Below are 72089 nucleotides of genomic sequence, written 5' to 3'. Positions count from 1 at the left end.
TCTCTTTGCACCTAGTAAATTAAACCCTGTGTACAAAACTTAACCCAATTAGCCGAACTTTCCACACTAGCGGGTCCCACGTCCGATATACGTTCTTAATTTCTCAAAAACTAACTGATACTAGAAAAATCATCTAAAAACTATATTTACTCATAAAAATTATCCGAAAAATTTTTCCTAATAAAGAAAATGCAGAAAAACATGCCATTAAATAGAATAACCTAGAAAATGAGAAAATTTATGGGTTCTCACAATTAGTCGGTTCTCCCCATGGTAGTAATTTCTCTACTTCTCTATTTTCTCAACATAATATATAATTAATTGTGTTTTTATTGCATTTTTTTCCTAAAGGAAAATTAGTACAGGATTAGAATTTCTTTTAAAAAGCAGCATTTTTGTTTGAATTGGATATCAATCATAATGCTTTATTGTTTAAATGCGTGTCTTATGTCTTTGATTTGGTTGGGATTAAGATATTTTTCATTAAAAGGGAAAAAAAGAGAGAGATGAAGTTGATTTATTTGGAATGGTCTTTTTTGTCATTTAGAAAATTCTTTCCTTAACAAAAGTTTTCCAAAACTAAAGACATCACCTCTTAAATGTAGATTATTTGTATCACCTTTTTTTTCTATCACCATATTTTAGATTATTTGTGAGCTCAATTAATAGCTAAATGTAGTTTTTCTTAATAAATTATCTTCTTGTACTTAAAATAAATATTTGCATTTTTAGTAGCAAACAAATATTTTAAGGTACTTTATTCTACGACGTTTTGAACAATTGTGTGAATTTTTTTGTCTTTTATATAAAAATTGAAAACTTAATAAAATTTATAATATATTATATTTGTTTGGCTTCATGTAATTTATATTTTACGCTGCCAATTAATTAATTATATTCCTAGCAAATGTAGATTTTTAACACAAAAATTTATATGCTAGAATGAATTAAATATTAGGGCTAATTTTAGAAACCTCCACTAAGGTTTCTGACAGTCTCACTCCCCTCCCCTGAGGTTTCCGAAATATCAAAAACTTCCCCTAAAACTAAATAGGCAGTCCCAAATCCAACCCGATTCAAAAATAAAAACAATAAAAAATTGAAAGCTGGAGAGAGAAAACAACTTGATACCACAAATGCCCTCATTATCTTGCATTAGTGAAGTTATAGGTAAATGACAACTTTCAATAGCAAATTAGCATATTTGTAGCCTCTCACACGTTTACAAAGCATACATAAATGAGCTAAGCACACTAATTTGGCATCTTACTATATGAAACAACCCAAGTCATACAAGAAACATAGAATCAACTAAGCATAATTTTGTAGAGGCTAGCAAATCAAGTCATACGAGAAATAGAAAATTAGCTAAATATAATTTGCCATACACAAACAACAACTATATCAATATAGATTGTCAAGGAATATTGAAAATTTTCAAAATTCTTAAAGACTAAACTGGAAGAGGTCTAATGAGTTCTTCAACTCTTCAACAAATGTGAGAATCTAAAGCTTTTCTATACCATGAATCAAGTTTTTTTTGCCATACATCAACAATGGTTTAAAGAGACTAATTGAAGTGACTTGCTGTACTTGGAGCTTTCTAAGCCATTTATCAATCACCAAGTGCCGCCTGAATTTGGCGTCATTTTCTTCATGGCATTTTAGATATTAATTAAAGGAATCTAAATTATAACCGTATTTAACTTAGCTAAATTGGTCCATATAATTGGGAAATATTTGGCAACTTGTGTGGGTATTTAAGTCTTTTATCCATGATGATATAAGAAATAAGACCCAATATTCTGCCAGGAGAGGTATCTCATATTTTGGAAACCTCAAGGGAGGGGAGAGAGACTGTCAGAAGGTTTCTAAAATTATCCCTAAAAATTACAATTGAAAATTTTTAATATCAACCAACAATTATTTTGAAAGCAAAAAATGCCAAAATTTCATGTAAATAAACAAATAACATAGTGTAACAAATCCTATAAACTAACCTTGGGCAATTAAGTCAAATTTGTATTAATTGTATTCTATTCTGACATTTAAATATGGATTATACCAAATACTGACATCCAAGTATGGATTATACCAAACACTAGAAAATGAATATTCCATCCTAACTTGCTAGACACTAGACTGATAAATCTTTCTTCCTAATATTTTGGGTGAAAAATTTTGTCAAATAGAAGGATTTTTCCATTCTAGTCATTTTCGTGTATCAAACGAGGGATCAAAGCTTTCAAAAACATCCCAATATATCAAAAACATACACCTCTTCTCCCTCCGCCACCACTCTCCCTTACCTTCTCCTACTACCACCATTGCCACTAGCACCACCTCCTACCACCATCAGCACTCACCTCTCCTACCGCCATCACCCCCCTTCTTCTCTCTTTCTCTCTCTCTCTCCCCCTTGCCCTTCCTCTTCCTCCTCTCCCCTCTCCCTTCACCCAACCATCCCCCTTTCCACCTCCCCTCTTTCTCCCCCCGCCCCCTCGCCCTTTCCCGATCTGGTCACACCCTTCCTCGCCCCTGATCTCATTCCCCCCAACTGTCCCATTTGACTGAGTACCACACGCTTACGGATGTTTTGGAACTGGCTCAGAAACTCCATTTATCATTACCGAAAAGGACATCTACCTGAATCATTTTTACGTCAAAAAGATAAATAAGATTCTCATACGTACTTGAATCCACAGTACTTTTGTAGCATAACTATATAGATTTGTTGCATAACAAAATGGTAGAAATAGACGTTACTTCGACCACAAAAGGGGAGAAACAATGTTGCAAATTTGAGCGTTTGGCTCTCCTCCTTTTAGATTACTTAACAAGATTGTTTTTCCAAGGATTGTAACTCTTTTTTTTTTTTTTAGGATTTCTCGCAAGGGGTGAACCCCTCAGACTAATTCCCGCCCTCCCAGACAACTTGCTGGCAGCGAGACTCAAAAACCAGAGACAACATCCCATCTTCAGCAGCCCCATGCCACCAGACCAAGCCTCGGAGGGCCCAAGGATTGTAACTCTTACTATACTATTAAGTCATGCATGTTCATTACCCCAAAAAGAAAGGGCAAACCCTTTTCCCGCGAACAAAGACACTGCATTTTACCTGTTACAGTAAGCAACAAGGTATCATACTCCATGATGGAAATTCACCAATCCACGATGTAGATCAAATTGGGTAAAAAAATGGCGAAGAGAAAATCAGCAAAATTTTTTAAATTTGCACAGTAGCCCACAATTGTTCCAAAATAACGGTATCTCAGCACGGTGAACAAAAAATTCTTTAGAAACCATTTGGTCTCTCCCCACTCCTTGCCGATCTGTTCTGTACATCTGCATCATAATGTGCAAAAGCTGCGTCTAGGGCCTGCAGCAAAAGGCTTGGTCCATGAATACACAGCTCTGTCAAAGCAAAAAAAGGGCAAGAAAATGTCTGGATATTTGCCATGTTTTGTCAATAGGATTAATGAAGTCATCTTCCATATTGAAGTAACATACAGGAGGTCGGTCAAGAATATGCTCATGCCAGATACCCAGTAACAAAATGGGTATACGGACTCAGCTTATCTGAAATATATCTAACCAAAACAACTAATAAACTTCTCTTTTGTGTTTCACAAATGTTCACATTTCATGAAATAGTTGAAAAGATAACCTGAAGCATTGGTTGCACAAGAAGCGAAACTTGATGTCGCAAGTCTGACTGCACAGATTCCTTGATCTCCTGCAAAGTTATATGCAAGAAAAATCAACTTAGAAGCAAGTAAAGCAGCTTTTATATGGGCAGAAAAAAATTTTGCTACCCAAGCCAGCTACGGAAAGATACGAGAACACACAATTATACTGCACTAACTATTTCACATTATATTCAAGGTTTTCTTCAATAATAAACAGTATACGCTTGTTATTATGCATGATCCTAGTGCGAAACTTAAAAAAAAACAAACACATAAATTAGGCAAACACATCCTTTTTAGCGCTTCAGACACCTTTTCCACCTTTCATTAGTTTAGAATAATAACTAGCTCATCTTCTTTTTGGCATGAGAAAATCAGGAGGTAGAGATAGTGGGCTTTTTAGTCTCTTGAGCTGACAAAAAACTAAGAAGAACGAGGAAAAAGTTCAAAATGGTCTCCTGAACTAAACAATTATCAAGAAATAGCAATTGATGATCTTAGCATTCATACAAAACAAATTGACGTATCTTTTGATAACTTTTTTATTTGTTTCTTCATTAAACATTTTACCACCACAAAAGTTGAAGCTTTCGGAGAAATATAACAGCAAGAATCACGAAATAAGATGTTCTTAACACTTAGTGACTAGTAATCTGCTGCCCAGGGAAGGAAAGAGCCTGCTGGCAGTAGCAAAAGGGGAGGGCATCAGCATCTTTTACTCTTCCCTTATCCATAAAGCTCCTGTATCCATAATATCACAATACCTGTAGCTTAGGATATATCTGGGACATAGCATCCTTCAATTTGGTTGCCTACAGAAGAACAAGCACCATAAAAGCTTAACTACAATACATCATCCAAATAGAAGTCATCTTTAGAAGAAGCTGATAAGTAAATGATCCATGACTGACAACACAACTCTATTGCAAATTATGTGCCACATCCAACAAGTTCATTACTGTTGAAGGGACATATAACCAAGCAATTTCTAGAAAGAATGTCCTCAAATAGATGTTTCCAGAATTTTTATTATGACACATCATATATAATTCTTTAGACTTACCTTAGTTAAAAGATACTTGGTTGTAATAGGATATGATGACCAAAAGTGCTTCAATAACTCCTGGATGGATGACCAGTGCTGAAACAAACAGATTATTGATCAGTTATCTCATGAATAAGACAATAGTATGAACACAATTAGCCCAACTACAGCTATTGGTGTCAACTCACAAGTAATAGTTCCTCTCTGGTGATTTTTGGCAAACTATCCAAAACACTCTCGTTTGGATTCCTCCCAAGATGATACTTGTTACTTGAAATATTCTGAGCCAACCCATTCAAAACCTACATATAATAGCACCAAGCAATTATATTCCTGTGTCAACGTAAGTGCAAATCAACATGTTTCGACAAGTGAGGAAAATGACAGCACCTTAAAAGCAACTTCTGAATTAATCGTGGGCTCAGTCAAACCCTGAAATTTAATCTCAGAGATGCACTCCTTCAAAGAACAATATGCTTCACGAGTACTCACACTACATTTTAATTGTTTTGCACCAGAAACAGTATCACCAAGAGTGCTGAAAGCATTTGCTTGCTGAGAATCGAAGTAGTCACGAGGATCCTGAGTCAAGAAGAAAGAATAATTTGAGAAGCTATAATTTAGAAGATCAAAAGATTTTCAAACAATAAAAATTTAACCTTAATACTAAGTGGTGCAACTGCAGGGTCACGAGGTGCCTGAAGATCCTCAATCTCGGTCATTCGAGAAATCCTCTCTAACCGCTCTTTGTCCAAGTACACATCAGATGCATCTTTAGCTAACTCAGCTAAAGGGGAAAAAAATTGTACAAAGAACTCTTAACTACAAGTTCTTTAGTTTTAATTCAAGATAAAAGTTTAAAGAACCCAAAAATAAAAATAAAAAACAACCAACAATACTAAGAGTATTAACCATGTTTCGTCCTTGCAAGTGCTTCAGCTACAGATCTTGTATCTCCTAGCTCAACATCTACACCAATTGGTCAACAAAAGTCAAAACACAAGAAAAAGCATTCTATAGTCACATATCACTCATCCCAAACAAGAAATCTACCACCGCAAGCAGAAAGACCCACAAAAACCTTTTGTTATAAAGTGAAAAATAAGAGATTCCTCAACAAATGTTATTAAAAGGAAACAGACTTTCATTAGCAGCGAATACTAGTTGGCAACAAATGGAAAGAAAGAAAGATCCAGGTACCATTGATTGATATCGATTGCTTTTCAATAATTCCAATCATCTATGACCGCAATACATGTTTATGGGGAACTCAGCAGGACATCCATCTTGTCAAAAACTTTGCCTTGGGTGACAATGTCCTAATGACACAACATAGTAAATAAGTCCCAATGGACAATACTACCAAGCAGGGGGCGCCCTTCCGTTAGTTTAGTCACTGGATGAAAGAAAGCCGACAAAAACAACTGCAGAATGGCATCCACTGGTGGAATAAATAAACCATCTTTTCATATAAAACATTTACACACCATCAATCACTCTTACACAGTTGCATGATCAGGAAAAGAAAATTGCAGAAGACAAAGGAAAACATGCTAATCAGTTTGGATTCTTTAAACCAGAGATGTGTAGGGTATTTAAAAACAATTGCCCATTGTAAAGCACTTCTACATACTTTCTCTCTTACTTTGATGAAGGATTTTTTTTTACCTATAACTCTTCCTTGAAGAACGACCGCTGCATGCTGGTTAAGGTGTTGTGAGAAAGATCTTCGGTATGGTTCATATTGCGAGTCTAAAACATCCTTGTTGTCATTGCGAGGTAGCCCATGGTCCTGTATCTTGCAAAAAATACTACATGAGTCTGCATAATAACAATATCACCCTTTATACCTCAATCTAAAACCAATCCAATAAGAGAAGCTCTTAAAGTTGTAACAAAAAGCATATTTTTCTGAGCATACTTTGTTACATCCACTTGGATACTGGATGGGAGAAATAAGGAAATAACATGTTCTCATTTGCAATGATACTGGCCACTTGGCCACTCCCAAAATGGACAAACATGGAAAATAACAGAACTCTGCATTCTTAGTCAAATAATGAAGTATGGACAAGAAGCAGAACAATCAGCAGCCTACACCTTGAGAGAGTTTATAAAGCAGGTATTAGAGTATCCAATATAACAAATAAATGCCAATGCACATACCGGGAGATGCATGTAATCATCTCCTTCATCAGCTTCCATGTCCAAAGTAGGATCCACCTGCCTAATCTGAAAGGACAGATAGAGGGATAAACTATTCAAATTTAAACCAATTCAAGCACAAAGTTTTGAGAGTACTTCTAAGAGAAAAATTCATAAGAGAGAACAGAACCAAAAGCAAATATCATAGCATAGAAAACAAATCATCATAATGCAGGTCACTCCTGAGATAAAGTTGAGCATAAAATGACATTCACATAGAACACCTTCTTCCGAGCTTCATTAACTAACATGTCATCTTGCTTCAAAAATACTGCAAGTTCCTCATCTTCTGCAGCCTCTGCTGCTGCAGCAATGACATTTTTTGTACTATGGAGGTATTCCGCTCGCGAGTATTTAGTCCAAAACTCTTTTTCAGTCATCTGGCAAAGAAGACATTTAATGATGAAAAACAGCACAGCAACATTGAAGGAAAGATCAGTAAAGGCTTAAAGAAGTCAAGTCTGTGGTGAAGAGATCAGCCCGGGTAGAATAACAAGTTTAACTCTACCTTGTTTGGCACAAAATTGAGATATGCTTGGCGAACAGCTGGTTTCTCTGCAAAAATCTAAAGATGATCTTAAGTTAGATCCAAGGGAGGAGAAAATCTTGAAGATTGCAAAGAAATTTTTAGAACAGATTTTAGATATAAAAAGAACTACTGTCACCAGACTCTTTCCATTTGTCCCAGCTCATGTTCTTAAACTGTCCCTACCTATGAAACTTCATATCACTATTGAAATAAATACTTATAAAATAGGTTAGAACTCAAATAAATTCATGAACATCTTTATTTTTTCAGTCTCAATGACAAGGTTTTCAATTATTACAAGTTCAATGGAAGCTCCTGTTGTGAATAAGTAGAGATTAGGAGCATCTAGGTTCAAGTCCAAGTCATTGAACAAATTATAGGCATTCAACAAAAGTTGGTCAACACATACAACTTGAGGGAACAGGAAAAGAAGTACATCCCTATGCTGGAAAATTTGGAACAGGAAATTGAAGCAGAAATATCCATAAGCGTAGAGCAATGCAAAAACATAAAAGTACAGCAATAATAATTTGGGTAAACAAAATATCCTACTGTTATTCATGAATATAGAAACAAATAAAGTTTAATTTTACAGAGCACTGCATATTGAAATAAGTTACTCACTTCCAAAGCAGAATAGAGTGTCTGGATTGATTAAATGAAAGAAAATCACAATACCTGAAGGATAATCTCTGGTGTTAAGTTAAATGTAACTCTGTTGGACTGCAAAAGAAAGAACAGGAATTACCAGGAGCAGTACATCCAATACCAAAATAATCCAACGAGAAGTTGAAAGGATCAGCTTTATATTGACACACAAATGCAAAAACCAAAAACCTTCCTAGCAAAAGCAGTTAAAAATATAAAATTTGAAAAGCAACGTGTAAAAAAGTTAATTGTTATAGAGAATCATTCCATTAGGATACAAGTAAGTTTGTTGAATAAACTTATCAAGCAACAAGCGCAAACAAAAGAAAAGGATACATGCAAGTGCAATGTGCAAAGAAAAGCAAATCAACAATATACCTGACCATCAGCTAAAGGTTTGGTACTCCACATATCATTTTTTAATGCCACTCTTTGCTTTGGCCTCCTGCTGTAATTCTGCTCCAACAACTTCTGCATGTTGTCGGTAAATTAAAAGGTTCTGTCACAAAATTCGGAATTCAAATATAATTCCAAGTCAAGAAACTGCACCAATAAGTAGTCATAAAAATCTGACAAAGGTTCTAAAATATGCAGATCCTATCTGGAGTCTGGACAAGCCTTCACATTGAATTTTTTTTGTCTTGTACAATTTTGACTAGCAAATGCATTTCATAGTTATGCTCCTTTACACTTTTCTCTTTCCAATTCTTGAATACCTTCTCATGGACATAAAATGCAATGGTGTCGCACAGCGATGCTCCCATATATGAAATCAAAAACTTATCCTCTTATAAGTGACTATTGTGAATGTTGTCCAGAGAAAGATAAAAATACAGTATATACATGTCCAAAAGCAACAACCAATCAAATCTGTTTACTTTCTTTTCAGTTACTAACCTTCCTCGTTGCCCAGAATTCAGCTTCAGATAGGATACCTCCAATCACAAATTGCTTGTGAAGTTTCTGTAAATCACTGCCAGTGAATTTTCAGTTATGTTAACCAAAAAAGTATTTGTGATACAGAGCCATTTCTAATCAAATGAAAGACAATTCTAGCAATCTTAATATCAGTTAAAACCAATACAGACTCAGTCAACCAGATAGATAAACCAATTTGAAACTCAGTCAACCAGATAAAATTCAAGATTATCTATGTTGAGGTTAGGATGCCAAACGCAATACTTATCTGCTTCTGCAAGAGAGTTTTTTCAAATATAGCAGTTCTAAAGTGGTCACATGTCACCAACCAACTCAAGATTCAGTATCCTGTAATACTGAATTTTGGGAAATATAAACTATTTCTGTTACTTGGTGACCACCTGGGTACAACTGTTGCCAGCTTTTGTAGAGACTTTACCGTGGTTGTAATCCCTCAATCACACAGCTAACTATCCGGGACAGGAGAACGTACTTTTGACATCAGAATGCCAAGGACAGCAGGAGCTTCTAAAGGAGAAAGACACTCTTTTTTGGGGGCTGAGGAGGGAATACCCGATCCTAGAGGTGGCAGTTTGCATTTGTATCCACACATCCATCCACATAAACCCATCTTAAACGGATTTGGATGGCTGAGAGAAACTATGACTTTAAACAGATGGCAATTTAAACCTAGTTAAGTTACAACTTTAAATGGGTTATACATGTCATCCATATAAATTCATCAAAAAATGAAAAAAAAAAAAAAAAAAAAAGGTCCTCTCCCCACACACACACACCTACACTCACACACTCAAACACGCATGAAAACAATTACAGGATCCCACCTCACCTGCAAACACAGTGGCACACACTTTCTTTCATGCAAAAAGATGCAGTCACATACAAAGATAGCAATATGCCCTCTCAAAGAGAGTTATTCGTAATTAGTGGATCTCAGAAAGAAATCGAAGCAAAATGAGACAGTCGGAGCTTGGCAACATTGCCAGATTCAATTCAAACTTCCTTTTGGAAATTAATGAATTAGACATGCAGTAGTAGCCAACCATTCTATGGAAAATTTGACCACTGTAAATCCTAGGAACTTCTACAGAAAATTTGACCACTGTAAATCCTAGGAACTAGGTTTTAGGAGTAAATGGTTAATTAAGTGGATAAAGATTTGGCATTATCCACTTAATTCCATCCATTTAGATCCATTAATGAAATCGTTGTAATTGGAGTGGATTAATTATATCCGCTATTTATCTAAGTGAAGCCATTTATCAAATATTTATCCACTTTGTCACTTCTGTAGCAAGCCCACTTTTGGCCACTAAGATATTTTGATTTCATATCCCACATTCAGCATTCAAAGTTCTAAAGCGGTTCACTTTTGGCCAGTCAAGACATCAAACAAGCAACACACCATATCAGATGATCTGCTTTAAATTAACTGTATGAAATTAGACAGAGCAGCCAAAAGTGTACTACTTTAGAAGTTGAGTGGGTGGTTTGAAAAAGTTAATAGTTTAACAGCCAAAAGTGAACAGCTTAGCGCCCGTTTATGTATTCTTCCCACCCCTTTCTGGTCAGAGAAAAAATTCCCAGGTGTAATGTATATGCTGAATTTCTATATAATCAATCTAAAATGCAGCAATGCACCTAAGATATTAATGAAACACAAATGTTCCTTAATAAGATTAAGGATGCAGCAGCATTACACAGATATAGGAAGGAAAGGGGTAGAGCACTTCTACCTATCCTCCTGCAGTAGCTTAATACGACGCTCCATTTCAGCTGCACTAAGTTGCTCATCTTGAATCGGAACAGCAGATTTTTCAGGAACTGTTCTCCCAGCTTCTCCGGATAGTGCAATAGCTGAGGCTGTTCTTCATTCAGATATGCATTATTTCCATAGAAACAATACATTAATTAGATTTTAAAAAAAATTGAAAAGTTCCAAGTACAAATGCATAGACATCATATGAAGAATGGCTAATGCAATCTCATTTACATATTAAGGACTAGATGGTCAGCATCACAAATGGTCAGCACAGTAAAGCCATAATTATTTTCATGATAAGTTAAGAGTGCAGGATAACTGATTAGTAACTGTAATTTCACTACCTGGTTGTGTACCAAGTTCTTTCAACTGTAAGTCTTTTCTATACCAAACAACATAGACCATAGCACTTTATATGAGCAAGTGAAGATATATACATGCCATATGAAGAATTCGTTTTACAAGATGGTGCATATAACATTGAATCTCCTTTTAAAAGTCACCAAAAGAAGATTAAGACAGAAGCAGATAGCAACTATTCCCAAAGTTCATATAATGGTCTAGAGGCCACATGCCAATCCTTGTGTAGGATCAAGGTATCAATTGGAAACATGATGTCAGTTACTAGGCTCTGATTGCTAGTTACAAATAGAGGCAAAGAACCTAGGTCACCAGATAAGTCCTGGTTTTCACTTCCAAGCTGTCAATTAGTACAGGTATTCCAAAGTTTCAACTAAGTTTGGCATGAATCTAAAGGCTCACAACAACTTAATAATCAAAATTTGTCAAGTACCAGACTACTTCGGTAACTTGATGCAGATATCGATAGTGATTATGGTTTGAAAATAAAATAAAATTCTCAAACTTTAGTTCTGAGCACAAGTACGAATTAGATGGTAAACAAAGGAAGGGGAATTTCATTTTTACTTATTAACCAATGGCCCGATTTTTCTTAAAAACTAAACAAAAAAGGGAAAAAAAAAGTTTGTACTCATATATGCATGTGTACCTTATAAGCATCTACAGTGCGTATTTGATACACGAAGATATATATACACACTTAAACACAGATCCAGAGGGCAATCATATGTACAACTGAAGTCAAGCACATAATAATAGGGTAATTTAAGCTCTTGTATCCCACCTACAAAATCCTTGCAAACATTGCGGTCTGGGAAGTTCTCAAACTCAAAAATGTAATTGCCACCCTGTCATAATGTGGAGTTAAGCTCATACAGTCACGTCTAGCTCGAAAGGAATAAATGCAACAGTTTACAGGAGTTACAGCTGTGCAGTAAAAGTGACCTAGTCAAAGCATATCGAACCTGATCCTGAGTAAGGTTAAGGAGCGCTTGCTTAGTTCCATCCTTGGTGAATTTGTGCCCTGAAAATTTCAACATGTCCATCAATCTATACTACACTGCTAGACAGATCACATCCGGGAAAAAAAAATTATGGGCATGTAGAAATGGGACTCATACAGATTTCATGACCAGCTTATTAATAGTTTCTTTCTACTTATTGGTCCAAATACTGAAGTGACAATCCAGGGACTGATCCATCTGATAGTAGTCCAATTCCACAAAATTAAGGACATTAATCAAGACAACTCAGCGCCTTAAAAAAGAAAGGATCAGCAGAACAGCAGCACCTTTAATTGTTCTGAACTCTACATTATGTTTCACAGGTGAACTCGGATCATTTGGCATGAAAGTAAACCTATCTTTAGTCTGCAAAACAGCCAAAAAAAGAAATGGAAAATAACTACTAGAATGTCAGAAGGCATATAATTAGACAAAACAACCAAATAGATATGCAATTATCCAAATGAGTTCTAACTGATTGAAAATAAATGATAAATTACCAATTTCAAAACGCCAGGTGTTCCAGGGTCCTTCACAGATGACTTGTGCCTGGCTCTCTTAACCACCACCTGCTGCTGCTTATCTGCCATACAGTCTGCACAATAATGTGCACGGATACAGACCGAAAAAATGAATCCAATTCCGGAAAGGAAAAATAGTCCTTATGCTCCTTTACTTAAGCAAGGCCCTATACCAAAACGAAGCAGAAGTTTCGATTAGATTGGGAAATTGGCAATTTTCTCCAAGAAAAAATTATTATAATAGGCAGACTTCTTCAACTTTCTGTTCAGCAATTAAAAAAAAAAAAAGAAAATCCTCCGAGTCAACCCGTTTCAACTCTGGACCAAATCAAAAAACCTTTCTACTAAAATTATGAAAAGAAAATGAAGATCCTCCAAAAACATCCCAAAACAGTGACAAATAAAATAAAATGGACAAACTTAATGAAAGGAAAATAAACCAAGGACAATAAGAAATTAATCTCCATACCAATCTTTAGGCAAACTAGTCTCATTAAAAACCCTCAAAAGAAAGCAACAGCAAGTGGGTGGAAGAAAGGAGAAGGTAGTTGACAAGGGAAGAACGGAGAAGGTGATTGAAAGCAAGGAAGGAGAAGGTGAATGGCGACTGATGCTTCGATGTGGCGGAAGACGCCGGTGAGTGCGCGGCGAGTAGCAGAGGAGTCCGCGTTGTTGGGTGAAATGGGCAATGTACTTCTGAGCTAAAGTATGATGAACTTTGTATACTACAAGCAAGCCGGTAGCCAGTTTGCGTTGTCGGTTTTCTTTGAAAGGGGAAAAAAAAAAACTTTCATTAGGGTTAAATGCACTAATTCCCTAATTTCATTCTCAATTGCAGTTACTCCCCCACGAGTTCGTTTGGTTCATGGGTTGGATGAAATATGATGGCTCATTCTTGGATTATTAATGTTGGATTGAGTCATCCTTGAATTAACAATCCAAATTATCTTATGTTTGGTTGGTTCTAAGTTGGATAGGATATATTGAAAAATAATTCTATTTGTGTTTAGTTGGAGATTGAATGAGATAGAATTACTATTTTAACGATCAAAATACCCCTTAATTTGTAGGATCATTTTAATAAAGTAATTTAATAATTTATAACTTTTATTAAAATATAAAGTAATTTGAAGCTTTAGAATTATAAAGTGAATCAAAAGTTTTGACATATAAAAATTTGCATTCACCCAAACTTAGGCCATTTGGACTCTTCAAAAATAGGTTTTAATCTAGTTTTTGAATCTAAATTTGAAATTCAATTAAATAATGGGCCGAGTTTTGACTAAATTCACGTTAAATTGAATAAAATTCAACCCATTTAAGAGTTTTAAATGAGCCAATATAGAAGATTTTTCTTTAGACAATCTTGAACTTATTGAATCGCTCATTCATAAAACCCAATTGATAAGGTCATGTATTTATATAGATTTTGGTTGAGAAAATAAGGTTAGTAAGGACAATATAGTCCTTTTATTATGATGTACGTAGGGGCAAATTAGTAAAAATGTAAATTAATTAATAGGGGTAAATTTGTCATAAAATTTAGAATAATGAATAAGGGGAAAATAGTCAAAAAAATTAATGTAATTAGTAAGGGCAAATTAGCCCATTTATAATCATTTACTAGTGAGAGTACGTTTGTGACAGCCCCACCTTCCCCTAAGGCGAACCAAAGGGGTTAGCGGACTGCCTGCCCAACTCTTGCCAGGACGAACGGTTCAGTTTAGAGCGATCTAATACGTTCCGGAACTTACAACCGCGCGTAAACAAGTCAAAATGTCAAATAAAAAAAAATGAAATCGGAATCGGCCATGAATAGTAACCGACACATCAAAACCCAACCAAACGTCAAGCAAATATTCACATCTCGAAATTAAGCATATACAACCCAAAGGGGCATACAAAAGTTATTCAAAAGTGGATACAGGTACGGTTTGCCAAATTAAAAGAGAAACGGATCCAAAAGTACATCTAGGGTTTCAATCAAGGAGCTATACAAAAGATCTGTCCATCTAACTCAATTCAGCAACCAACTATCAAATTCAGTCCAAAAGTATTTATTTTCCTATAAGGAAAATAAAAAAAAACAGAAAGGGGTGAGCTTGCGTTCAATGAGGTACCAGACACATAGCAGTAAAATCATAGCATTTCACATTTAACAAATCAGGTACACATGCCAGAGGTAAAGTAAAGGAACCAATGATTCAAATAGGAAGGATACAGGTGGCTCTCAGGAGCCAAATTCCCATTCGCGTCACCAAAGATTGATCGAAATAATAGTTGACACTCCGTCAACGCTAAAGGAGTAACCAATACCGTAGACTCCACTTTCTCCGATTCCTTCCACCTCACATACCCCTACCGGGCCCGAAATCCAATCAGATCAGAAATGGTAATACTCGAGTATACCGGAATCAAGGGTCTCAATACCCAAAGATCCCAAAACAGACTATCGTGGTTCGTTATCTAATCGACCAGACCCTTGCCGGCCCGACTCGAGTAACTGGCCACAGGTGTTGAGCTCAGAGGTCACAGAAAGGTCGTTGGATACAAGTTTCCAAACGACGTCAGAACAGATACAGATAGCAGATTCCGATACGCACTCAAGATTGGCATATGAACAGACAAGAGAACGAGTGTGATAAAGTACACCCTCGCCTCCATTTTATCAAAACAGTATTTGGCTCCAACAGTCATAAATCAAGTATTTCAGATATTCAGATATTTCACATAACAGGTAGCAGGTAGTGAAACACTCACCGGTGTCAGTACAGATACCTCAAAAGTTTGGGCTTTAGTCACCAAGAAACCCTAAAATAACCAAGGTGAAACAATTATGGTTCCCACTTTCACGAATCCAGTATACGAAATGCATAACTAAGACTTAACTATAAGTCGTGTGCCTGATCACATTAGCTACCAGTGCAAAGAAATAACAATGAAATTGGAGAAAAAGGTAGCGGTTGGTATCAAAAACATGAACAACCCTAAAACCCTTCGCTCAAGTCACAATTAAATCCAACTAGCGTTCAAGTAAAATTTCGACAGCAAGTCCCTTGTGTTTACCTATTGTTCAGCCATTAATGGCTTCATTATTTCCTCAAATCAGTGCCAATATCTCATACAAAAATAATCTCATTTCCAAAAGCCGTTCACTAAGTTTAAAGTCATTCAAGTACAAAATTTAGCTAGGAAAATGACCGAAAACGAAAGTCAAGCCCTAAAACTATTCAAATAAACACAATAAGACTCGCTTACAAGTTATAAACCAATTCCAGATACCACCAAAATAGAGTTCCATAAGCATACATAAACATTAGAGGAAACTAGAAAAATCCGGAAATGTAGTTAAGCGTTAACCAGAAAAAAACAGTTTTTGACGTCATTTTACGGTTTTGGTACCAATGGCACTACGATTATCGGAAGAAGGTGCAAGACCCACCGTTTCGAAGCTAAGAGATAGGGTTACAATATTTCAGAAGGTCACTCAGCCCAGTTTTGAGTGTAACCAGGTCAAAAATGCAAGATACTACACCGGAACCGGAAAAACAGATTCACAGAGCGCATTCTGGTTCAAACATCATAAGTCAGCCTATCTAAGTCCAAATCCAGTAATTCAAAAGCCATCCGAAAGCTAAGAAATAGGGCTACAATACATTAGAAGACCTCAACAACCAATTCCAAATCATTCCCAACCAAAATAACCCATCACAGAAGCAATTCCCAAATTCGGGTAAAACCAGGGCAGCAAGGGTAATTCCATCTTTTCTCAAGCTACGCTACTCCGATTGACCTGAAATTTTGCAGACTCCTCTAAAATATCATTCCCTACAACTTTCATGTTTTAACCCAAGGCCAATTCAGCCTCTAACTATGAGCTACAAAACCAGGCAGAATGTAATTCAAAGAAACCCTACTTTCCAATTTTCTTTCTAAAACAGAAATTGCTTGCAATTAACCACTTTTTCCACCTTCTAGCTTCCTTAAATAGCATTTTCAATCATCATACATAATCACATAATCATATCCATATGAAAATAGAAAAATCCCCAATAATTACAAAATTTCACCAATTCAACCAAAAATCAAGATATAAACCATAAAATTGCATCTTATACTACCACTAATCATGGATTAAACATCATTAGAGGGAGGAGGGGGGTCCTTTTCAACTTACCTTAGCAACACAAGGGAGGGAGCAACTAATCCTCTTAGCTTTCCAAATAACTCCACTAAACTCCTCACAAACACTCCCTTAAGTGTTTCTATGGAGCAAAAACAAGATTCAATGGTTGATTTGGTAGATTGGAGCAAAACTTGGAGAGTTTTCTTTCTTTTGCTTAGAGAGAGAGAGGGAGAACCGGCCACAATAGCTAAGAATGAAGAGGATTTTTGGTAATTTTTGTGATTTATTTGGTCAAATAGAAAAAGGTGAATAGTGGTCTTACTTAAGAATAAATCCTATGGTGACACTTGTCACCCTTTAATGCATCTCTATCTCTTTGTTCCCTCTCACACCAATCCAAATAGCAATCTCTAATTATCTCTTAACATCCGATCAATTAATTTCAGTATCCAAAACTTAACCTAATTGGCCGAATTTTTCCAAACTTTTCGCACTAGCGGGTCCCACATCCGATATACGCTCTTAATTTCTCAAAAACTAACCGATACTAGAAAAATTATTTAAAAACTATATTTACTCATAAAATTTATTTGCACAATTTTTTGAATAAAGAAAAGGTGGAAAAACGTGTATTTAAAAGAAATTAAAACCTAAAAATTAAGAAAATTACGGGTTCTCACACTCTCTCCCCCTTAAAGAAATTTCGTCCTCGAAATTTTCTTATCAACGAAATCTATCAGATCTAAGGTACCCAATAGACCATACCTTCTACGTCCTCAGACGAGTCAGAATCCTGATGGTGTTCTATAGAGTACACCTGAGCCGGTACCTTGGATCCAGTCCCTTCCTTTTCCGACTGTCCAGGGTTAGTCTTAATGGGTTGCGGGGTCTCTTTTCCTATTCGCAATCGAACTGGGCAGTCAGCAATCCGATGATCGGCACTACCGCAGCGCAGACATTTTCCCTCTTTCTTCCAACAATTTGCCTCCGTATGGCTTGGCCCTCCGCAATATCCACAGGGACCACGAGTAGCAGAGACCGGTCCCCCCTGAGAGACATCACGCAACACCCCTGGTTGTCGTATTCCTCCGTTTCCCTTTCCAATCTTAGGGGGCATATTTGTACCTTCATGCTCAGAGCTACTCCCAGGAAAACCCCTTTTTTTTGGCTTGAAAGTTTTTCACCTGCAGCCTAGCATTCTCTACTCGTTGCGCCTTCTCTACTGCATTGCTGAAGGCATTAATTTGGACTACCGCGAGGTCCTTCTGGATTTCTACGTTTAGGCCCTGGACAAATCGCCGGATTCTTCGTTGCTCGATCATGATGAGTTCGGGTGCAAATTTGGATAGGCGGGTGAATTGGCTCTCGTATTCCGCTACAGATTAGGCCCCCTAACGAAGTCGAATAAATTCATCTTCCTTCCGCTCCTGAACTAGAGGAGGGAAAAATTCGGCATTGAATTCTCGCATAAAATTCACCCAAGTCCTGAGCGTTTGTTCCTGTTCCCATTTTTGCCGAATAACGTTCCATCAGGAATGGGCCGCCCCTTCTAGTTGGAAGATGGCAAAAGTCACCTGCCTGTCTTCGGTGTAATGCAGGGCCACAAAGATATCCACCATCTTCTCGAACCACCTTTCGGCGACATCCGGGTCGGGTTCCCCAATAAATTTCGGTGGTGCGAACTTCTGGAACCTCTCAAGTGCCCTATCGTCACTTTCGACATGATTGCCATGGTTTCCAGGATTAGGGTTTGGGTTTTGGCCTTGTTGTTGCACCACTTGTGCCAGCAGGTTGGTCATTTGCTGCATAGCAGCGGCTATTTGCACGTTGGGATCAACCCTCAGTTCAGGATTAGGTCCAGATGAGGTTTCCCCAGCACCCCTGTCCGGCGTGGGTTGCCTACGCCCGCGCCTACGTCCCCGGCCACTACGTGTGCCCTCTATTAATCTAAGTCAATCTAGGGGTGCAAAGATAATATTAAAGATAATTATAAGCATGAGGTACATACAGATCAAAAGCATATATACACACATCTGGACCAAACCAGTCACACAGTAACAGTCAATTAGATCCATGAAAGTAGCGGGATCATCCGAAAGTACTATAGACAGACTAAGTCACGAGTACAAAAATAACTCACGAAGAGCTTTTCCTCCTCTAGGGCTTCGTCCATAATCTACGACAACAATACCATCTATATCTTAATCAAAGTTGATCACGCTTAACCACACCCGAACAGACCATACGAAGTTTCATAGAATCGTCTTTCTAGTTTGCCTAAGTCCTTTCTAACCTAGGCTCTCATTGATTTAGTAGCCGGGCACGAGAATCCCAAATAAGATAATTCACAACTCGAGCCGGCCGATCTCAAGCGTAAATCATCCGTATAAAGGATTCCTACCCGACATACAGATCTATCTTCCTCAAATTTCATGATAAAGATTTTTACACTTATAACATGCCCGGTTCATAACTTATGCTCAAAAGAGCACTTAACCCTTTTAGACACCTTCACCAAATACAGGACCATAACACCACTTGGCCCCAAACTCACTCCGCGCAGAGACCACGCGAAGCGGCTCTGATATCACTTGTGACAGCCCCACCTTCCCCTAAAGTGAACCAAAGGATTCAGCGGACCGCCTACCCAACTCTCGCCAGGACTACGGAGTCGAATCACACAAATCCGATATTACGCGAGATAGGACCCAAAAGAAATGAACGATTGAAGACTGCCAAGCTTAAACATGGGGAAAACGCTTTCATATATACATGTCGCTAGGTTTACAATTCAAATGGAACCAGTGAAACGAAATACATTTAGAGTTTGCTCATTCTCGAGGAGCTATACAAAAGAACAAAAGATTTTCTAACTAGCTCAACTCGCTTCTCAAAATCATGATTTCTAAAAGAGGTTCCTGTAAGGAAAACAAAGATAGCGAGGAGGGGGTGAGCTTACGCCCAATGAGGTACCAAACATGTAGCAGAAAAATCAGGCATTTCACGTTATATAAATCAGATACACATGCTCGCTATAAAGTAAAACAGGTAAACACAAGAACTCAAATAGGAAGGATACAGGTGGTGTGACGACCCTACTTCCCCCTAAGACGTACCAAAGGGTTCGGCGGATCGTCTGCCCAACTCTCGCCAGGACTCACTTACTATGGAACTCGAATCATGTACACACATTCATGAACCATAAATAACATCCAATTCTCCAAAAAATTACATATCATAAGCGAACCGGAAACTAGTTCTAAGCGTAGAATGTAGATATACATCCGATTCAATTCCAAATATTTATACAGGCCCAAAAGTACATAAACCAAAACCAAATCTAAACTATACAAGATGTACGCCATCCAGCCACACAGAGATCCAAATACAAGATCTCCTTTACTTCGATCCCTGTGGGGAGAAGAAGATAATAGGGGGTGAGCTAGAAACTCAGCGAGTGACCAGTAAAATCAGTAAGCAAATATATTTCACAATAGTGTATTTCAATGCTGTCATGATTCAGAGATCAAATATACATTTATTGCTCACGAGAACCAATGAAGTTCTTGTACTTAAATATCCAATGCTCGTTTAGATCAGGTAACCGTGAAACAAAAGTAAGGAGCCATCGTGCTCCAAAGAATGTGTAAACAGTAGTGGAGACATTGGTTCTAAGCACAAGACTTTCCAGGAACTCATTGGAGCTAAATTATGTCATGGCACACACCCGAACCCCAAATGATATGCAATGGAGTAATAAATGCAAGAATTAGTTCAAAAGCAACTTTGGAAACAGTCGAGGGATCACTCACCCAAAATATAGTGCTTCAAGTATTCACGTTCAATTATACTCCAGGTTTGGAGTCCAGATCTGCGATAAAAATCCAATTTGAGAACTTTGAAACACGAGTAAGATTCGAAATTTAACCGTTCCGTTCATTAAGAATCAACCAATTGAAATTCATTTAAAAAACATTCGTGAAACACTTGCTCGCTTTTCAAATCGTAAGGTTTTTGTAGCATATATACTTGGAAACAACACTTGAAGTGAAAGTACAAGGAAATACAAGTTTACATTGGCCACTATGTCTTTTTCTCAAGGATACAAGTTCGGCCAAGTCCTAACATATAACCCTTGATAACAAAGTAGCAAGGTTCTCGTTAGTTCAAGTGATAATCACTTAACCCTTACTCACGTTACAAGTATAGTTTCCTAGTCCTCGAGTGTAAATTCGGGCAGCATGCCCTTTGTGTTTACCAAATTTTCCAGCCATTTCGCCTTCAATCCTTACACAATCCAACTCAACATCATCCACAATATAATTTCAGTTCATTAGCCATTCCATAGGCTCAACACAACATAAGAACAAAAATTAAAGTGATAATAAGGGTGGAAATGTAACCTAGCAAAAGACAGATTTGACGTATGGTTGCGGAAATAACACATCCGAGGCTACGCTTATTGGATTGAGGCAAAACTTATGCCGTTTCGAAGCTAAGACACAGGGCTACAATGTTCATGAAGATCACTTAGTCCAGTTTCCAATGCAACCTAGTCAAATCCTCAATTTACAAAACCAAAACCCAACTAGTCGGCTATTTAACCACACTGCACTGGAATGGTCATATCTCAGGTTACCAAGGTCCGATTAAGGTGTTCTTTGAGGCGTTTGAAAGCTAAGACAGGGCACTAAAACTTTTATGTTTTGGTCAAGGACTAAAACAGAACAGATTATAGTGAATAATCATCCCCAAACAGACTAACTGTCCACGCGGAACTCTGGTTTATACCCTCGAACAGCAAGGGTATTTTCATCTTTTCACAAGCTACGTTGCTCCGATTGAGCTAAAATTTTGTAGGCACCTATAAAAAACTATTCTCTACAACTTTCATGTTTTGACCTATGGCCAATTAGGCCTCTAACATAGGGCTACAAAACCGGACAGAAAGATGGGGAAAATTTTCCAGATTCTAGAATTTTTGGTATTTAATGGAACTTTCTCAATTTTCTTGTTCTAATCACTACCAAAGCCCCTTTTATAACCTTAGTTACAACATGTGCAACCATACAACAAGTTTAGGCAGAAAACTATGAAACCCTAACTTGCTTATTCATCCCAAAATTCATCACAACCACTTGCATAATCATGAAATCAAGCCAAAACTTAAGCTAAAAAAAAACATCTTAAAGCAAGATTTAAAACAACAAGGATCATGATCAGATGTTTATACCTCAAAAGCAAAGCTTGGATGAGTGATAGTTCACTCCCTTTGAAATTTCTTGGTTCCTCAAGCTTTCCAACTCACAACCTACCCTTTAATCGGTTTGGAATTGGAATTCCTCACTTAGTTGAAGCAAATCAAGAAGATGGAATTGTTTTCTTGCTCTCACTTTCTCTCTCTCTTTTGGTCGGCAGCTACTGGAAAAATGAAGGAGAAAGTGCAGAAAATTGGTTAAGTAAGAAGGCAAAGTGTCTTGGTCAAGATGCTCTTAGGTGGCGACACTTGTCGCCACCACCACCTTTCTTTTTTTCTCTTTCTTTTCCTTGTTATTCTAGCCACCAATTTCGGTCAGACTTAACTGTAATTTAAAAAGATATTTTGCTCAAATATCAATGAGCTTGTAGGGTAAGAAAGTGGTGGTCAAATGGTGCGTTCAACCAGTAGTGCGCGGGACCCGCCGGTTCGCGCCGTTTTTCTTAAAAACACCCGTACTAGGGTTTTTACTTCCCATTCACTAACCTTATATTGTTGCTATTCACATATTATTCCTCACTTAAAAGTCACTTTTAATCACCAAATTTGATCCTTGCTCCGTACTGAAAATTCATCCGGCGAAAAATCACGAAAATCCTAATTTGCTCCAATCTTGAAACCGAAGAGTGAAACCCTACTTTCTAGGTTCATTGGCACTTATTGTGGGGTGATTGAGTAGTAGGGCCATTATAAAGTGGTATTTGTCAAAGAAAAGGGAATTTTTAAGAAAAATATAAGGGAATTTGCACGGCTTCTGGCCGGATTCTCCACAAAATACTATTCACCAGAAATTTTTCCCTTTTCTTCTGCCTTGGGGCGTCACAGGTGGCTCTCAGGAGCCAGCTTTCCAGTGCAGTACTTGATCCAAGCCGGTTGACTCTCCGTCAACGTATATAAAACCAACGCGTCCGTAGACCCCACTTTACACCAAATTTCGTCCACCAAACACCCCTTAATCGGGCCCGCTCACCTCATCAGAAACAGAAATGGTAATACTCGAGTATACCCGGAATCAAGGGTCTCAATACCCAAAGATCCCAAAACAGACTACCGTGGTTCGTTATCTAATCGTCCAGACCCTTGCCGGCCCGACTCGAATAACTTAGCCACAGGATTTGAGCTCATAGGTCACAGAAAGGTCGTTGGTTACAAGTTTCCAAACGACGTCCGAATAGATACAGATACAGATACAGATATCAGATACAGATTCAGATTGACACCAAAATTGGCATATGAACCGACAAGAGAACGAGTGTGATAAAGTACACCCATGTTTCAAACAAATTAAACAGATTGTAGAGCAGAAATCAAGTTAAACAACAATGGAGGGGAGTGGTACACTCATCGGTTCAAGTACAGATGCCTCAAAAGTTTTCACTTGGGATTGGTTTTAATCGCCAAGAAACCTTAAAATAATCAAAGTAAACCAATTGAAGGTTTCACATCCAGAATCGAGTAAACAAAATGCACATGTGAGCCTCGACTACTAGTCGTATGCCTCGCCAAATAATTGCTAATGCAAGGGTACAAAACATGATTTTTGGGAACAAAAAGGTAACATGAAGACCTAGGTTCAACAATCCAAAAGCCCTTTATTTCTATCACAAGCCAATTCAAACTTAAAGGAACCAATCGGCCTAGAAAAATTGGACAGCACTTCCCCTAAATTTCTTACTTTTCCAGCCCTCACGGCTTCATTATTTTCCTCAATCAACTCCCAAAGTCATACTCAATATACATTCATCACCACAGCCGTTCAATAGGCTCAAGGTTATCCAAGTACAAAAGTTAGCTAGGAAAATGACCGGAAATAAAAGTCAAGCCCTAAAATATTCCAATAAGCACAAGAAGACTCGATTACAAGTCATAAACCAATGCCAACACGATCACAATAGGGTTCCATAAGTATACATAAGCATTAGAGAAAACCAGAAAAATCCGGAAATGGAATTAGCTTTAGCCCTGAAAAAAAATAGTTTTTGACCTCATTTTGCGGTAATGACACCAAAGGCACTATGATTATCGGATGAGGGTGCAAGACCCACCGTTTCGAAGCTAAGAGATAGGGCTACAACATCACAGAAGGTCACTCAACCCAGTTTTGAGTGCAAACAGGTCAAAAATGCAAGATACTACATCAAAAATGTAAAACAGATTCACCAAAACGTATTCTAGCGGAAACATCATAACTCAGGCTCTCCAAGTCCAAATACTGAAATTCCAAAACCAGCTGAAAGCTAAGAAACAGGGCTAAATTTCATCAGAAGGCCTCAACAACCAATTCGGAAGCAATTCCAGCCAAAACAACCAATTACAGGCGCAATTCTTACATTCGGGTAAAACCAGAACAGCAATAGTAATTTTGACTTTTCTCATTCTACACTACTCCGATTGACCTGAAATTTTGTAAGCACCTCTAAAATATCATTCCCTACAACTTTCATGTTTTAAGCTAAGACCAATTCAGCCTCTAACTAGGAGCTAAAAATTCGGACAGAATGCTCCCTCAAGAACCCTAATTTTCTGAAATTTCTTCCAAACCAGAAATTGGTTGCAATTAATCACTTTTTCCACCTCCTAGAGTCATTATATACCATTTTCAATCATCATAGATAGCCACACAATCATGTTCGTATTAAAACAGAAAAATTCCCAAAAATAATAAAACTTCATCACTTCAACCACAAATCAAGAAATAATCCATAATATTGCATCTCATACCACCACTAATCATGATTTAAGCATCAATTAAGGGAGGAGGGTGGTTCTTCACAACTCACCTTAGAAACAAGAGAGAGAGAGCTACTAGTCCTCTTAGCTTTCCAAATAACTTCACCAATCACTTCACAATCACTAAGTGGGGGGGTTTTATGGAGTAATTGCAAGATTAAATGGTTGGATGGTTCAACTTGAGCAAGATTGGAGCTAAAACTTGAAGAGTTTTCTTTCTTTCTTGAGAGAGAGAGAGGGTCGGCCAAGCTTGTAGAAATTTAGGTGCTTTTTGGGTCGAAATTGAGTATTAGTAAAGGTAAGAAATAATGGTCAAAGTCAAGGTTGAATAGGAAGGTGACACTTGTCACCCTTTTTAATGCAACTCTATCCTTTTGTCTCTCCAATGATAGTCCATCTAGGTATCATCTAATTATCTCTTAACACCTGATAAATTAAACCCAGTATACAAAACTTAACCTAGTTGGCCGAAATTTTCCGAATTTTTCGCACTAGCGGGTCCCACATCCGATATACGCTCATAATTTCTCAAAAACTAACCGATACTAGAAAAATCATTTAAAAAACTATATTTACTCATAAAATTTATTTGCACAATTTTTTTGAATAAAGAAAAGGTGGAAAAACGTGTAATTAAAAGAAATTAAAACCCTAGAAATTAAGAAAATTACGGGTCCTCACATACGGTTTGCCAAATTAAAAGAGAAACGGATCCAAAAGTACATCTAGGGTTTCAATCAAGGAGCTATACAAAAGATCTGTCCATCTAGCTCAATTCAGCAACCAACTATCAAATCCGGTCCAAAAGTATTTATTTTCCTGTAAGGAAAACAAAAGGAACAGAAAGGGGTGAGCTTGCGCTCAATGAGGTACCAGACACATAGTAGTAAAATCATGGCATTTCACATTTAACAAATCAGGTACATATGCCAGAGGTAAAGTAAAGGAACCAATGATTCAAATAGGAAGGATACAGGTGGCTCTCAGGAGCCAAATTCCCATTCGCGTCACCGAAACTTGATCGAAATAATAGTTGACACCCCGTCAACGCTAAAGGAGTAACCAATACCGTAGACTCCACTTTCTCCGATTCCTTCCACCTCACATACCCCTACCGGGCCCGAAATCCAATCAGATCAGAAATGGTAATACTCGAGTATACCAGAATCAAGGGTCTCAATACCCAAAGATCCCAAAACAGACTACCGTAGTTCGTTATCTAATCGACCAGACCCTTGCCGGCCCGACTCGAGTAACTGGCCACAGGTGTTGAGTTCAGAGGTCACAGAAAGGTCGTTGGATACAAGTTTCCAAACGACGTCAGAACAGATACAGATAGCAGATTCCGATACGCACTCAAGATTGGCATATGAACAGACAAGAGAACGAGTGTGATAAAATACACCCTCGCCTCCATTTTATCAAAACAGTATTTGGCTCCAACAGTCATAAATCAAGTATTTCAGATATTCAGATATTTCGCATAACAGGTAGCAGGTAGTGAAACACTCACCGGTGTCAGTACAGATACCTCAAAAGTTTGGGCTTTAGTCACCAAGAAACCCTAAAATAACCAAAGTGAAACAATTATGGTTCCCACTTTCACGAATCCAGTATACGAAATGCATAACTAAGACTTAACTATAAGTTATGTGCCTGATCACATTAGCTACCAGTGCAAAGAAATAACAATGAAATTGGAGAAAAAGCTAGCGGTTGGTATCAAAAACATGAACGACCTTAAAACCCTTCGCTCAAGTCACAATTAAATCCAACTAGCCTTCAAGTAAAATTTCGACAGCAAGTCCCTTGTGTTTACCTATTTTTCAGCCATTAATGGCTTCATTATTTCCTCAAATCAGTCCCAATATCTCATACAAAAATAATCTCATTTCCAAAAGCCGTTCACTAAGTTTAAAGTCATTCAAGTACAAAATTTAGCTAGGAAAATGACCGAAAACGAAAGTCAAGCCCTAAAACTATTCAAATAAACACAATAAGACTCGCTTACAAGTCATAAACCAATTCCAGATACCACCAAAATAGAGTTCCATAAGCATTAGAGGAAACTAGAAAAATCCGGAAATGTAGTTAAGTGTTAACCCGAAAAAAACAGTTTTTGACGTCATTTTACGGTTTTGGTACCAATGGCACTACGATTATCAGATGAAGGTGCAAGACCCACCGTTTCGAAGCTAAGAGATAGGGTTACAATATTTCAGAAGGTCACTCAGCCCAGTTTTGAGTGTAACCCGGTCAAAAATGCAAGATACTACACCAGAACCGAAAAAACAGATTCACAGAGCGCATTCTGGTTCAAACATCATAAGTCAGCCTATCTAAGTCCAAATCCAGTAATTCCAAAGCCATCCAAAAGCTAAGAAACAGGGCTACAATACATCAGAAGACCTCAACAACCAATTCCAAAGCATTCCCAACCAAAATAACCCATCACAGAAGCAATTCCCAAATTCGGGTAAAACCAGGGCAGCAAGGGTAATTCCATCTTTTCTTAAGCTACGCTACTCCGATTGACCTGAAATTTTGTAGGCTCCTCTAAAATATCATTCCCTACAACTTTTATGTTTTAACCCAAGGCCAATTCAGTCTCTAACTATGAGCTACAAAACTAGGAAGAATGTAATTCAAAGAAACCGTACTTTCCAATTTTCTTTCTAAAACAGAAATTGCTTGCAATTAACCACGTTTTCCACCTTCTAGCTTCCTTAAATACCATTTCCAATCATCATACATAATCACATAATCATATCCATATGAAAATAGAAAAATCCCCAATAATTACAAAATTTCACCAATTCAACCAAAAATCAAGATATAAACCATAAAATTGCATCTTATACTACCACTAATCATGGATTAAACATCATTAGAGGGAGGAGAGGGGTCTTTTTCAACTTGCCTTAGCAACACAAGGGAGGGAGCAACTAATCCTCTTAGCTTTCCAAATAACTCCACTAAACTCCTCACAAACACTCCCTTAAGTGTTTCTATGGAGCAAAAACAAGATTCAATGATTGATTTGGTAGATTGGAGCAAAACTTGGAGAGTTTTCTTTCTTTTGCTTAGAGAGAGAGAGAGAGAGCTGGCCACAATAGCTAAGAATGAAGAGGATTTTTGGTAATTTTTGTGATTTATTTGATCAAATAGAAAAAGGTGAATAGTGGTCTTACTTAAGAATAAATCCTATGGTGACACTTGTCACCCTTTAATGCATCTCTATCTCTTTGTTCCCTCTCACACCAATCCAAATAGCAATCTCTAATTATCTCTTAACATCCGGTCAATTAATTCCAGTATCCAAAACTTAACCTAGTTGACCGAATTTTTCCGAACTTTTCGCACTAGCGGGTCCCACATCCGATATACGCTCTTAATTTCTCAAAAAATAACCGATACTAGAAAAATTATTTAAAAACTATATTTACTCATAAAATTTATTTGCACAATTTTTCGAATAAAGAAAAGGTGGAAAAACGTGTAATTAAAAGAAATTAAAACTTAGAAATTAAGAAAATTACGAGTCCTCACAACGTTTATATAATATTCCGTAAGCATTTGTACCATTCGCAAGGGCAAATTCGCCCAAATATTGTTATGTCAGCATTATGGGCAAATTAGTCAAAAAATTTAAATCAATTAATAGGGGCAAATTAGTCCATTTGTGTTATATTATTGTGAGGGTAATGTTATATAATTATGAGAGTATGCATTTATATTATTTGTAAGAATAAATTAGTTTGCAATTTCATCATCCTATCTCTTAGTCATCATGGAATTGATTGATACCACCTCCCTATGGGATGATTTTATTCCATGAATAGGAGATTAATTCGATTAATTGGGATGCATCATCACTTATGTAAAATGTGACCAAATATGACATGATATGAGATGATTAATCTAATCTTATGTCATCCTATGAATCAAATGAACCCTATAGTTATTAGATGGGTACTTTATTCTATGTTTTGAAAAGTTTAATTTCATTCTCAGTTACACTTATTCCCCCAAAGTTATTAGATGGGCATTTTATTCTATGTTTTGAAAATGGATTCGATTGAGGTTGGACTAGTTTAAAATTCGAATGACATCATCATGATATCATAAATATATATAACTTTGAATATCAGAAAGTACAAGCACTTTAGTATTTTTCTTTTTTCTACACATTTCCTACATGTCATACCCACAAAGTAAAACCAACTTTGAAAACTCAAACACATACAATCCAACCAATAACTTCAAATGAAGAATAACAACCTCCAAATCCATCCAAACTAATAAACTAAATTGAATAAATATCTAATACATCTTAAAATCTTAAGACAATGAAAAAAAATAAAAAATTACACCTCTTTACTTCAGTTCGAATAGTTCTATGTACATTATTTTATAATATATACATTATTAATGTATAATATTATTATGTACATTATTGTGTATAATAATGTATAATAATGTTATGTATAATATATAATATACATAATATGTAATAATGTAATAATGTATATTATGTATAATATATTATATTATATACATACAATATTTTGTATATTATACAAATTGAAAATTATATATTATATATTATATAAATATTTATATAATGAACTATACAATAAATATTACAAATTGAAATATTATATAAACACCATATTTATAATAATATAATATTTATAATTAATATTAAATATTTATATATTTATTTATACATATTATAAATATTTTATTTTATTTGAAAAATATTTTTATATATTTATAATATGTTTATATGAATATTATATATTATATAAATTATATCTAATATAATATATATTATACATTTATATAAATGTACATTTATACATAATATATAAATGTATATTATAAATATACATTTATATTATGTATTATATGTAATATAATACATTTATACATTTATGTTAATATACATAATATTAATTTTACATTTATACATAATACTAATACATTTGTACATTTATATTAATTATATTAATACATTTATACATAATATTAATATATATTAATAAAATTATAATTTATACATTTATATAATATTCATTTATAATTTATACATTTACAATAATATGCACTTATACATTTATAAATATATTTATATTATGTATTATATATAATATATTACATTTATAATTCATTTATATAATTTTATATAAATACATAAAATTATGATTTTTATTATAAAAAATTTTATATAAAATTATGATTTTATATTATGTATATTTATAAATGTATTATAAATGCATAAATATATATAAAAACAAAAATATAAAAATTATAAATAATAAAAATACCCAAAAATATGTTTTAAAAATATCTCTAAAAATAATCCAAAAAACATCTACAGTAAGTTTTTCATAGAGTTTTTGAAAAACAACCCCAAAAACAACTAATCCAAACGGACTTGTATTTCAAAAACGAAATGTTACAGTGCTGTTTTTGAAAAACGACCCCAAAAACAGCTAATCCAAACGGAGCCGTAATTTCACCCTAAACATTTAACAAACAAATAAAAAAATGATTCATCATTGTTTGTTTCATTTGGAAACCCATGGTGCAACCCTAGCTCTTTCCTCGGGTCAAAACACAAATTTAATGAATTCTCCCTTCTACTCTTGTTTTCTAAAATTAATTGTTTAATACAATTAAATAAGGATTAATCTTTCCTACACCGATAGTGTATACACTATCAGCGTTGGATGAATGACAATTATCTAAAATTTGAATTTGAAATTCTTTTTTTTTTTTTGTAAGCGGAAGGACTCGAACCCGAGATCTCTTGCTTACACTCCCTCCCCCCGTACCACCCAACCCAACCCTATTAGTGTATACATCATCAGTGTAAGAAACTTTTACACAAATGAATCTAATGATGATAGTGTATACATCATCAGTGTAAGAAAGATTTACTCATTAACAATCAAAACCCATATTAGTGAGTCAGTTAGAGGTAATCACCGTTTCCATTTGCATCTCCATGTTCCTTGTAATTTCGATGTTGCCATCATCTTCCTCAGTCGTCAATTTTCATTCTTCTTCTTTTTTATTCCATTAATCACTATAATATTCAAATTAGCAACAAAAGCAAAAATCCTATTAATTAGTTTGAGGGGGCAAAGTGGAATTAACCCAACATTAGGGTAGGCCTATGTTATTGTGGAATCATTCCACAGATCGAAGTATTTTGGCAAACAAAAAGTTTTAAAAATCTCTCAATAAGCATCAATTTGGCATCCCTTTGACATCCCATCTCCTACCCCCATGAGACATAGCAGATGCCAATTACATGTTAGGGTAAAAAGTCCCAATGGCTCTCGAATTTTTAACTACATAAGATTTTAGCACTTCAATAATTAGGAGTAAATTTTTGGCCCCCGATCTATTAATAGTGTAAATTGCTGGTCCTTCTGTGAATTCCAGCCGTTTATGTGTGACTAAAATGAGGACATTTTTGTCCGTTCAGGAATATTAATCGAATATCCAAAGTATCAATGGACATCTCAACCAAAATGGACATTAACTCACAAATATACACAAGAAAAAATCCCAAAAATCCCATTTTTCCCATTCTCTTTTTAATGTTTTCACACAATTCAGTGGATCTGAAACCAAACCTTATGTACCTCCTCCAATATGCACTTTTCTCCATGTGAAATTGAGTGAGAGAGAGATAGTAATAAGACAAATATTCAGCAATGGAGAGAGGAGTTGGCGATGGATCTTTGCAATTCATGATTTCTTCTCTATGCTTGCTTTTCTCCTTTCTCATCTTTTGTATCATGCTTCTATCAAGGATGGGTTTCTTAAGAAAGGAAAAAGATGAAGGATGAGTTTCTTGAGAAAGTGAAGGATTCCAATCAAGATAATGGAAAGAATATCAAAGAATCATTGGATTTGGGAAACCCACTATGGATGTCATCGGACCCATCAGCTATTGTTCTTCTTTTGCTTTGAAGCCACAATGCTTACTACTTTTACCTTCCAGGGGTCACCGCTAAAGAGTTTCATATGGTATAAAAAATTAATGATTGTAAATAGGGAAAATGACATGTTTCATCTTTCACATTTCGCAAAAATATTCTTTTCGTTCCTCACTTTTAAAATGAAGCAAATTCGTCCCTGACATTTAAAAATTAAACCTATTATATCCCTGAAGCTAATTTTCAATCTGAATCAAACCATTCAATAACCCAATAATAAATTTCGAAAATAGAATTGATAGATCACTCGGTCAATTTCATCATATTCACATGACATTTATTAAACCAAAAAAATATAAATTATAACATGAAAGACCATTCTTTGTCTTGGAATAGTAGAATTTTTTTTGGGTAAATATTTTCATACACCGTTAGTATATCCGCTTGCGAATCTAGATGCGTATCATAAATATAAAATTTGGTGTTAAATTTAAATTGAAATGATATGGCGGTATATAAAACTGTCAGTGTATACAATGATAATGTAGGAAAGATTAATCTTTCTTTTTTATGTTATAATTATTTATTATTTATTTTTGGGTTCATTAAATTTTACATGAATGTCATGTTGAATTAACCAAGTGATCTACCAATTACACCCATAAAATTTCTAATCAGGTTGATTGGTGGTTTGATTCAGATTGAAATTTGGGTCAGGGATGCAAGAATTTCAGTTTTTAAATGTCAAGAACGAAATTGTTTCGTTTTAAAAGTGAGGGACGAAAACAATATTTTTGTGAAATGTAAAGAATGAAACCGATCATTTTCCCTTGTAAATATGTTGATTTTATTTGCATTTGTAAGATTCAAAAAACTTATTTGTTGGTTTTATAAGTTCTGTATATATCTGTGTTAAAGAGTGACTTTTAGGCAGTAAAAATTTGGAATCTTTGGAATTTCTTAATTTTTTAATTTTGTCCTTTAAATAGGCGTTTTAGGATTTGTTGCATTTGGGTAGCATTGTTAAAGTTGATGAGAAGTTTGATTTTATAGATTTCATTAGAGAAAATGGTTTTATTTTTTAGCAGGAGTTTGAGTTTACTGCCGTTTACTCGATTAATATTTCTACATGGACAAGAATGCCCTCATTTTCGTTACTCATAACAGCTGAAATTCACAAAAGGGTCAACAATTTACACTATTCATAGATTGGAGGCCAAAAGTTTCCTCATAATTGTTGAAGGGCTAAAACTTTATTTGGTTAAAAGTTGGAGGGCCATTTGAGACTTTTTTCCCAACATTTTATACTTGCAACAAAGAAATAAAAAAGAGAAAAATAAAAAAAGAGAAAATGACTTGTTTCATCCCTCACATTTCGTAAAAATATTCTTTTCGTCCCTCACATTTAAAACGAAGCAAATTGGCCCTTCACATTTAAAAACCCAAGCTTTTACATTCTAGAAATAAACCCTCAATTGTAAATCAAATAATCTAATAACTCGATTACAAATTTTGGGGGTAGAATTGATAGATCACTCGCAAAAACATATTTCCAACAAATAAATTAAAACAATTAAAAAATCTTAATTAAAATCCATTTGCTTTTTCAAAAGAACGAAATAGTGCTAAAACTCTCAAGCACTAAACCCTTAGCTCTCAAGCACTGCACCCTTAATGCAACATAACTGAGGATTATAGCTCTCAAGCACTACACCCTTAGTGCAACAAAACTGAGGAATATGTCTAAGGGTTTAGTGCTTGAGAGTTTTAGCACTATTTCGTTCATTTGAAGAAGCAAATGAGTTTTAATTAAGATTTTTTAATTGCTTTAATTTATTTGTTGGAAATATATTTTTGTGAGTGATCTATCAATTCTACCCTTAAAATTTGTAATCGGGTTGTTAGATAGTTTGATTCACAATTGAGAGTTTATTTTTAGGATGTAAAAGTTTGAATTTTTAAATGTGAGGGACCAATTTGTTTCATTTTAAATGTACGGGACAAAAAAATATTTTTATGAAATGCGAGATGAAACGTGTCATTTTCCAAAAAAAAAATGGGGCAAATGAAGAGAAAGAAACCTACCTTAGCAAGATGAAGTCGCCGGCGTCGGTATTGAGGAGATGATGCTATTGTCATGTCTCTGATGAGTGGAGGAAGGCAAATTGGGTGAGGAGGAAGGGAAGTGGGTGTAACTTGTGGTGGTGTCGGCTGGGTGTGAAAGGAAGAATTAGGAATTAGGGCTGAATTAGGACAAATGCGGTTTTCTGTTGGGGCGAAATCGCCGCCAACTCTATATTATAAACGCCCAAAGCATTAGGATAAGAGAGAGAGATAAGCAACTGAGAGAAGTCAGTGATTTCAGTTCAGGGAAGAAGTCTAGCCCAATGGAACTGGAGGCTACTTTTAGGGTATCTGGTATCAATTGCCAGGCGGCGCCATTTTACAATCCAATCTGCAATTATGGAACCTTAAACCTCCGTCTTCCCTACCATCACCGTCTTCCTCCCCTCTCAAATGCTTCGTTTTACACTCTCAGTAACCGCTACTGCAAAGCCAGTGCAAAAGAGAGCAGTACTGAAGCTGTAGAAAAAGAAACGGTTTTTTTCTCTAATTTGACGAAACTTTGATGATTTCATGCTTATTTAAATTTTTATTTTTGCAATTACAGTTTATTTTTGCTTATTTTTCAAGGGAAGGCGGAACCTGAATTTTTTAAAAAATTTTTGTGTTACTATTATGGGGCTTTGTTATTGAAATTTTATTGGGTTTTTGTGAATTTTTTTCATTTTCTAGGGAAGGAAGATGTCTGGTGATGATTCACATGATTTGGAGCTCGTAAGCTTAACGGCTTTGTGTCCTCTTGATGGTCGTTATTGGGCAAAGGTCAAGGAGCTAGCTGCTTATGTGGGCGAATATGGTTTAATTCGCTTTCGGGTTTTAGTTGAGGTATGCTTCTAATAGTGCAATTCCTTAACTGGTAATGTTGCTAAATTGCTTCCCAGACTTGTAGATAATTCTTGTTGCAAACCATCTCACCATACAAGTTTTCAAAGCATAATGAAAATTGTTGGTCAACTGATTAGTTAAGATTCTGGCTGGAAGTAACTTATCTAATCAGTACCGGCTTCAAATAAAGTAAGAGGAAAAAGGGCAAAATGGGTGGACAAACGGATACATGACATGACTTACTTTAATGTTTTTGGAGCTTTACTTTCTGTGTTATCTTGATTTTGAACTTTAGAGCACAGAAATCATATTTTTCCCTTTTGAAATTTTTTTGGGGGCTTGTGCTGGAAGTTTTATTTTGGTCTGTCTGATAATTCTGTAAGATTGGAAGGAAATGAAATTATTAAAATTTGATACTTGTATTGTTAGTCATGCTGAATTGCACCTGCTGAAGCTTTACTTCAGGAATTTTAAGTAATAGTAGTGACTCCTACCACAAAATGCTGTTATGGGGAAGGAAAGGACCAAAGCTTCTCTAGAAATCTCATTTTGAAATTTAAATATTTATTGATCGTGCAGCAGAAATACTGTAATGAGGAAAAAAAGAGATTAGTTTGTCATATTACATTTTACGCTCTGTATGCTGATGGAGACTGAGACATTGGCAGAATGATGTTAGATAGCGCTGGATAGTAGTATTGATTTGTGGCTTTGATCATGTCGTGAGGCTTGAAAGTGCTGCCAACATGCAATTGGTGTTAAAAGCATAAATTGTTGGCAAACAATCCACAAAGGAGTTTTACTCCCTGTATGTGCAAATGTGGCATGACATGAAATTCTGGCCATCCTAACTTGAGATCTGTATGAGGGCTATTGGCAAAGTGTGTTGGTTTATCTCTGTTGTGGGTTAAATGCTTCAGTTCATGAGCAGAGATCTCTTAGAGGGGACCTCTTGCTCTTGAGTCATATATAGTATGTGTGAATATGCTGAAGTGAGCTATGTTCAGACTTTCCAAGTTTACTGTGCCATTCTAATAAATTACTTTGCAACTGTAATTCTCTTGCTAACTTGATCATGCTTATTCTTTGAATTTGGATGGGCAGCTTTAGCACTTTAACATCTCACAGATGATGATGGGTGTTTCATGTCCTTTATTTCTTTCTTTGCCTTACTGTCGCCTCTGCCTTCATGAATTTCAAACAAAATCATAGCCAGAAATCTCTTTTTTTTTTTTTTTTTTTTGTAGGTGAAATGGTTGTCAAAACTTTCTCAAATTCCTGAAATTCCTGAGGTTCCAAGATTCTCTAAAGATGCTGAGACTTATCTGCAAGGCTTGATTGATGGATTTAGCTTAGATGATGCCATGGAAGTCAAGAAAATTGAGAAAGTGACTAACCATGATGTCAAGGCAGTGGAATACTTTTTGAAGCAAAGGTGCCAGTCACACCCAGAGATAGGAAAGGTATCAGTTTAGAACTTTGATGTTAACTGAATGGAAATGTCATGCTTCTACTCTATGGACATGACGTGATGGCCGCATTAGGACTCTGAGTTCTTTTGATTTCCCCTGCATGATGTTTCAAAAGAATTATAGAACCCAAAATAATATCTCTGTATGTTTTGCGTTTGTTCTGTATTTTTATTGTTGCTTGTCTAGGTGCTCGAGTTTTTCCACTTTGCCTGTACATCTGAAGACATTAACAATCTTGCTCATGCACTTATGCTGAAAGAAGCTCTTTCTATGGTGATATTACCTGCTATGGATGAAGTGATTTCAGCCATAAGTGACATCGCTATAGAAAATGCTCACGTTCCTATGCTTTCTCGCACCCATGGGCAGGTAACAGTCGATTTTTCTTTCTGATTATTTTATCTTTTTTTTTTCTTTGAGCCCGAGGGGGTTGGGGTGTTGGGAGTGGGTATACAACCTGAATTATTCTACCCTTTTAAGGCACAATGAATCTCCAATATATTTTATGACTTTTACTGCTGGATCTGTTTCTGATTCTTTACTGTTCAAACAGCTAAAACTTGAATGAATTGCTCATATCTGCCATTTCTTTGTAGCCAGCTTCACCTACAACCTTGGGAAAGGAAATGGCAATTTTTGCATTCAGGTTAAGGCAAGAAAAGCAGGGTATTTCAAAAATTAAAATACTTGGGAAGTTTGCTGGTGCTGTTGGAAACTATAATGCACGTCTTGTGGCGTATCCTGATATCAACTGGCCGCAAGTTGCAGAGGAATTTGTGGCATCTCTTGGAATTGATTTCAATCCCTATGTGCCTCAAGTATTTTCCTAAACTAATCATATTCTGCCTCAAATTTTCTCATTTCTTATACCTTATTTATTGTCCTTGACTAGTTTATTAAAATCTATTATGGGATGCTTGTAATGTTTGATCCTAAAGGCTTGGTTTTGGCAGATTTAGAAGCTTATTCAATTGTAGACATACATTAAGCCACACAGTGTTTTGAGTTGCCACTTGACCACTAGAATTACCAATTGGCGCTTTCTAGATTGTGATTCTGTGTCCTTTTAGTAATATCTGCTTGGTTTTGCCTCGTTTGAAGGTTTTAATACTGGTTCACAATGAATGATCTTCTGGTTTGATGACATTTTCATGATAATAAGTACCATGGTTTACGTCTTTGACATAATGACACTATTCAATACTTCATGGTTTTGATTTGAGTATTCTACAATGCAGATTGAACCTCATGACTACATGGCCAAACTTTTTCATTCTATAATCCAGTTTAACAACATTCTAGTTGATTTTGATAGAGACATCTGGGGATATATCTCTTTAGGTTACTTCAAGCAGGTCAGTGCGCTGTATTTTGTTGTTTTAATTTTTGTCTATGTTCTTATATGAACACTTTTCTCATGTATATATATGTACACTTGTTTCATGTTTACCAACATGTTGTCTCTCGATGAAAGATTGGTATTTATACATGGTTTTGAGCAGATAACTAAAGCTGGTGAGATTGGATCTTCTACAATGCCTCACAAGGTTAACCCAATTGATTTTGAAAATAGCGAAGGAAATCTTGGAGTGGCTAATGGAGATTTGTCCCATTTAAGCATGAAGTTACCTATTTCACGCTGGCAGGTAAATGTGCAATATTTTATTCTTCTCAATTGTGTCATCTTCAGCTCTACGTAAATAGCCATATCATCATTGTACTCAGAAGTTTTTACCCTGGCTGGGGATGTTGTTACTCAATTTAAAGAAAGTTGATTAGATACTGTTTTTGATAGATCCCAAGGTTGTGCTTGATATGCATGTGTAATTACTTTGGCTTGTGCTTTCTTTTTGTAGTTGCACTTTTATCTGCTTAAAGTTACTTATTGATTTTTGTGCTTGTCATTTGCAGAGGGACTTGACTGATTCTACTGTTTTGAGAAACATGGGTGTGGGTTTAGGACACTCTCTTCTAGCCTACAAGAATACATTAACGGGCATTGGAAAGCTTCAGGTATTCGACAATAGTTATCTCGTTGATGGTCAAGAAATATGAGTACCAGGGGGTATTGAATGTTGCATATTGTATATAAGAAAGATGCTTGTGTGGAATTAGTAGTCTCATGGTCATCTTGCTTCATTGGTGTGGTATTGCTGATCAGGAAATGAAGGGGGAATAACTTGTTGAAGAGATTATGTCTTGGGATGTGTTTAGAGGGAATAGCTGTTAGTAAGCTTTATACTTTGTGAAGTTGCTCAACCAGTTTTCTCAGTAATTGGTTTATCATGATTACTAGTTCAGAGGGAATAGTGTAGTAAGATTCTTAAGGTCTTCAGTTAAAGCAGTCTTTATGGTGGTTTTCACAGGCCAATAGTAGAACATAGTTTATTGAGAAATGTTGGGTTGCTTTAGTATTTTAGCTAGGGCTTATCAGTAGGCAAAAGTTGTTTGAGAATCGGATATAGGCCACGGATATGTGTCATCTGGGTCTATTCCACATTTTTCTTTCATTCTTCCTTCCCACTCACCCCTGCTAAAAAGTAGTGGTTTTTGTTATTATTATATTGTTATTGTTATTTTTGTTATTGTTATTCTTGTTATTGTTGTTGTTGTTGATGTTGCTGCTGCTGCAGCTCTTATTATTATTATTAGTATTATTAAATGTTTGTTGATTTGTGTCAACTACCTCAGCTGACAATTGGTGGCCTCTAATACATCTCACATTTGTACAAGAAATGCATTTCTGACAATACTGGAATAATAGCTCCTTGTGGCAAATCCACTTTGTCTTTTCCCTTGATGAATCCATTCCAGAAGGAAACTATGCACTCTTTCCCATATATTTTCTTTTTCTCTTTTTTCTTTTCTCAGATGAAAGAATCAAAGCAGTTTATCTTTTTTTAAATATTAAGAACTTTGCAAAAACTGGTGCATTGGGCATCATTTTTGTTGCTTCTAATTTGGTTGGCCTTGTTTTATTGTAGGTCAACGAAGCTTCCTTGAGTGAAGACTTGAACCGCACGTGGGAGGTGCTTGCTGAACCAATACAAACTGTGCGTGACTATCTTCATTTGATATCTTCTTAATATATTGATATTGAATTTGGTGTTTTTAGTTACTTAGTATCTACTTTTCTTTGTTGCATGTTTGAGAAGTTTGTATTCAGTAACTTGGCATATTGATAAAATGTTGGTATTATTTAGCATACTGGGCAGAAAAACTCTACATCAAGCTTTAGTTCTATAATTTCTCCCTGCATCAAGCTTTAGTCCTATAACTTCTCCTTCTGGTAGGTTTTTCCTTTGCTTCCAATTGGGTGCAGTGTGACTTTTGCTGTCTACTGTTCTCAGGCTAGATGGTCTTACTACATGGCAAGGGGGTACTGGATGACTTGCATGTGCTTATGAAGTTTAGTAGGTTTCCTCTAAACTACTTGGGGACATTGCTCCAGACCATCCCTAATTTTGAGCTACTGAAGTTATCCAAAATTTTGAACTTTTAAGTGGATTAACACTTCAGATCCAAATGCTGCTGATTTCCCCTTTAAATGCCTTGTCAAGTGTCAGTTTTTCACATTTTCTAAGGATGTGGGAAATGAAGTTCAGAAGTTAAAGGGAGAAGTATGGAATTGGTTTTAGTCCTTTGTCTGCCTAGAACTTCATTTACTAAAGCAGTCTGGATTTATGTCATGTGCATAAGGAGATCTCATAAAGGTTTACTATCTTTTATCTACGTAAGCAATTCTATATTAACTAACTCTTGTAATGTCTATGATGGAAAGATCCCATGTTAAATGGGGAAAAGAGTTACGGGAAAGATTCTAGTACAAGTTTAATGGCTTATTACATTTAGACATCTTTAATGAGTTCTCTATGTAATTGTTAACACCTTCAGATTTGAAAAAGAAATATATAATTAGATCATTTTCCCTGAGGCCAACTAATAGGAACTCCTGTACTGTCTTCATGGCTATGCCTGTTGTCTACCTGAAAGGCAAAATATTTATAGTAAATCTTTTAAATGGTTTGAGCTATAACATATAATTGATTGACTCGCAGTTCTTCAAGCTAGGAAGAGTGCAAGCAAAAGAGGGAAAAAAATGACAACTCAAGGAAGACAGATTTGGAAAAGGAAACTTTTTAAGTTCTTTATATAAATAAACATAAAAGACTGAACTACATGGAAACACAAAAAGCACATTGACAGCTGCCTTCCATCCCTCAGATACAGAGGGATGGAAGAAATTGTCTTTCTACAGCAATAGGATTCTCTACTAAATTTGAGTAATTTCTGTAAGCAGAGTAAGTCCAATTGTTCATCTAGTAAGACGATTCCTAAGCTCTTTACATAGACAACAAAAGCACACTCCTAAATGCTGCAAATGATGAATTTGCACTCAGTTGTTCAATTTTACTTTCATGACACATGAGCCCACAATCTTATGCACTCTCTAGAATACCACATGTAATAAAAGCAGGGAACTCCCTCTTCACTAAGATGTAGAGACCTCAAGGATTTGAGGAAGCATCTTTCATTTTTTAAAATCTTCTTTTACTCAGTTCAAGATATGTTTAACACAGATGACTTAAATACTTAGTTTAATCTTGTCTTTAGTTTGATTTTTACATGAGAAGTGCTGGGTCTGGAAGTCATTGTCTGGGTGGTCAATTGAAGTTGGGGTAATATGGATAGAGCTTGAATACTGAAGAAGTGATGACTGTTAAGATTCGGTAGAGGGAGAAGATTGGAGAGGTTTGTATGGGTAAGGGGTGAATGTGGGTTGGTCTCGAGAGAGAAGGCCTAGCTGGGTGGCTGAATATGTTGATAGCATGATGTGGAGGCAAACAGATAATCTGTAGAGGGTTGGATTAAGTACTAGAGATGATAAGTCACCATCGTTTGGAAGTGATCCAGATACTTTTCCCCTAACAAGAAATGGTCTGAGGTGGCAGTGGGAAGGAACTTTTCTAGGAAGTAATTGACTAATTCACAATTATTTTGGTCCCTTTTGAACACACTGCAGTTTTGAATGTCTGATTTTACTGTTTTTTGAGATTCTGGATGTTTTTCATATCACTAGCTTGAGTTAATTTTATAGCTTTTTTAGAATCGAAGACTCGTGATAATCTTTTTGTTTTGGTCTTTAGGTCATGCGAAGATATGGTGTACCAGAGCCTTATGAAAAACTAAAGGAGCTAACAAGAGGAAAAGCGGTGACCCAAGAGAGCTTGAGAGAATTTATTAAGAATCGGGATATACCAGGAGATGCAATGATGACGCTTTTGAATTTAACACCCCAAACTTATGTTGGAGCAGCGGCTGAATTGGCAAAAAACATAAAGACAGCCATAAATTTAGTGAATGGAGCCAGGGTCTAATAGGTTAAGGAGTGTGCAAGTCAGGTGAAATATAGTGCTGATTTGCTTCGACTTCATTGAGAGCTTGAGTTGTGAGAACTTGCTTCATATGGACAGAGGAAAACACATTTGCATTTCTCATTTCTACTAGTCAGATCGAGGGACCACTTAGCACTTTTCTTGAAATTTAGGCACAAATGTTGCGAAACAGCATTTTTTTTCTTCCCCCAATATGCATTTACCTGAGATGCGGGCATTCTTTTGTATTCTGATCGAGTTTCTTGGATCCCTCGAAAAGAGAATTGTACGTGGTTGCCGATTGGGAATGCCTAGTAGTTTGATCCACCATCGTGTTCTGGATTGTGAGAAAAGGTGATAGTCGCATGCACAAAGATTTTGGACTATCACCTTGTATGACTCAACTTGGAGTGTATTTTTCTTGAAAATTGATTCTTATACTACAAAAATGCTACAATGAGAAACAAGAATGCTAGCATGCTACAATGAGAGAGTTAAAGGAGAAACAAGGACTTTGCAGGCTGATATTGTAAACAAAAACAAATTTTACGGATTGGGGTAAATTGAGGCATTTTAGTGTCCCTGATTTGGTTAAATTATGTCAGTCTTGACTTATTCACGAAATTCCCAACTGTGATCGATGAATATCTTGTGAATGGGAGTTGAGTCTAATGAAATAGAAGAGACCCAAAGATTTGTAAATTAGATGAGTTTATCGAAAGTCTTACGCTTGTACAAGCTGGTGTATCATTTCTCCCTTCTTGTACCTATCATTTATATGACTATGGAACCGGACAGAGAGCCAGTTACACTTAATTTTGCAAGACTTTAAATTTACCATTCTGCTCATGAGGAGCCTTGAAACATTATGTATTTTAATTGGGGCTAAAATTAGCACGCACCATTTTCTATAGATTAATTCTTTGATTCGGTTACGTTGGTATGTTTTTCCTTTTTGGGTTCATGTGTTCAATATGTGAAAGCTCCTTTTATACATATATATACTCTCTACTGTGTTCCTTTTAACTCTTTTACTTTTCTTTATTTAATATTTTTTTTTTGCTTTGTGTGTCAGCCAGTTTTTGTTGTTATCAGTTGAAGCCGTTATATCAATTGTCTGCTATGAACTCGGACTGCTTATATTTTGTGTAGCAATACGAAAATTATATTCTGTTTTCTTATGCTCTAGTGCAGATTTATTTGAGATTGTTTCATAATGTTACTTCCTCCATTAATTCATATGTGTTTGTTAGGTTTAATGGCTCTAAATCCTATTACTCAACTTGCAATGCACCCACTTGAACTTGTTTTATAATGCATCCAACTCCACCCTTATGATGTGTTTGAATAAAGCCATCCTTTCTATCTCACTTATTTTCATTATCTTAATTATTTGTTACATTCCACTTTTAATAATACATCATCAACTCTATGCAAGAACAAAATATATGTGAACTACATTGCAAAGCATATTAAATCTAGTAAATCTATAATTTAAGTTCATATAAACTAGTTAGAGTTCACATAACTCAATTATACCAGTAAAAGTAGTAGATTAATTGATCATGTAAGAAATATTATTAATAAGTTATTAATAGCAAAACATTAAAAAAAAAGAAAAAGAAAAATAGTGTTCCATTGTATATTTGTTATCTATTACTAAATGATTGATCAACTAAGAGCATCTTCTAGGACAAATGATTATTGCATAATTATCCAAGTATTTCCATAAGGACCTACTAATATGCATCTATTATGCTTCTTGCATAATTATCGAACTATTCCGATGATGTTTTAATATAATTATAGTGACTAATGTAATAAGCAACACCATGATCAACTGATAAATCTCAAAAATCCTTAGGAAGCTCTATTTAATGCTGTACTCCACTTAATTTTGTACGGAGTGTTCTCCCAAATGCACTAGGCCAGTAACAAAGTAAGTGCCCCCTAGTGAATTACACTCGTGCTTACCTTTTTTTTTTTTTTTTTTTTTTTTCAGACACGATATAATCTAATGAGAAAATCATTCAAAATATCATTCACATTTTGTAGAATGATTTTTTTTGTCATTCACTTTTAAAAGTATACTTTTACGTTCCTTACAAATTCACATTAATCAAATTTGGTCCCTATCTAAGTTTTCGGCTAGTTTTTTGTCGGAATCCACCACGTGCCTTACACATGATCATTTTTGAAGGGTAAAATTGTCAAATCAAATGCACAATCCAATCCATAGTCCCGCACATTTCACAAGGTGAATTTTTTCATCCCTCACATTTTACAAAATAAAATTTTCCTTTCTTCATTGATCATGCGTACGAATAACTTTTTTTTAAACTCTTGTATATATCTGTTTGATTTTACCTAAATAATACGAATAACATGTAATATACCTCTATTTGATTTCGCCTGAACGTACTATTCAAGTGAAATTAAATAGATATATATATAGGAGTTTAAATAAATAGTTAATTTTGCACTTATGTTCATTTCTTTGTGCTCGAAAATTGAAAACAAAAAAGACATTTAAACCTAAACATTATCAAGTGTTTATATCGAATTAAATTTGGACAGAAAAAATAAACAAAGGAAAAGTATGACAAAAAGAAGTACATGATTGACACTTTCAAATTTTAAAATAATCACAAGACACGAAATTCAACTGTTAGTCTTAAAAATGGAGAGTAAAAATTTCAAATTTAAATTGCAATTTGTTATCATGATTATAGAATTTAAATTTTAAATTTAAACTGTATTTGTTATCATGACTATAGAATTCAAATTAGGACTGATTAATTATATGACCTTATTACACAACTCAATAAATGAATTATTAGTAAAAAAGAAAAAGTTACAAATATTGAATAAATTCATATGGTGAAATCAAATAGATATATATATATATATATATATATTCAAAACAAAATTGTCAGATTTAAACCTATATATATGTATATATTTATTAAATAACATGTGTACAACTACAATTAGTCTGTTTAGATAAAATCAAATAGAAATATATTACATGTTATTCGTATTGTTTAAGTGAAATCAAATAGATATATACATGGATTTTAAAAAAAAAATCTTCATACACATGGTCAATAAGAGATGAAAAAATTCATTCTATAAAATATGAGGGATGAAAAAAATTCATTTTGTGAAATATAAGGGAAGAAACAATTCATTTTGTGAAATGAAAGGGATTATAGATCGGATTATGTAAAATTTGATTTGACAATTTTGCCCCTAAAAAATGACCACATGCAAGCCACGTGATGAATTCCTACAAAAAATTAGTTAGAAACTTAGGTAGGAACCAAATTTGACCAATGTAAACTTGTAAGGAATGCAAAATTATACTTTCAAAAGTAAGAGATAAAAAAAAGTTATTTTACAAAATATGAGGGACGTTTTGTATGATTTTCCCTATTCTAATTTATACCTACTCCTACTCTATACTAGGGAAAAAGGGGATCTAAAGAGAATCTAAAAGGAACTGAAGTGCTACTGACTATACCTACCCCTATTCTATACTCAGACAAGAGAATCCAAAGCGATCCAAGAAAAATCTCGAAGGGACTAAACTACCACGGATCCAAACTTATGCCCCGCTGGTGAGCTTTCCAATAGTCTGAAATTTTGGAATGCAGTTTAATGAATTTAATCCTTTAATCTATATTCAAGTAGAGTTTTAAAACTCTCTTGACAGCCAACTACTTCTAGAGTAATTGGTTTACACTTGTGGCTCACTAGACTACAAAAAATTGTCATTGACTGCCTGATGCTAGCTGGAAAATCCCCCACTGGAGATTACTGCAAACTGCAAATAAAAACCACCCATTATTTCAGTTACAGGCACTTCACATTTCATTCAGTAAGCCAGTTAAAAGCGTATTCAGATTCGTTAATATCCAAAACATTTCTTTCTGATTGGAACAAATGAATATGTTTGACCAATAATTGATGCTGTTTTTTTTTCTAGTGTAGTAAGCAGGCCTTCAGTTAAGTACACTAAACTACACAATCATCTGCCCCTCAGAACACACTGCTGGATGGTACCCTACATGAAACAAATGTTTTACACGGGCATAGGCAAAGAAGAATTAACTATTTCTTTCGAAGACCCAGAATAACTTTTTCACTAGACATACATTAGAATATTTTAAGGAGAATTCTCCGGACTACATTGACATGGTAGCTAGAGTGCCTACTAAATAACTGCTAGATACACTAAAACAACATTAGCAGTATTGCACTAACTATATGTTGCACAACACAAGCATGATGAATTGCATAAAATCAGGACTTCTCACTCATGTATTCACTGCATAGTTGCAAAGAGGGATTGCCTCCTTAAAGTTCAGAAAATACATGACCAGAAGACTCTCAACAGCTAAAAGAACAAATCTACCCCTAAGATAACAAACAATGACGGAAGCTGTGGCCCTATAACTCATCACTGCTCTTTCCAAATCCTACCTGTGACTCTGAGCTTCAATTCCTTCCGATCCCCGCCAGAGAAAAACAGGGCCATGTTACGTTGGATAATGAGGCCATCAAAACTGTCACGAACTTTGCGGTGGCCATCTCTTATGCTTCTAGGAATTCCCTGCCATATCATCTTTCTGCCATTCCCGCCAACCTCGAGACTATAGCTATAGTTTTTGGCCTCATTGTCATCACCCATGAACCTCAAGAATGCTATGTAAACTGGCGCCATACCATGTTGAAATGCTTCAAAATGCAAGCAGAAGTATTGCCCAAAGCAACTGAAAACCTAAATTAAAAAAGAAGGTACAAGAGGTAAACAGATTGCTACAAATGTATAAGAGAAGCTATTAAAGGTTATCAAACAAAGGATAGCAATGGGCAGTTTAATTAATAGGACTCCTCATTATTTCCTACAAGTTCATTGCCCAGACAGCAAGGGACGTCAAAGATCAGAACTACAAACCTGAATGGAGTTACTAATAAATCCCATCATATTGCTTTATATGCATTAACTCCTTTTTAAAGTACCAATTTCTTGTATATGCTTTTCACAACCTTTGGCAATCAACAATTTTGTCACACACAAAATGGTTGTCATACTCTTAACAACTGGGGAGAAAGAGAAGGGGGGGGGGGGGGGGGGGGAGGACAGAGAAGATGAAAGGAGTAAAAGAAAAGGAATGGCTAAACAAACTAGATAGCTGGGGTTTAAAAACCTAGGCTTAGGTAGGAGAAAAATACCAACCACCAGTGAATGACCATCAAACCCACTTGGGGACAATACTTACTGTGAGCATCCATGTAGCATTCTCCACTTCATGTGGATTTGATTTGACGTAACGATGGTTAAAAGTACTGCCATTGTGCATATCAACTTTGTGGTCATCCTTTAGATGGGCCACCAAATAGGGAATGTCACCAATGACCGTGCACTCAGATCCTGCATAGGGGCAGTTGTAGGGTCTAAACGAACATTGAGATTCATGCTTTAACTTGCTGTAATAAGGATATATGCCCATGCACCCAAAACTCTGATATTTACAAGGAAGCTCAAGGGATGCGGCCACCTTCTCCAATGCAAGACATCTGATATTGCCAAGCTCATGCCTGCAGGTTGGGCAGCGGTTGTGCACCCTAGGCTTGCAACCAGAACAAATGGTGTGCCCATTCGAGCACTGCAACAGTAAGCAGAAAACAATATAATTAAATTGAACTGCAATAACTATACGATAAATTAAGATATGTGTACAAGATAAACTTCTTAAATGATTCACATATACCATGTCATCAAATGATAAGTTTCAACATGTAAATGCTATTACACAGGAGAAATAACAGAAACAAGAAAAACCAAGAGAATGTCCCTTAAGATTATTATTACAGATGTTGAGCACTTAAGGGTAGACTAGATCAAATTGATGCAGCTATAAACTGATGATCTACGATTACAAGCTTTCAGTTGACCGCGAACTGACATCACGTACAAAATATTAAAATAAATATAAGTACCTGGTGAATAGGAGGGTACATTGCATTCAAGCAGACAGGACATTCCAACAACTCACGAACACTGCTAGAAACAGTCAGATTAGGTTTCACAGCAATTTGAGTAGCGTCATTCATGTGCTCGCTAACTTCCAGTAATTCTTCATCCTGAGCAGGATCAATGACCTCAGGTTTGTTGCGCAAGTCATCGAAATAACAATTTCCAGTTGACATCACCAGAATAAGCAGCTTAGATCCTCTACATGTCAATTCAGTTAATACGTTGAGTAGCATACATAACCATTCAAATTCATTAAAGCAAAACTATGACAAACAGCATCCACCACAGTAGCAAATTACAGACCAGAAGTAAAATGCAATCACATACAAACTACACCAAAAATAATAAATCGAGAAGACTAAAAGAAACAAGAAGAAATAGTTAAACCCTGCCAACTCTTATCGACATCATACTGTAAGAGTCAAATTTACTGATAAGATAACGGTCACATTCTCACTACTAAATGATTGAACTTTTTAGTGTTCACGATATCAAGAACTAGACACTGAATGATGCACTTGCACATATCTCCAAACGACTGATTATCTTTTCCACGCCAACTATTCAAAGCAAAATGACATCATTGCACCAATAAATCCATTTCCCAGATTCCCAAATGCTTTTAATTGAAAAATAACCATCCATTATGGCCTTAAAAATCTCAGAACTTTAATCCTTTATCAATACTCAAATATTATTTCATTGAAAAAAAAGGAGAAGGTTGACCTATTTGTACACAATTATATTCAGATACAATCGTATAAAATTGGTGATTTAATGTACGGCATATCATTTACCCAATTTCGGATCAGACAGATTTGATTTAAAAAACCGTACACATTAAAATTTACGACACAAGAAATTTGGAGCATATGAATTTCAAAACCAAAATAAAATCCCAAAATCAGAAAACAACCGAAGTTGAAACCGCTTTCAAACCGAACCCATATCAGATCTCAAATGAACATCTACCTCTGAAAATAGTACTAACTAGCAAAAAAATAAAAAGACTAGTAAAACAACAAAAAATAAACCAAAAAAACTCCACGGAATTTTCTGGAACAAGAAAACCCAAAGCAAATTGGGATATCAGTGAGAAAAGAAAAAGAAAGTACCTGGAGAATTTACGGTAGAATCAAAATCCCACGAGAGGAGAGACAAGAAGAGGAGGAGAACCAACCCTAAAGAGGGCTTTGGTGATTTCTGTTATAAAAGTACAAAAAAATCCAACCAACCGACCTGCCAATCAATCAATCAATCAAACAAATGACGAATCAAAGAAATGGAGAAGATAATATAGAATTTAGTGCGGGATTCTTGCATAGTTTTGTCCGGCACTCTGGCATAGCGTGGATAGGGTAGCGAATGAAATCAAGAGATGTTAGGAGGAGAAAATGAGAAATTGGAACTGTATATACGAACCGAACCCCTCTTTTCAATTTTCAATTTTCAAACTAAAGCCGTAAGAGGAGAGAGAGAGAGGTGGGGCGGGGGGGAGCGTGGACGTCGGAGGGGAGAGAGACTTGTCGAAAGAATACAAAACAGGGAACTACTTGACAAAAAGAAGATGAAAAGTTTATTAGATCAACTTGGCTTAGCGTTTGTGTACAATTTGTACTTATGCGTAATCATAGGCTTAGTGTTTGTGAACAATAGTTATGCGTAATTACATATTTTAAAAAGGATTTTTCTAACAATAAACATCTAACATTCACCTAACTTATTATATATATATACATATATACTAATAATTATTATTCTTTCCTATATTTATATATTTTTTCTATTTAATCTTACCTAACGTTTCTTATATTTATTTACTTTTCTTAATTAATATTATATTTTCAAAAATATAACACTTAAAATATATTTTAACGACTATCGTATGAACACCCGTTAGACAGACCGTTTTATAAAGGGTTTTAGTTGTATTCAATTGATACTTTAAAAATGTAGTGTTAAAGTGTATAAAAGCCAAAAGACGGGATTAGGTTAGATGTTAAAATGGAGTGGAAGGGATTGTAAATAAGAAATCTTTTGATTTCTTAATAATTGTTAATGTATACACGTAACATGATAGGGGTTCGATGTGATGTAGATATGTTAATTAATGTCTAATTGGCACCCCTTAAAAAAAACCTTTTGAAAATTGCAAAACATTAGTATTTTATTTTGGTTAAGATGGTATTATACAATTATTCTACCAAATGTATGGGCATTCGTAGCTCAAAAGGTTATTAAAAAAGGGTTTAACTGCAAACTCTTTTTCAAAGTGATTAGAGGAGTTTCTGGCATTATAGTGTTGTAAGTCCCACAGACAACCAAGAGGGGGGGTGAATTGGGTTGATTAAAATCTTAACCAAGTTTATGCACTTTTTCTTTAATGAAAATTTACCTTCCTTTTTAGTAATGATCAACCAAGTAGATTAGAAGACAATAGCAATATTGATCAGAGAAGCAAGTATAGATAAGCAATGAAGATTTTATTAAACAGAAAAGTAAGATAGGGAATCAAACCAAGTGTCTACCAAGCTGTCCTCAAACTTGAAGACCAAACACTAGGAAGAGCAACTTCTCCTTGATGAAAGAAGATCAACTAGATGTACAATGGAGGGAGCACTTCCTCCTTGCCCTAACCCGCACTTAGTCAAGCTAAGAAGTTTTACAATCACTCAGAAAACCCTCAACAAAGCTACACTAAAGATTCTTTCAACCACAAAAGAAATGCTCAACATAAATTCACACCACTTTAAAACAAATCTGCTTTGGAGACTATTTTCTAGCTAAAATATCTCTTGAGAACTTGTAAACAAAGTGTGCAAAAGTCCCTACTTCGTTCAGACCAGTTTGATTTTAAAGGGAACCAGAAATGGGTTTCATCAATGCTTCCAACGGATAGAAGGCAGCTGAAGAGTCAACTAGCCGTTGGGGCTGTCGGACGTCCGACGATCGAATCATCGTCCGAACCAATCGTCCGATGATAGCCATGTTGAGGTTCGGACGTCCGATGAGTTTTTTTGTCGTCCGACAGCACAGCGTCCGACCTTGGGCCGAGAGTTAGCAAGTTATCTTGGAATTTTTCGGACGTCCAATCTGGTTGATATGCGTCCGAGGTGTGCGTCCGATCCTTCCGGGCGTCCGATGCTCCCATATGAGCGTCCGACAGAGCTTCCTTCCTGATGTTTTTCATCCTTTCGGACGTCCGACAGATTCCTTTCGGCCGTCCGACCTGATTGTCCTGTTTTTGCTTCACATTTTGGTTGTTTTGCTTTTGATGACATATTCGAACCTGATTCTTGGATAGACAAAAACACTTGTTTTCGAAGAAGGTTAGATAAACATTTCAAAGTGCCAAGAATGACACACAAGACACACTTAAAAGACAGTATCTTTGATCGGAACAAAACAATTACTAAATTCATTTATATTATTTCAATCTTGTTTGCCACATCCAAAGCATCGTAGACTGGAGTCAATCAGACATATGCTTTCCTTGTTCCATCAGGCCTGATCAAAGTGTTCACTTTCTTGGTCTGTATAAACGAACTTTTGTGATCATCAAAACCAAGAATAACATTTTCTAACGGCTTGGAGTAAAGATGACAACCAGTCATGCTATGTTTGTTGAGGGGCAATCTGTTACTAGACCTCCCATGTTCAGTGGCTCTAACTATGTTAGCTGGAAAGAACGGATGATTATCTTTTTGCAATCTATTGATATTGAACTATGGTTTATTGTGAGTGAAGGACCGCATGAAGCTAACTTTCTTGATGCAGATACAGGGTTGCTTCGGCCAAAAACAAGAGCTGAAATGAATGCTCAAGATAGGACTAACCTCACATTGAATGCCAAGGCCATGAATGTTATTTATAGTGCCCTAGATTCAAATGAATCAATCAGAGTAAAAGGCTGCAAATCGGCTAAAGAAATGTGGGATAAACTAAGAGAAATCCATGAGGGTGGTGACAATGTAAAAGAACAGAAAAAAGCCATCTTGGTCACGAAATATGAATCATTTAAAATTGAACCTCTTGAGGATATTGACAAAATGTATTGCAGGTTCACTGACTTGATCAAAGATCTCGAGGCGTTGGGCAAAGAGTACACCTTGGGAGAGAAAAACAGGAAAATTCTCAATGCTTTGGGCAAAGAATGGGAAAATAAAGTGACTGCAATAGAGGAGGCTAAGGATTTAAGTTCTGTGCCTATTGAATCTATCATTAACTCACTAACCTCTTATGAGTTGAAACTGAAATCTAAAGTGCAGGAGGAAGAGGATGCTAGAACAAAGAGAAACATTGCTCTAAAGACTACTCAAGGTGAAGATGATACAGCTCACTTGGATGATGAAAACTCAGATGGTGATGATAATGATCTTGCTCTCATCACCAGAGGCTTCAATAGAATCTTGAATAAAAGAAAGTTTAGAAGGGGAGGACCTAGCAATCAATTCCAGAATCAGCCATCTATCACAAAGTACAAAGGAAAACAAGATTTCAACAAGAAACAGTTGGACAAATGCTTCGAATGTGGACAGCCTGGACACTATGCAAACGAATGCCCCATGAAGAAGATGAAAGATGGAAAAGCTGATCGGAAGCCAAGATTCAACAACTTTCAGATTACTTGGAATGAATGCAACTCCGAAGGGGAAGTTGAAGAAGAGGAAGAATCAGCTCAAATGGCCTTCATGGCTATTGGAAATAATGAGGTAACTTCCCCACACTCTCAATCTGAAAGTGATAATGATAAAGATGATGATCTTGAATCTTTTGTTGAAAAACTGCATAATGCCTTGAAGGAATCTTATGATAAAAACAAGCAGTTAAAACAGAAAATGGCTTTTCTCATTCAAGAAAATGCAAGTCTTTTTCAACAAAATAAACAACTAAAAACCGACAATAAAAGTCTAGTAAGAGCCGGATGTAATGTTCAAGATGAGCTTGATAGAAAGACAAATATTTGTGAAATGCTGAAGGAAAGACAGGGTGATTTGGAAAAAAGAATGGACAACTTGGATGAGACTCTGAAAGCAAGAAAGCAGGAGTTTAGCAAAAGGAACATGTTATTTACCCATCCTACTACTTTTCAAAGAACATTTGCACACAACAAAATTGCACATGGGTTCACAACATATAGAAGAGGTGGATTGAGATATATCAAACCAGTACATGTTAAGGACTCTTCCATTATGTGTGGTTTTTATTGTCAAAGAGGGCATTTGAAAGGTAATTGCTATGTGAAAAGAAATCTGAACAAAGGGATGAAGTGCATGTGGTTAGTTAGATACAATGCTAACTATTATGGACCCAAAAATTAAAAAGGGTACCAAACACCTTTTCTTTTCAGGAAAAATGCTCAAACAAGTCCAAATGGTTCATTGATAGCGGTTGCTCAAGGCACATGACCGGTGATCCTTCCTTGTTCATAAAGCTGAAATCAAAATCAAGTGGAAAGGTAACATTTGGTGATGATGTGAAAGTTAAGACAATTGGAATAGGTGATGTTGGTAAGGATGGTGAAACTTTTGTTCATAATGTGCTCTTGGTTGATAACTTAGGTTATAACTTGCTTAGTGTTAGTCAATTGTGTGATAAAGACTTGTATGTGTTGTTTAAAAAGCATGAATGCATTGTACTTGATTCCAAATATAATATTGTGTTCAAAGGGAAGAGGTTTAATGACATATATATTGTGATTCTTGATAAAGTTGATTCTTCTAATTTAAAATGTCTTAAAGCTTCAAATGAAGATCCTTGGTTATGGCATAGAAGACTCTGTCATTTTAACATGGATTTACTAAAGGAAATTTCGAAAAAGGAGTTGGTTAGAGGCTTGCCAAAAATCAGTTTTGATAAGGACAAAATATGTGATGCATGTCAATTTGGGAAGCAAACAAAAATTTCTTTTAAACCAAAAATGTGTGTATCTACTTCAAAACCTCTGGAACTCTTGCATCTTGATTTATTTGGTCCCACTCAAATCACTAGCTTGGGAGGTAAGAAATATTGTTTTGTAATTGTTGATGATTATTCTAGATACACTTGGGTGATATTTCTTGCTCATAAAGATGATGCCTTCAAAAATTTTACTTCAATGTTTGCTAAGTGCAAAATCTGCTTGGGTTAAAAATTGTTAGGATTAGAAGTGATAATGGGACGGAATTCAAGTATTGTGATTTTCCAGAATTTTGTGATCATAATGGTATAACACATGAGTTTTCTATTGCAAGAACTCCACAGCAAAATGGTGTTGTAGAAAGGAAAAACAGGACTCTCCAAGAGGCTGCTAGAACTATGTTGAATGAATGTAGGTTGCCTAAATATCTGTGGGCTGAAGCGGTAAACACTGCATGTTATGTGATGAATAGAATACTCTTGAGACCTATTTTAAAGAAAACTCCTTATGAGCTGATTTTTGATAAGAAACCTACGGTTGGTTATTTCAAAATATTTGGTTGTAAATGCTTTATTTTGAATCTAAAGGAATATCTTGGTAAGTTTGATAAAAAATCTGATGAAGGAATATTTTTGAGGTATTGTGAGAATAAAAGAGGATATAGAGTTTTTAATAGAAGGACTCTTGTGATTGAAGAAGCTATACATATAACTTTTGATGAAACCAATGATGATAATTCCAAAAGTTCGTGTGAGGATGATGATGTAGGTGTTCGAGAAGGAATGGAAAAGTTATCAATTGGAAATGAAGGAAGTTCTAAACCAGCAGCAACTGAAATGGAAAATGAAGTTCATAATGATCAAGAAGAGGAAGATGAAGACAAAAATGATGATCCACTCAAAGATCTTCCCAAGGCTTGGAAATTCAGCCAAAATCATCCAAAAGAGCTGATAATTGGTGATCCATCCGAGAAGGTAAACACTCGTTCCTCATCTAGAAAATTGATTGACAATTTTGCTTTAGTTTCTCTTTTTGAACCCAAAAATATCAATGATACCTTAAAGGATGAAAACTGGATTTTGGCTATGCAAGAGGAACTCAATCAATTTGAGAGAAATGAAGTTTGGACACTTGTTGATAGACCTCAAAATCAACCTATCATTGGCACAAAGTGGATATTTAGAAATAAGTTGGATGATAAAGGTGTTGTTGTAAGAAATAAAGCCAGATTAGTTGCTAAAGGATATGCACAAGAAGAAGGAATCGATTTTGATGAAACATTTGCTCCCGTAGCTAGATTAGAATCTATTAGAATGCTACTTGCTTTTGCTTGCTTCAAAGGCTTCAAATTGTTTCAAATGGATGTTAAAAGTGCCTTTTTAAATGGTTTTATTGATCAAGAAGTATATGTGGATCAACCCCCCGGTTTTGAAAATACAAAATTTCCAAGTCATGTGTTTAAACTATCTAAAGCTTTATATGGTCTAAAACAGGCTCCTAGAGCTTGGTATGAAAGACTAAGTGGTTTTCTGATTGAAAATGGTTTCAAAAGGGGTGTTGTGGACACCACACTTTTTACTAAGCAAGTGTTGAATGACCTTCTTATTGTGCAAATATATGTTGATGATATTATTTTTGGTGCTACTAATGAGTATCTATGTAAGGAGTTTTCCACCACTATGCAAAGTGAATTTGAAATGAGTATGATGGGAGAATTAAATTTCTTCCTTGGACTTCAAATACATCAAGCTCTTGAGGGAATTTTTATAAATCAAGCAAAATATACCAAGGAATTGCTGAAAAGGTTTGGCATGGAGGACTCAAAACAAGTTGGAACTCCAATGTGCACTTCTACAAAGCTTGACAAAGATGAAGAAGGTAATCATGTGGATGAAAAGCATTATAGAGGTATGATCGGAAGCCTACTTTATTTAACCGCAAGTAGACCTGATATTATGTTTGCTGTTTGCTTGTGTGCTAGATTTCAATTTTGTCCAAAAGAATCACATTTGAATGCTGTAAAAAGAATTTTTAGGTATTTGAAAGGTACATTAGACTATGGTCTTTGGTATGCTAGATCTAATGAGTTTGCTCTATATGGTTATTCGGATGATGATTTTGGAGGTTGTCATGTGGATAGAAAGAGTACGAGTGGAACTTGTCATTTTCTTGGAAATTGTTTAGTCTCTTGGTTTAGCAAGAAACAATGTGCAATCTCTTTGTCTACCACCGAAGCGGAATATATTGCCGCTAGTGCATGTTGTGCTCAACTTCTATGGATGAAGCACACTTTGAATGATTTTGGATTGTTGTATGACTGCATGCCTGTATTCTGTGATAATACTAGTGCTATCAATTTGACCAAAAATCCTATTCATCATTCTAGGACAAAGCACATAGATATAAAGCATCACTTTATTCGTGATCTTGTTCAAAAAGGTGAAATATGTGTAAATTATGTTTGTTCTAAAGATCAATTTGCTGATATTTTTACGAAAGCTTTGCCATTAGAACAGTTCATTCATCTAAGATCAAAATTAGGAATAATCGAAAAATCATCTTAATTTTCTTTGGGTCTTCGGACGTCCGAAAGAAGATGAACGGACGTCCGATGATGTTCTTCAGCCATTTTCCAGATTGCGCTTGTTCGGACGCATCTGTCGGACGCACAACTTCGTTCGGCCGTCCGACAGAGCAACGGCTCATTTTTTAAAAAACAACTTTCTTCCTCAATTGCCTCAGACTCTTCCTATTCTATTTTCTATCGGACGAAAACTCTCCCTTCCCTCACTCCCAAATTCGTACCATTTTGAAGCTCCCATTCCCAAATTGACTCAACCAAAACAGTTCCTGGTCAATTGCAAGTCATTTTTCCTGATCATTTCACAAAATCATCTATCACTTCGCACATTCCCAAATTTTTCTCAAAACCCTACCTTCTCATAACCGCTCTGTCAAATCTTGTACAAGGTCGTTTGTTCCAAAATTTTTGTTCGATTCACTTCCCTACTGCTGTGTGCATTATTTGCATTCTTCACTCCACACATTTCGCGCAATGGTGAATCTAAGGGGAGGAAAAGTTACTGCCGGACGCAAGCATCCACTCAGGGATGTGGATGAGGATCTTCCCACTGTCAAACGGACATCCAAACGCTTCAAAAGGGGAGCTATCAAGGGTCAAATGTCACGGCCTACTCCACAACCCACTTCTCAACCAGAATCTGGACAGGGGACCTCTTCTCAACCGCCTCCTAAATCAGTCCCCCTCCCTCCATTCTTTGATGATGCTGCGAAAGACAAATACGCCTGGATATCCCAGAAGGGTGTCATCCCTCAAAGAACTGTAAACCCCTCTGAATTTCGCTCCATAGGGTTAGAGTCCATTCTGAGTCTATTTGATTTCCAGAAATGGTCACATCTGATTTCCATGCCCAATGTCTACTATCCTGATATGCTGCATCAATTTTTTGCCAATCTTAGGAAAGGAACTGACCAAACTGAGATCATGTCTAGGGTAAATGGGGTAGACATAATCTTTGATTCTGATGTTGTGAATTCCATTTTAAATACTACCATTGAACGTTTATGCAAAGATAAGGTTGCTAATTTCTTTTCCTATGAAGAGCTTCCTACTGCTGCAAATCATTTTGATGGGACAAAAATGTTAACCTATTTCAAAAGAAGTTTTTCCTCACCTGCTGATGCTAAGTTGAATGATCTGGCCCCTGTGAATTTAATTGCTTTTTCTATCATTTCAAACCTGCTTGTGCCCACTGATGGGCACAGAACTGATGCAAACAAAATGGAGTTGTATCTATTTTATTGTTTTCGAGAAAAAATTCGTATTGATTTTGGTTTTGTTATGTGCAAGTTTTTACTTCGCTATGCTACTGACTCTCGAAGAAAACTATCCTATGGAAAGTTTCTTCAAAAGATTTTTGAGTTTTACAAAGTTCCAATTCTAGGTGTTTGTCCCAAAGAAGCATCTTCTTATGCCTTTACCAAAGCATATTTTGAAAGAAAAAATCTTGTTTTTAAAGATAATCTGTGGGCATATAAGGGGGCATCATCTAGTGAACAGAGGTCTAAGACTGTACATGATCCTTCACCCATTTCACTCACTCCTATTCACCCTAGAAAGTCTGCCATTAAAGCATCTTCCTCTTCCAGTAATGAAGTAATTGAGCTTCTTCAAGAACTCAAACAGCATGTTCTTCTTCTAGAACATGGTCTCATGCTCACCATGTCTTCTGAGCAATAAACTGCCTTTCTTGACAAAAAGAATCTTCTTTTTCCTCCACCTGTGGTTGAGGAAGTTTCCCATGACAAAGAGTCACACCCCACTGATCCAAGTTCATCAATTCCGGATCCTGGTTTTTCAACCCCTGTGACTCCTCATGGCACCTCTACATTAGATAAAGGCAAGGCACCAGTTGAAGAGGCTGCTGAAGATGATGAAGAGACTGAAGAGGAGGATCTTGACCAATATCAGCTCTCTCGGAGGACACCTGGATCCACTTAGTTCATCATTTAGGACATTTGCATGTTGTCTGTCTCGTTTATGTGTTTGTGGTATTCAACAATGAATATGTAATGTAATGGATATTTTAAGTTTCTTTTGGTATGTTTTTGATGAATGTTTAAGTTCTGTTTTGATGGATGTTTAAGTACTGTCTTGATGGATGTTTGTTTGTCTATTCTAATTGTGTGAATATAATGAATTTTTTTTTTTGGTTTTCATTGATGAATGTATTTGTGGATGTGTTGATGTGTTGATGTAATTGGTTGCCCTTTGTGATGACAAAAAGGGGGAGAATGGAAATGATATACTAATTGATTGATATGTTGGATTTGATGAGGATTTGATGATGTTGGATATGTTGAATTGATTGATGGTTTAATTAAATTTGGATTTTGCTGATGGATTGAATTGGTGATATGTTGGTTGTGAGTTGCTTAATTGTCATATTTTTGGATAATTGTCTAAACTCGGTTGGGCAGTCTAGTGAGGGGGAGGTTTTCAAAATTTTTATGATTCACTAAGGCAGGGGGAGTTCTTGTCTATTTTGAAAGGGGGAGTTTTCATTGCAATCATCAAATTTCATTTCAAACTTTTGTTTTGTCATCATAAAAAAGGGGGAGAATGTTATTCTTGGTTTTGATGATCACAAAAGTTCGTTTATACAGACCAAGAAAGTGAACACTTTGATCAGGCCTGATGGAACAAGGAAAGCATATGTCTGATTGACTCCAGTCTACGATGCTTTGGATGTGGCAAACAAGATTGAAATAATATAAATGAATTTAGTAATTGTTTTGTTCCGATCAAAGATACTGTCTTTTAAGTGTGTCTTGTGTGTCATTCTTGGCACTTTGAAATGTTTATCTAACCTTCTTCGAAAACAAGTGTTTTTGTCTATCCAAGAATCAGGTTCGAATATGTCATCAAAAGCAAAACAACCAAAATGTGAAGCAAAAACAGGACAATCAGGTCGGACGGCCGAAAGGAATCTGTCGGACGTCCGAAAGGATGAAGAACATCAGGAAGGAAGCTCTGTCGGACGCTCATATGGGAGCATCGGACGCCCGGAAGGATCGGACGCACACCTCGGACGCATATCAACCAGATTGGACGTCCGAAAAATTCCAAGATAACTTGCTAGCTCTCGGCCCAAGGTCGGACGCTGTGCTGTCGGACGACAAAAAAACTCATCGGACGTCCGAACATCAACATGGCTATCATCGGACGATTGGTTCGGACGATGATTCGATCGTCGGACGTCCGACAGCCCCAACGGCTAGTTGACTCTTCAGCTGCCTTCTATCCGTTGGAAGCATTGATGAAGCCCATTTCTGGTTCCCTTTAAAATCAAACTGGTCTGAACGAAGTAGGGACTTTTGCACACTTTGTTTACAAGTTCTCAAGAGATATTTTAGCTAGAAAATAGTCTCCAAAGCAGATTTGTTTTAAAGTGGTGTGAATTTATGTTGAGCATTTCTTTTGTGGTTGAAAGAATCTTTAGTGTAGCTTTGTTGAGGGTTTTCTGAGTGATTGTAAAACTTCTTAGCTTGACTAAGTGCGGCTTAGGGCAAGGAGGAAGTGCTCCCTCCATTGTACATCTAGTTGATCTTCTTTCATCAAGGAGAAGTTGCTCTTCCTAGTGTTTGGTCTTCAAGTTTGAGGACAGCTTGGTAGACACTTGGTTTGATTCCCTATCTTACTTTTCTGTTTAATAAAATCTTCATTGCTTATCTATACTTGCTTCTCTGATCAATATTGATATTGTCTTCTAATCTACTTGGTTGATCATTACTAAAAAGGAAGGTAAATTTTCATTAAAGAAAAAGTGCATAAACTTGGTTAAGATTTTAATCAACCCAATTCACCCCCCCTCTTGGTTGTCTGTGGGACTTACAATTGGTATCAGAGTTTGGTCTCTTTTGATCAAGCTTAACCGCTTAGAGTAAAAATCATGGCAACCATAAAAGTTTCTTTTTTAGAAGGGCAATCTATTGATAGACCACCTATGTTTAATGGTTCTCATTTTAGCATGTGGAAACAAAGAATGATGATTTTCTTACAATCCGTTTATATTGAATTATGGTATGTAGTAGAAAATGGTCCTTATGAAGCTAGAATAGTTGACTCTACCACCAATTTGAGTAGATTAAAGACTAGACAAGAATTGAATGAAAAAGACAAGAGATACCTTTCTTTGAATGCCAAGGCCATGTGTATATTGTACAATGCATTAGATGTAAATGAATCTAGTAGGATTAAAGGTTGTAAATCAGCTAAAGATATTTGGGATAAATTGTGTGTATTTCATGAAGGTAACCAAGATATTAAAGAACAAAAGAAATCTTTGCTTGTTTCTCAATATGAATTTTTCAAAATGCATCCTCTTGAAAATGTTGATAAGATGTGTAGTAGATTTTGTGACATTATTGAAGATCTTAAATTGCTTGGAAAAGAATATTCTTTGGGTGAGAAAAATAGAAAGATTTTGAATGCCTTACCAAAAGAATGGGAAAACAAAATAAATGCTATAGAAGAGGCAAAGGATTTAAATTCTATGTCCATTGAATCTCTTGTGGATACCCTAACCTCTTATGAATTAAAGCTGAAATTCAAAGTGCAAGAGGAAGAAAATGCAAGAATGTATAAGAGAGGCGTAGCTTTTAAAGCATCTCAAGTGGGGGATAACCCATCCTTCATGGGTAATGAAATCATGGAAGTGGACAATGATATAACTCCTCACATCAAAAGTTTCAAGAAGATCTTCAACAAGAGATGCTCAAGAGGAGATTGCAAAATTACATGGGATGAATGCAATTCAAAAAGAGAAAAAGAAGAGTTGGCCCAAATGGCACTAATGGCCGTTGGAGAAGATGAGGTAAGTTCTTATCACTCTTCTTGTGATGAAGATAATGAAGATGATGATGTGAAAATTCTTATGATTAAAATGTATAAAAGTTTGAGAAAATCTTATGCTAAAAATAAAGATTTGAAAACAAAAATAAATGATTTGTTGGAAGAAAACTCCAAACTGTTTCAAGAAAACAAATGTTTAAGAATGGAAAATGATGATTTAAAAAATCAAAAAAGTGTTTTTGATTTCAAAAATAATTTGAAAAGGAAGTTAGAAGAGAAAACAAAGTTTTATGAAAAAATGTTGGAGGAACAAAATGTGTTAAAGAAAAGAATTAATGACTTGAACGAATTTCTCCAAAATGAAAAACAAAAGTTTTCTCAAACAAAAGAAAGCAAATCTTTTCAAGGCACAAATAAATTTGCTATGATAAGAAGTAAGAAAATTAGTTGCATTAAATCCACCTATGTGCAAAATACTTCTATCATGTGTAACTTTTGTTGCAAATTTGGACATATGCAAAATGATTGCTATGTAAAGAAAAATATGAGAAAAGGCATGAAATTCATGTGGATTGCTAGATCATGTCGTATTAACTCCCAAGGACCCTATAAAGAAAGGGTACCAAATGAAATTTCTCATATTTAGGTACATCATGAAGATTTGATCCAAGTAGTGCTATATGGTTGTAAGTACATTTGAAAATTTTGATATTCAATATGGTCTTGATTTGAAAAATAAAGGGGGAGTTTGTTTTTTTTTTTATTGATGCCAAAAGGGGGAGTAGGATTTATTGAAATTTCTTTGTATGTTGGCACTTTCTAAGGGGGAGCTTTATTTGAACTTATTTGATAAAAGAAATCTTCATTTTGTTTGTCATCATCAAAAAGAGGGAGATTGTTGACCTTGGTCGATCAATCCTTGGTTTTGATGATTAACAAACCAAAATGTAGATTTGGGCTAATGTTTTTATGTGAGTAATTTGTTAGAACAGATTCTTGTGGCATAAAAGAAGAAGCAAAAACAGGGCACTCATATGGGACGTCCGAAAGGAAGCTATCGGACGTCCGAAAGGATGACGAACATCAACGGACGCACATCGATCGCATCGGACGTCCGAGAAATTTCGCAAAGATTTGATGACTCTCTGACGACGGTCGGACGCAGGGTTCGGACGTCCGACAGGTGGTTTGGACGCAGGGTTCGGACGTCCGACAGGCCAACGGCTAGTTTTGACAGCATTTAATATTTGACCGTTGGAGAGCCTTTTGGAGCCATTTCTCACCTTCTATAAAAACCCCAAAGCACAAGAAGACAAGGGACTTTTGCCAACACAAAATACAAGCTTACAAGTGAGATTTTTGAGTAGAAAGATTCTTTGTTGGTTGTATAAGGGGTTGGGAAAGTTGGGTTGTGAGGTTGCTCAAGTGAAAACCTTGGTGAAGGTGAACCTATCACTTGGAGTGGTAAAACCTTGGTGAAGGTTGCCTCATTTGTATAAAATAGTTCTTAATTGGGTGAGTGATCTTTCAAGTGTAGGTTGTTGAGGGTTAACTAGAATTGTTGTAAAACTCCTTGGCTCAACCAAAGAGTATTTGGGGTGAGGAAGGAGTGAACCTTCACTTGTACATCTTGGTTAGCATCGCCATCAATTGAAGAGGCTATTGGATTGATATTTGGTTTGCATTTCTTATCTTTTCTCTTTAATTAAGTTTTCTTTATTGTGCTTAAATTTGATATATCTTTGTGCATCATTGTGAAATTGTTTGTACTCATTGGGTTGCACCGGGTATTACAAGTGTATTAATAACCTTGAGTTTGTTTGGATAGAAGTTTATTTGGATGAAGTTTTTTAAACAAAAAATCCCATTCAATTTAGAATAAGATGCAGTTCTCAAATCGTTGAAAAATAATCGTTACAATTATTATGTATAAGATTTGATATTCATTTTTTTATAAAACATATAGAAAATTGATATTTATCCAAATAAAATATACCAATAAATTATTAAATGGCAGTGACTGAGTATAAGAATAGAGATAGAAATAAATATGATAGTAGGTAGTTAAACAAAAAAAAAATTGGCAGCCAGTCTTTTTAAAAAAAAAAAAAATTCATTGACACAGCCTGGCAGCCAGTGGTTTTTTTTTTTTTTTTTTTTTTTTTTTAAAAAAAATTTTGGATTTTGCTGCCTGGCTGTGTCAGCTTGGCAGCAATAGTTTTGCAATTGAACCTTGTGTGACCACTACTCTTTCCATTTTTTTTTTCAGCAATATTGTAAGTAATTAGCCTCTTTTATATGATTCAAAGATACCACAAAATTTATTTGTATGCATTATCAATATATTTTTCAGCCACCTTTTTATCTCTCACACATCACATTTAAAAAAAGTGCTATAGTATTTTTCCAAAAAATTATCCCAAATAATCTACTATCCACACACGTGTTTACAATTGCAATAACAAACTCTGGTTTATATGATTCAGTGATTGAGATAATTGTTATTAATAGATAAGAAATTGCCAATAGCCATCCGCATGTTTGAGATTGAATTGAATTCTTTAATTAAGACAAGAGTAAGTTTGCTGCCGAGAATGTTTTGGCCTAATGACTAAAATTGAATTTCTAAAACTTAGAGCTTTTAGATTCAATTCCTCCCTTTCAAGCCCTTCCCAACCAGGATTTAGTACTGGTTTATATTACATTATGGGCAAAAAAACGAAAGGAAGAAAAAAAAAGAAGTTGAGAGTGACCCGCCCCATGTTTAAAAATTGTTGGTTGGAAACGATATAAAAACATGAAGGAAGAGATCCCTGTGAATGACTGAATATGAAAACGTGAAAGCAACTCGGATCGAGCAAGGGCCGCCAATGGACATTTGGTTGTCATGCTCTTATTTAAATATAGAAAGCATGTGTGATGTTTGATGGAGTTAAGGTACAATTGTTGACTTGTGGAACTTTCATGCTTAATAAAACAAAATAGAAAAACTGGAGCTTATTTCCTCTCGTGATCGTTCCCTTTTAAAGTCTATTTCAGAGTTGATTAAGTTTAAAAGATATTAAATTTGGTACTGTTAGTGATCATTGATGCTATTATAATAAATGGAAGAAAGGTTCTATAACACCAAATATGAAATGCATCTAATTGGTTTTATTGTTGTGAGTTCAAAAAGTATGGGATTCAAAAAATAAAAAAATAAAATAAAATAAAATCTCCCGGGAGGAGCAGGGCAAGCTGAGGGCAAGTACAGGAATGGGGAATGGGGGGGGAGTTATTGGACGATCCTTCGGCCCAACATTGCCTCGTTGCCATTCTTACTTTTAGGTAGGGGTGTGCAAAATCGAAAAATTCCGATTTACTTCGAATTAAATTCGGAATTTCGAATTTGGTAATTCGGAATGGAAATCGGAATATTCGATTTCGAATTGGTCGAATTCAGGTCAAATTCGATAATGAGATTTTTCAAATCGAAAATTTCGATTTCGAATTCACAATTCGAAATTGAAATCGAAATCGGAATTCCTATTTCGATTTCAAATCTGTTTTTTCATATATATATATATATATATAATATAACATTTATATTATAATAATAATTTTTATATTCATGAATTCAGTGAAATCGAAATAGGAATTTCAATTTCAATTTCTTTTTCACACACATATATATATAATATTTTATATATATATGTAATATAATAATAATAATAATTTTTATATTCATGAATTCGGTGAAATCGGAATTTACCGAATTCTGAATTGAATTCGGAATTGGTGAATTCGAAATCGAAATCGGTCGAAATTTCTTATGCCAAAATTTCGAAAATTTCCGATTTCAAAGTTCCGAATTACCGATTTCGATTTCGATTTCGATTCACACCCCTACTCTTAGGCACCTTCTGTAATTAGTAAAATTAGTTACGAATTTAATTTTATTCTTCTAGTTTTAAGGCCAAAATTAAGTTAATTTATACTAAACAAGTAACATGCATTTAATTAATAAAAGGAAAATCTAATACTTGTTTTTAATTAATTGCCAATCCTATCTGTCTGAGTTGGCTTGACTACGCATTTAATTAATTAAAAAACATTAAATAAGTACAGCGCGAGGAGAAGGACATGAAGCCTTTAGCTCCTAATTGAAAATCTAAATCACATGTACCTATCCATTCGAAACAATCCCCCTAGCTATAGCCGGAATAGCAAAGAAATTTTTTTTTCCAAACCGTGGTATTCTCTTTATACATATATTGAACTTGATAATACAAGATCTCAGTTACAAACGTGGACATTGGTCTTGTTATCCTCATGTATACTCTCTTTGAGCCACATAGGGAAACTTTGTTTCCATATAACATTGGAAACAAGTCTAGTTGCAAATTGTGCCATTTTATGAGCACATCTATTTCCATCTTTATAAACAAAAGAAAAAGTACAGTACTGGAACATGTCACTCAATTGTCTTATATCTTCCATTATGGTGGCTATTGGTGATTCCTCCATGCCTCTCTTGTGGATTTTTTCAATGGCAGCTTTGCAATCAAATTGCATTTCTATTCTTTGCCACCCAGCTTCGGTAGTCATTATTAGTCCTTGTTGGATTGCATTTGCCTCTTCTATTTCAGCTCCACAGTTGCTATACTTTCTTATACCTCTTGCTTCAACAAGGTTTCCATAACAGTCTTTCGCTATCATTCCTAACCCTGCTCTTGCTAATTTAGTAGAGACAGCTGCATCAGTGCTGATCTTCACTACGCCTGCGTCTGGTGGCCTCCATTGGTGGTTTTGCATTTGGTGACCCGTTCCTGTCCTGTGCTTTTCATCATTGTCCATCTGCTCCTCTTGAAATTCCAGCCATTCATTTTTTGCATTATCCAAGATGGACATATGATCTCCATACTTCCCTTCATACCGTCGAGCATTTCTTGCTTTCCAAATTTGCCAGATGATGTTTGCTGTTAATGTGATGTGGTCTTCTCCTTTTAGTCTTTTCCTTGCCTTTAATATACCTTCCCACCACCTCCAGAAGTTTGATCTCCATTGAAGTAATCCATCCCACTGTATTGGGGCCAGTTTCCATATAGGTTCAGCATTGTTGCAAAAAAAGATGATATGTTCCACTGTTTCCTCCTCTTCACCACAGCATTTGCATATTGGAGAGCCTTTTCCTGTTCTTTTGTGTATCAGGTCATTTACAGGAATGCTGTTGTGTAGGCATTTTCATATGAAATGTTTGATCTTTGGCTTCATCTTTAACCCCCGCAAGCTTTTCCACACTTTTTCCTTATGCTGTGCATAGCTGGTTTCTCTCTCGCCTTGATTTTCCTTTCTTCTCTGGCTTACCTCCTTTTCTACTACATATCCAGATTTCACTGTATATGTTCCTGATTTTGAGTATTTCCAGTAGACCATATCCTTCATGGGAAACAAACTTAGGGGCATCTGTAAAATTTGTGAAGCTTCCTCCTCTAAGAAGGTCTCCTCAATCAGTTCCTTATTCTATTCCCTCTCTTTAATCAAATCTGCCATTGTTTGCAGCCTACAACCTGGAGGTTTCTGCGTTGCTATTTTCCCAGTTGATGATCCCATGAGCCATTTGTCCCTCCATATGTTTATAGTAGTCCCATCTCCCACTCTTTTCCACATTCCCTTTTGTAGCACCGAGCAAGAACTGTAAATACTTCTCCATATCCAAGATGCATTCCTTGGAGCTTCTCCTTCCCAGCCTGTTTGAGACAGTTTGTACTTCGCTCCCAGCACCTTACTCACTAATAAATCTGGCTGCAGTAATAGTCTCCATGGTTGCTTTGCTAGTAAAGCACTATTAAAGTGCTATAGGTCCCTAAATCCCAGGTCTCCATTTCCTTTCACCTGTGTGATTTTTTCCCAACTTATCCATTGCATCTTCCTTTCCTCTTCGTTTTGGCCTCTCCAGAATTTTGCCATGTGGCCACATATTTCTGCACACAGTCCTTTAGGTAACCTGCAGCATGACATTGTGTATGTGGGTAATGCTATAATGACCGACTTGAGAAGTACCTTTTTCCCTGCATAGCTGAGTAAATTGTGCTTCCATCCTTGCATTTTGGATCTTGCTTTATCAACAATGTAGGCGAAGACTTGCTTTTTTGATCCTGTTATCACTAGGGGGAGTCCCAAGTATTTGCTACTGTTTGCCTCTTTGATGTTGTTCATCTACTCACAGGTCTGCCTCCTTTGTTGTCTGCTACAATTTCTGCTAAAAAAAGCGGCAGACTTCTCATAGTTGATACACTATCCTGAGGCTAGCTCATACTTTGCAAGGATCTCTTGCATGGCTCTAGCTTCCTGTGGGTGTGCTTTACAGCAAAATAAGGAATCATCTGCAAAAAATAAATGGGATAGAACAGGTCCATTCCTACTCACTTTGCGACCCGTGATCTGCCTATTTGCAATTGGCTTTTCCATGAGATTTGACAATCCATCAGAACATAACAAAAAAAGATAGGGGGATAAAGGGTCCCCCGGTCTAATACCTCGACTAGGTTGCACATACCCTACCCTCTCCCCATTAAAGTTGAACGAATAGGTCACTGATGACATGCAGCTCATAATCCATCTTACAAAAATAGGACAAAAACCCATTTTTAACATCATTCTGCCCAGAAATTTCCATTCCACTCTGTCATAAGCCTTTGACATGTCAAGCTTTAGGGTCATAAAAGCAATATTACCCTTCCTTTTGCTTTTTAAAAAATGCATGATTTCATAGCCAAAATGATATTATCCACAATCTGTCTTCTAGGTACGAAGGCAGACTGAGAATAGCTAATGCACAAGACAATAACTTTTTTCAATCTATTGGCTAGAATTTTTGCTATGATTCTATAGAGCACATTACAAAGGCTGATTGGCCTATAGTTGGACAGAGATATTGGATTTTCTACCTTAGGAATAAGGGTTATACTGGTCTCATTTATGCTTTTCAAAAGATGGCTATTACTCAAAAGCTATGAATAGCAGACACCACATCAGTTTTAATAGCATGCCAATATCTTTGAAAGAATAAGGGTGTCATACCATCAGGTCTAGGTGCTTTATTTGGGTGCATGGAGAACACAGCTGCTCTAACCTCATTTTCCTCCACAGGTTGTATCAAATTCTGATTTAGTCTGCTTGTAACTGATACAGGCACCCCTTCTAGCACTTCTTCCATATTCTGTGGCTGAGATGTGGTGTACATGTCTTCATAGTACTTGCAAATCTCCTGGACGATTTGTTGGTTATCCGTACACCATTCTCCATTTTCTTTCTGCAAACTAGTTATCTTATTCCTTTTCCTTCTTGTCTTCACACAAGCATGAAAGTAGGCTCTATTCTTGTCCCCTTCCTTTAACCATATGCTCCTTGCCTTTTGCGCCCAGAAGATTTCCTTAGCTTTGTAAGCATTGCTCAACTTTAGTTTCAGTTCAACCAGTTTCCTTTTTTTCTATTGATCCTCAGACTCTTTGAGTTCCTATATCTTCTTTTTAATCTCATTGATCTGTGCTGCTGCATTTTGTTTATTCATTCTATTCTAACTTAAAAGGGCTATCCGGCACTCTTTGATTTTTTCTAGTGATTCTGAACATTCTTGAGCCCACCTGTGGTTTTTCCCAAGCATTCCTCACTACCTCTTCTACCTCTTGGTGTTGAGCCCATTTTTGGTAAAAAAACAAACCTCTTTCTCATTTTCTTCTGATTTGGTATAGTAATCAGCACTAGCATTGAATGATCAGAGGCCTCATTTTTCACATGCTTGCAAATTGCATCCTCAAAAGTCTAGAATCACCCTACACTACTCAGGCATCTATCCAACAGTTGTTTAATTTCCCCCTCATTTTCCCATTGGTTGCTCCAAGTCCATGGATTGCCTTCAAAATGTATGTCTACCAAACTAGCTCTCTGTATAAAACTTCTGAAACACCTAAAACTACCCTCACTTCTTGTTCTTCCCCCCCATTTTCTTCATTTGATATGAAATCATTGAAATCCCCAAGCAATATCCATTTATCCCTCCATAGCTTCATTCGTTCTTCCAAAAATTCCCATTGATCTCTTTTGGTTGTATCATCCGTACTTGCATAGACTCCAATACACCACCATTCTTCCCTTACTTCGTCATCATAGACTTTAACTTCAATTGAACATTCTAAGGTATAAATCTTTAGAATTTTAACCTCCTGCTTCCAAAACATGGCTAGACCACCAGTTCTTCCTACTGGTTCTACTACTACATTATTATCGAACCGTATTTGCTTCATGACAACATCCAAAACTCTTTTTTGATTTTTTGTTTCTGATAAAAACACTAACTTTGGAGAGTGGAGGCGTATTACCTCCTTGAGTTAGGGAACTGTCAAGGGACTCCCAGCACCTCGGCAATTCCATGCCACCACTCTCATTTACACTGTGGAGGCTTTTCTGGGCTTGCCTCCATCGCCCCTTGTTGTGTTTGTAGAATCTCCCCAAGTTTCATCATTTTTTGGCTTCTGCTCCTCTGCTTCGTCAATCTCCATCATACTGCCTCCTTGAATGTCACTTGCTAACTTCCTCTTACCTCTCATTCTGGGCTTTCCTTGTTCATTTGTGATATCAGCCAGAGGCTTTAAATTAGGGTAAATTATGCTTGACCCCCATGTGGCTTGATGTTTTACCATATAACTCACTTATAGTTTAAAAACATATATATGACCCTCTCATGGTTCAAGTTAAAGCGTCACAATTACTTTTTCTGTTAAAACTAATGGTCAATAATAAAAATTCAAAGTCAAACTAATAAAATGACAAATTCATAGATTTACTACATTTTCTTTTTTCTTTTCCCTCTGGTTTCTCTCTGTTTTTTTTTTGTTTGGGAGGAGAAGAGGTGATCTTGAAAACCTATACTTTGACTTACAAAATCTTAATTTTCTCCAAATACAAAAGAGGTGAAAGGAAATAAAAATAATAAATAAAAAACAAAAAAGATGCAAGGGAGATGCAAAACAATAAATAAGAAATAAAAAATATTAAATAATTGTTGTCTACAAATATCATTATAGGTTTGAAACCAAATCTTTAATAGTATTTTCTATTTTTATTTATCTATTTTTAATTTCAATTTCTTCTTTTTTATGTTTGGAGGAAGAAAAAGATGTAATGAAAGGGTGAATTTATCAATTTATTAATTTGATTTTGACTTTTTACTATTGGTTGTTGGTTTTAAAGAAAAAACTAACGGTGACACTTTAACTTAAACTTTAAGGGAGTTATATATAGGTATTTAAACCATAGGAGGATCATGTGGTAAAACACTAAACCACGAGGGATAAAAAGTAATTTAACCTAACAAGTAAAACAGCCACTTCATGCCCCAATGGTAGCCAAATAATCAACCACTCCATTAGTCGTAGGGTAAATTCCATTTTGACCCCTTAAACTTTACTCAGTTTTCCACTTCAATCTCTAAACTTCAAAATGGACATTTTAGTCTCCAAACTATTGAATCTGTCTGAATAAAGTAAAATCATTGATAGAATCCACAAAACCGTCAGGGTTTTCGGAGCGTGTAAAACATGTCTTGTTAGTGAGACTAAGTAAGCAATAAAAACTAAAATGGTCAGGGCATAAATGTAAATTTACCCATTAGGTATAAGGGCCAAAGAAATAAGCCAAAATGGCTTTGTTTCTTTCTTCTTCACTTTGCACATTTCGATTTCAACACAGAGAGAGAGAGAGAGAGAGAGAGAGAGAGAGAGAGAGAGAGAGAGAGAGAGAGGGAGGGAGGGAGGGATGGAGTGAACAATAGATTGCCCAATTTCTACTATCAAATACCATGAACTAATCGTGATCATGATTTAGAGGTGAAGTATATCGTAGACACGGTAAGGAAGAGGGTTGATGGAGAAATGAGATCTCCATGGAAGAACAAGAAGAGAAAGGCCGAATTGGGTAAGAGCAATGATTTTTGGATCATTGTTTGCTTGTTGATTATTGTAATAGTGTAATCAGTAGTTGGGTTACTTGAATTGTTATTATTGTCGACTAGGGTTTGTAGGAGTCTTGTGGAATGAAAAAAGGGCCAGATTGAACTTTATGTATTAGTGACAAATTATGGTTGACAAAATTGTTTAATGTTGATTGTATGGGCCTACAAATGATTTGGGGTGTTTTTGAAGTCAATGTTTATGTTCTACAAACCCTAATGCTCCCTGTATTGAAAACATTGTGGTTCTTGATCCACTATGAAATGTGTAAAAAAATAAATTATTGAATTAAAATTTTTTTCTTTGAACCAAAAAATGGTGATAGGGGAATCTGGTCTAAACCTTTCTTATTGAAGATACATCATCAAGGGACATTCACAAACTCTTCTAACAAATAGTATGCAGGGGGAAAGGTTGACTTTATAGATGGATGCAACCTAGAAATGTGGTCATTGGTAGTTCTAGACAAGTGTGAAGAGAGACTTGGCTATGATAAAGAAGCTGGTTTTGGGTGGATGCAACCCCTCATTTGGAGATTCAGCTAATTGGTCTCTGGTTTCTTAGGGCACATCGCTTCCTTTTTGTGAATTGGATCGGGTCAATTATAAGACTCAAATGTGCCAGATAAAATGAGGGAATTTTTATATCTTTTCTCTGAATTTCCATCCTTGCCCTTGGTCAACAGCGCGTGTTTTGCACGCTCCAAAAACCCTGATGGTTTTCTGGATTCTGTCAGTGATTTTACTTAATTGGGACAGATTTAGTAGTTTGGAGACTTAAGTGTTCTATTTTGAAGTGTAGGGATTGAAATGAAAAATCGTGTATAGTTAAAGTGGTAAAAATGGAATTTACCCTTAGTCTTACTTTAATAATGCTGAACAGAGTAAGTTTGGGGTAGAAGCTTGAGAGTTGCTCTGATAATAGGCCGAATAGCAGCTGGAGAAGCCGTACCTCCTCGCAAAACATCCATCAAAACTGCCGAGTCTGGCTCAATCACAGCATTTGAATATCCTGCTTGCTTACACACTTGCAAAACAACCAAAATTGCCGTGGCTTCAACTTACAATGAACAACATTACCAAATTAATCAGCAAAAGCCATAATGTATCTACCACCCTCATCCCTCACAATCCCTCCGCCACCGCTTACTCCGATCATCGAATTCGTAAAATATCCACCCAGCGGAAAATCCCATCTCACCGGCTTTGAAACAACG

At 35.8% G+C, this 72089-nt stretch overlaps 4 protein-coding genes across 11 annotated transcripts; 1 reads left to right on the top strand and 3 right to left on the bottom strand.

Annotated features, from left to right (window-relative positions):
* Nucleotides 1-3087: 3087 nt before the first annotated feature.
* LOC113727315 (general transcription and DNA repair factor IIH subunit TFB1-1-like) lies at nt 3088-13409 on the bottom strand. Of its 4 annotated transcripts, none has more exons than XM_072075942.1 (21): nt 13172-13409; nt 12682-12869; nt 12469-12547; nt 12143-12201; nt 11962-12025; nt 10792-10918; nt 9014-9089; nt 8495-8587; nt 8147-8191; nt 7448-7504; nt 7164-7319; nt 6901-6966; nt 6403-6532; nt 5647-5703; nt 5394-5521; nt 5125-5316; nt 4923-5036; nt 4753-4830; nt 4454-4501; nt 3668-3736; nt 3088-3414 (listed from the first exon to the last, which is right to left on the bottom strand). In XM_072075942.1, exons 2-21 carry the CDS (start codon nt 12769-12771, stop codon nt 3373-3375), a joined length of 1770 nt encoding a protein of 589 aa, XP_071932043.1. In that variant the 5' UTR covers nt 12772-12869; nt 13172-13409; the 3' UTR covers nt 3088-3372. The 4 variants fall into 4 exon arrangements, with proteins under 4 accessions (XP_071932043.1, XP_071932042.1, XP_027107205.2 ...); XM_072075941.1 differs by having other exon boundaries at nt 3088-3379; XM_027251404.2 differs by having other exon boundaries at nt 3088-3379; nt 6403-6526.
* Nucleotides 13410-33867: 20458 nt separating this feature from the next.
* On the top strand, nt 33868-41894 carry LOC140004243 (uncharacterized). The gene is made up of 10 exons (XM_072075940.1): nt 33868-34371; nt 34568-34720; nt 35968-36183; nt 36379-36561; nt 36789-37010; nt 37431-37547; nt 37695-37838; nt 38104-38205; nt 39177-39245; nt 41340-41894. Exons 1-10 carry the CDS (start codon nt 34159-34161, stop codon nt 41568-41570), a joined length of 1650 nt encoding a protein of 549 aa, XP_071932041.1. The 5' UTR covers nt 33868-34158; the 3' UTR covers nt 41571-41894.
* Nucleotides 41895-45210: 3316 nt separating this feature from the next.
* Nucleotides 45211-49196, bottom strand: LOC113732543 (E3 ubiquitin-protein ligase DIS1). Of its 5 annotated transcripts, none has more exons than XM_072075935.1 (6): nt 48932-49174; nt 48726-48849; nt 47574-47808; nt 46853-47239; nt 46053-46350; nt 45211-45393 (listed from the first exon to the last, which is right to left on the bottom strand). In XM_072075935.1, exons 3-6 carry the CDS (start codon nt 47781-47783, stop codon nt 45341-45343), a joined length of 948 nt encoding a protein of 315 aa, XP_071932036.1. In that variant the 5' UTR covers nt 47784-47808; nt 48726-48849; nt 48932-49174; the 3' UTR covers nt 45211-45340. The 5 variants fall into 5 exon arrangements, with proteins under 5 accessions (XP_071932036.1, XP_071932037.1, XP_071932040.1 ...); XM_072075936.1 differs by having other exon boundaries at nt 49033-49171; XM_072075939.1 differs by having other exon boundaries at nt 47574-47717; nt 48726-49175.
* Nucleotides 49197-65159: 15963 nt separating this feature from the next.
* On the bottom strand, nt 65160-69472 carry LOC140035664 (uncharacterized). The gene is made up of 7 exons (XM_072076978.1): nt 69340-69472; nt 67947-68303; nt 67183-67249; nt 66759-66870; nt 66434-66668; nt 66231-66302; nt 65160-66055 (listed from the first exon to the last, which is right to left on the bottom strand). Exons 1-7 carry the CDS (start codon nt 69470-69472, stop codon nt 65160-65162), a joined length of 1872 nt encoding a protein of 623 aa, XP_071933079.1.
* Between the last annotated feature and the right edge of the window lie 2617 nt (nt 69473-72089).

Source organism: Coffea arabica, chromosome 2c (genome assembly GCF_036785885.1).
Source record: "Coffea arabica cultivar ET-39 chromosome 2c, Coffea Arabica ET-39 HiFi, whole genome shotgun sequence".
Lineage (NCBI taxonomy): Eukaryota > Viridiplantae > Streptophyta > Magnoliopsida > Gentianales > Rubiaceae > Coffea > Coffea arabica.
Note: the sequence above shows the minus strand (reverse complement) of the source record. Positions and strands in the feature narration are given on the sequence as shown.

Bases quoted from the DNA above. Each gene is read 5' to 3' on its own strand.
- LOC113732543 (XM_072075935.1), bottom strand. From the start codon at position 47,783: ATGTCAACTGGAAATTGTTATTTCGATGACTTGCGCAACAAACCTGAG. The intron at 47,240-47,573 runs GTACTTATATTT...TTACTGTTGCAG, and splicing joins TGTACCCTCCTATTCACCAG to TGCTCGAATGGGCACACCAT. The intron at 46,351-46,852 runs GTAAGTATTGTC...TTTTTAATTTAG, and splicing joins ATGCTACATGGATGCTCACA to GTTTTCAGTTGCTTTGGGCA.
- LOC140004243 (XM_072075940.1), top strand. From the start codon at position 34,159: ATGGAACTGGAGGCTACTTTTAGGGTATCTGGTATCAATTGCCAGGCG. The intron at 37,839-38,103 runs GTAAATGTGCAA...TGTCATTTGCAG, and splicing joins TACCTATTTCACGCTGGCAG to AGGGACTTGACTGATTCTAC. The intron at 39,246-41,339 runs GTGCGTGACTAT...TTTGGTCTTTAG, and splicing joins TTGCTGAACCAATACAAACT to GTCATGCGAAGATATGGTGT.
- LOC113727315 (XM_072075941.1), bottom strand. From the start codon at position 12,771: ATGGCAGATAAGCAGCAGCAGGTGGTGGTTAAGAGAGCCAGGCACAAG. The intron at 12,026-12,142 runs GTTCGATATGCT...ACATTATGACAG, and splicing joins TTAACCTTACTCAGGATCAG to GGTGGCAATTACATTTTTGA. The intron at 9,090-10,791 runs GTAGAAGTGCTC...ATTCACTGGCAG, and splicing joins AAGCTACTGCAGGAGGATAG to TGATTTACAGAAACTTCACA.
- LOC140035664 (XM_072076978.1), bottom strand. From the start codon at position 69,472: ATGAGAGGTAAGAGGAAGTTAGCAAGTGACATTCAAGGAGGCAGTATG. The intron at 66,871-67,182 runs GTATGAGCTAGC...GTCATGCTGCAG, and splicing joins ATGCAAGAGATCCTTGCAAA to GTTACCTAAAGGACTGTGTG. The intron at 66,303-66,433 runs GTTGTAGGCTGC...TTTCCCATGAAG, and splicing joins AGCAACGCAGAAACCTCCAG to GATATGGTCTACTGGAAATA.